Source organism: Chrysoperla carnea, chromosome 1 (assembly GCF_905475395.1).
Source record: "Chrysoperla carnea chromosome 1, inChrCarn1.1, whole genome shotgun sequence".
In the NCBI taxonomy this organism is placed as follows: domain Eukaryota; kingdom Metazoa; phylum Arthropoda; class Insecta; order Neuroptera; family Chrysopidae; genus Chrysoperla; species Chrysoperla carnea.
Genome location: NC_058337.1, coordinates 35,291,924 through 35,364,012, shown reverse-complemented (window position 1 = coordinate 35,364,012; position 72,089 = coordinate 35,291,924). Strand labels below are relative to the sequence as shown.

Here is a 72,089-nt window from a genome sequence, read left to right as displayed (position 1 = left end):
CTTCACCTAAAATAGTTTGCTGACTTTCCCTTTCAGCCTTGTCTTAAGTCAATCGATTTGTCTATTGAATTGCTATTATCAATAATTTCCCACTTAACATAATTTGTCGACTTAATTTTTTGCTTTTTCACAATGTGGCGTCTGAATGTCACCATATTGAATTTCCATTGCTACTATATCTTCAGTGACTCTAGCAAGATTTAGACAAAGTGATTAACGTAAGAATCATCAACATCGGCGATTTTACCACAAGGGAACAAACATTGATACATGCACACATACATACCTATACAAACATATATAGAGTAATAAACATTACCAAACATTACCACTTCTTTGAGTCGCACATTCGGGTAATAAATATCGTAGTTTAAGATAAGTAAGATTTTTAAAACACAAAATAAAATACCGATAATTTTAATATTTTAAAACAGGCAGTAACTTAAATTATGAACTTACTAATATAAATACAACAATTGTCTGTTCTTCATAGACATATATATTTATGAAAAGGAGCTGCAAAAATCCTCAAAAGGTGGGGCCAAGCTATTGAGGTTGATGTTTGGTATAATTAAATACAAATATACAAATATTTAATTTTGTTAAACTACAGTAGGCCTTTATTTTTAAAGAGTTTAATAAATGCACGATCAACTGAAGCACAACACCGTATTAATTCTATTGATGTTCATCTGTAGTTGAATAAATCAAAATTATTTTCTTTAAGATAGATGAAAGTAATTTCACTTTCAGCTAATTCACAACAACAGAAAGCTGTCTCCTATAAGGTATAAAGAGTTTCCCTTTACCCCGCGATTGTATTTCTATTAAATACTTTACCTAACGTAAAAACTAAATTATGACAAATAAAGTTTGAAATGTCGAATCTAGATAGATACATGATGGTAACAAAAAGCCTCAGAATGTAATAACTTATTCTATGTTCTAAGATAATGTTTACACCCGATTCTCTGGGCTATATCAGTAGAGGTCAGGTCAGTATTATGTAGTCGCAAATTTCTTATTAGTGTTTGGAAAATGTTCCACGCATTTTTTTCTTTTGATGATGTGAATTACTACTGGCGATTACATGATCGATAAATAAAACTTTAAATGAACATAGAGTTTCTCATACTTGTTTAGTGTAATATGAAATAGTGCTATCTCAAAGAAGAGCAATTTTGACAAAGAATAGTGACAAGCTCAAGATCGTAAAACATGAGAAGATTATAGTCGAATCACTTACATTTTATTTGGCTACGATCTGGTATATCGACGAAGGGTAATTAGGAAAATAGGGGCAGAAAAGTCAGGAGAATAATATTGCCGTTGCTACGATGTAATACAAGTTTCCCAATTTGTAATCACCTCCAGTGGCAGGTGGCCATTAATAAAAGTTACTTTTCACTTAATCGTTCCATTCAGAAAAATTTATCGCAGCTCGAATTATAATAGTAATAGACTTCTTATCCGAATTCTAGGTCATTTCCTAAAAGTATATATAATATCTCCCAATTCGGAGTGCCATTTGGCATAAGCCTCCTCCAAATTTCTCCACTGTATTCTGTCTTCTTCAATCCTTGTCCAATGAGGTCCTAAAGTGAGGTGTATTTCATCTTTCCATCTTCTTATAGGAAGACCATGTCTTCTGTAACTGCCTCTTGGGTACCATAAAGTTACCTGTTCGCACCACTTATTTTTATTACACCGTAGCATATGGCCGGTCCAACTTCATTTTTGGTAATCAATAAGGTAGAGTATATCGGTTACTTTTATTCTTTTCTTTATTTCAGATAGTCTGATTCTGTCTTTGAGCTTTACTCCAGGCATACTTATCTAGAAACCCTCGCAGCTCGAATTAATGATAATTAGAATAAACACTAAAAGCACATGTAGCAAAAAACTACTATGTTTTTCTTTGTCACTATTACTAAAATAAGTACAATAATTGAAATACTTTAAACTTTAAAGTTTATTGAAAGTTTTTACAACGTCATAAGTAATGGCGAGTATATTACTCAATCAAGATTTATATATTAATGAATGCAAAAAAGTAGCCATTACCTTAGGACGTGTTTCTGAGGCAATACACATCTAAACCTGGCTGGAAAATTATATTATTCTATGAGCTGGACTCAAAACAAGAAAAAATTGTATTTAACGTATTAAATAGAAAACAGAGTAAAATGCACTCTGGTGGTACTAATTGTAAACACCACTCGCTCATCACAACTGCTTTATGATAATAAACCATATAATCGAAACATGCTGATTATTATCGCAAATTTAACTGTTGATGCAGAAGCGCGGAACAGTTTAACCGACTAAAAATTCTATGTAAGCGGTAAAGAGCCAAATTTGCTAGCTATTACTGTATTCAGATATTTCACTGTTTGATTATATCCTGCCAAGGCATAACAAAGATTATTTTTTATTTTTTTGAATCAAACAATCGCTTTGCAATGAATACTTAGAAAGGTATGAATGAATATTTAGAAAGGTATTGATTTTGCCACGTTATATCCGCCACAACTATTTCGTATAGGGTCTAAAACCTACAAACATTCAAGAAGTTGAACATAACTTAATGAAATAGCTGAATTAATAAAGCAATAGTGAAATCATTACATTGCAACGTTTGCCATCGGAAAAGTGAGCCAGAATTTTGATGCTTTGTGTGCTAGATACCATGATATAGTGAGAGCTATAAATTAGTTTAAAATATGTGGCACGGATGTGTTCTAAAGCGCTCAATGTTTGCTATACGGTGTTAAGGAAAATACGTATTACATAAGTTAAAGTGTAGTATATAGTAAAATGTTTGTACCAGTTTCTTCTGCATTTTCTACTATCGAGAATAACATTTGAAAGTTATTGCAAGCTAAGCAAAGTAAGGAATATATTGTGTATAGATAGTATAGTAGTGCCTTTCTTACGCCATAGTCTGGTAAGAAATATTCTTTCAGGTTGACTTGCATATCATCAGTTTCATCTCTCTTATGAAGATCTTTGAAGTACGGCTAGCACATACAGTAACAAGGAAAGAACACAGTTTCTTCTTAAAATAACCACCTTTCTTAAACATTTCTTTACACACTGTTTACCGTATATTTTGGAGTATTTAGTTTACAATATAAATTGTCTTTACTGCCTTCTGGATTACCAATATTTAACATAAATTCTGGTTTAAAATTCATTATAAAATACACAATCAACTAGTACCCTTTAAATTTGGATCATTTTTAGAAAAATGGAAGTTTATTAATTTTAAGAAGTTCGTTAAATTTTGGAAGTCCTTAAAATGTGGTAGATACCTGCTACTGACTTGACTTTATCATAGAACTTTAAAATTAAATAATCATTCATTAAAAACTATAAAATTTCAAAGATTATATTCCGCCAGGTCCATTCGCACTTGAGGGGTTTTGGAGAAGAGTTTAGACAAATTTTCAAATGCCTGCGAAGAATCCGACATAGAATTGCGGAATCCGACATAGAATTGCGGATTCGCGTCATAACTGACTCAACGCTCGAATATACAAACTTGATTCAGTTGAAGATTGTATATCGATTTTTGAATTATCGCAATATTTTATCAAATTTTGCTTGTCTCTTTCTCAACAAAATGAAAAGTTTTAATCAAAACTTTTGCTCGATTTTTTTAACTAGGTTATATAGTTTTGCATAATCCTGAAGTCCCGTGATATCTGGTTCGACAAAGTTCAAATTTGGAGAAAACGCATTGCCGGACACGACGCTAAAAATTATCTCAAAGCACTCGATATTTGCAATAAAGATGCGTTTTCGAATATCTATCAAATACTTCCTGTTCTGGCAGTTTTGTCTGGGATGACAGCGACGAATGAACGCTCCATTTCAACTTTGCGTCGTCTCAAAACAAACCTTAGTTTGACAATGTTTGAGGATCGTGTTTAAGTAGTTTAGCGGACCTCGCTCAATATACATCGCGGTGTATAGATCGATGCATACAGAGTTTTGTAAAAGTTTTTTTCTGTAACTCGCTGAATTAAATTTTTGAAAAAAAGTGACTGATTATCACATTTTGACCTAATAAAATGTCCTCTATTGACTTAATTATTATTAAATGTTAATAATTTCTTGTTTCTATATGCTTTGTGACTAACATGGCGAATAGAAGTTTGAACCACTTCCTTGGATAACTCCTAACTCCTTATATGAGATCTCTATAGCGATTCATATACAATACTCGATATTTCCGTTTTATATTTAGAAAAATTCTTACCAAAGCGCTTTATATTCTCCTTTCGACTTTAATGTTATCCGCCTCAGTAAAGGATATTATTATTCCTAAAGTTTAAAACAGACCTGCTAGACTAATAGACCATGCCCTGTGTTAGATCAATGAGTTTATTTAAAATGTAATTCTGAATAAAAGCTAAGTTGGTTAAGGCGTAACCAATTCCGTTCGCGTCATGCCCAGGGTAGCGGGTTCGATTCCCGCCGTCACAACAAAAATTAATTTAATTAATAGTTGTGATGGGCTAGTATAGTGCATAATATATGCATGAAGGAGGTGCACTCAGCCTCTAAAAATAATTGTGGAGCTGATATATATATATAAAAATATCAGCGGAAAAGGTGGTAAAACACATATATGGTATCACAATGGGCCCTGTATCCTAAGTGTGTCCTTCGTGGACAGCCAATATAACCAAACCAACCAGATACGCTAAAATATAGCATGCTCACTAGTCAGTGAATATTTTGAATGCTCGCAATTTAGTTGGAACTTCCAAGGCTGATTAAACAAGTTAATTGACATTACTCTACCAAAACAATATTCAATAGATTTGCCAAGATCAAATTAAGTGGCTCAGTTTGAGTTATAAACATTGTGATTCATGTAAAATTGCGATCAAATTTTGCATACCACTTTATTTTGCCTACCAGTAGAAGATATAAAATTTATTGTGGAACTCGTGAAATGCTTTAACTCTGGTGAGAGTAACCATCAATTACTTACTTATATCAAGTTTAATAAGTTACAATGAACAATATTAATTCTTTATCCTATAAAGTTCAATAAGTCCATTTTCTTTTCTTTAATAACTCCATTTTCTTACGTCCGGCTAGTATAGTTCCGCATGTGTATACCAAACTCTTTTGATTGATATTCCAAGCAATATTGATTGAACTACAAAATCATAATTGATATTAAGCTGCAATTTTCGTAGAAAAATAATGTTTTCAAGATATTTTAAACAATATTGTATTAGGCAACATATAACACAAACTCATCGTTATAGTTTGAATGATAAACGAAGAACGAACGAAGCGACGGATGATCTGCTGTATGGAAAGACTATATATACCTTATAGTGAGAGGGTGAAGGTGTCGTTTTAAGAACAATTTATCTTTATATACATGAAGTTTTTACATAGTATGGAAATTTAGATAGATTATACATACACATTACATATACCGGGTATTCTATAGAACATAAAAGCCGTCCTAAATTGTTACTTTTGTTGTTGTTTTTTTTTATTTTTGTCTATAAGGTGCAGTATGTTGAAATAATATAAAGAATAGACCACAAGTTTATCCGACGATAAGTTGTTCTCGAAATATTTTCGCACACAAAATGAGTAGGTATTTCCTTCTCGTGTTAAACATGATGGAACCCCTTTTGTTTCCATGTTCCCACTCTCAAATTAATTGGACTGTTCTATGCATCATATAAACACTATTTATATTGTATGGAATACCCGGTAAATTTCTTTTTTCGATATCAAATATAATAAAGACGAATTTCCATATGCACGAAAACATATAATAAATAAACTACCAGGAGAAGAAGAAGTAAAAGTGTAAAAGGTTAATAAAATGGCTGGAACCAACAGCACCAAGGCATCAATGAATGTATATTTTATTTCGGAAACAATATGAGATCAGAAATTTGGTTTCCAGCTGAATTACGCATAATTTTTAAAAAAGCTAAATTAATGCACCTTAAATTGAATTTTCTTACCCACAATGAAACAATAATAGAGCACAATCTTTTTTCTGTATTCTTCATGGAATAAATCTCCATGGTTTGATCTACTCTGATCCTCTCCTGTATCCGCATTATATATTTGTTCATTTCATGAAGGGAATATGGGATCCATTTTATGGTGAGGGTTTGGTCTCTTAATTCAATCTATTATTCACAAGTGAGCACGACATTCCAATTACTGTAAAAGACAATTTATTTACCTACATTTTATGCATTTTTTCTCATAATTGTTTGAATATTCATTTTAAATTATATTTGCTTCTATATTTATATATTATGGAATAAATAATAATAAGTAAATAAAACTTCCATGTTTGTATAACGAAAAAAAAAATTATTTATAAGTTCTTACTCCCTTGTACGAAATAAAGAAAGTAAGTATTTCAATATCGTAAAATTTTAGTTTCCATATTTAAAAGAAAATATTCAAACAGCCATTTTGAATCTATTTTAACTTTATTTCTACGTAACATCTTTACAGAGCGTATACGTATATTTATCTCTTCGCATAATTCAAAATTGGTTAATCACAGAATTTGTAAATTTAGTACTTACTATGTAGTCTTTATTTTAATATATTGAATGTAATTGATCCCCTTTTGGATTAACCAACTTCTCTCTACAGTCCTCAAAATCAAATATTCAATTGGAACATTCATTTTTTACCTTTTTATAGTGTCGCAACAAGATCTTTTGTTTTCTCCTAAACCGGCAAACAAAAAACTCCAACTTTTTAGAAACTTTTTGAAGACTTGCAATGTAATGGCCATTATAGTTTCAGTTTTGATTTTGTTTGTCAACAAAAACTCAACTTTCCGTTTAGTGGAAAACTGGCAATAAATAAACCATAATAATAGTAATAATAATATTAATAGTAGTGTATTTTAAACAAAAAAATTCAGTATTGGGAAGTGATACAAAATAATTCAAATTTTTCAGAGAACGTCCGATTATAGAACAAACAAACAAAATTCAACCGTAAATGTTAGTAAAATAAATACTCAAGCGAAAAAATATACAAAAAAAATTAATCAGGCCGTGGATAGAGTCTGGTGCGACTCTTGAGGTTTACACAAACTTCCCAGCATAATAGAAAGTAATAAAAATTTTTAAAAATAAAACTCGACCGAATGTTAAAAAATTATTTTTTAATCATATTGCCGTTAAAATGCTTCGATCGGCACCTCAACGAAGTCGATTTCATTTTTTGGTCGCACGATATCGACGACGAAAAAATGTCTACGGACGTACGTACACACACACCCTTCTTCTCCAAATTAGTTAATGTCTGTTCCTTTCCATGAAACGTAAAGATTTGTTGAAAATTTCGATTAGGTTAGCAAACTTTACTCGATCAGTGTAAGAATTATTACTTAGTATTTTTTTTAAAGCAGTAAAAATTGACTCGTGGTTAATTTTAATTAGTGGGACAGAGTTTCTTTCCCTCGGGTGTTGCATATTTCGCAAATGTACGCCTGATTTCAATCTTTTTATAATAAAATTTATATACATTTCGATTTTTTGGCATCCCATAGTCCTTAAGTAACTAACTATTTTTATTATTTACTGAGAATATTTATACTGTATTTCTATAATAATCGTGAAGCAAATAAACTTCTTATTACATATATTTATTAGTCCATTACTGACTGACCGTTCTTAAGTCATTTAAAATTGACAACGCTAGATACATTTCATTACTTTCTGCTGATACAAAAAATTGATATAATGGATTGTAATAAGATATAACATATAGATTATTTTATAGAAAATATAGATTTCGTCGTTTCCAGTGAATTATTTACAATATTCCAGTATCATTCTCACATTTCCAAAAACGATAGCTGAAAAAATTATAATTCTTAGGTTTGTAGTCTAGTTATTTCTTTAATTATTATCAGGGATGTGATCCACTTTTAGTAACCTCTGATAACATATTTTTGGCAAAGTCATGAAATAACTTGTCCTTAGGATACCGATAGTTTGATTTTACTTTACTTTAATATTGGAGCCCCCATTGGAAAGAGTGATAGCACTAAAAAGTTACTCATTAACATCACTTACTAACGGCCCGAAATTATCCAAAATTACTTGAAATACATATTACCACCTTATTTTTAATATTAAGAGACAATAAAAACAACGTTTAGTCCTGTGTTATTCGTGATTGCGCGTAGGCCTCAAGATGGCCAATTTAAAATGGCCATCCCGAAAATATTAGCCCCCAGTTAGATAAATTATCTTAGATTCCTGGAATCGAGGGGTTATGATAAATCTACTACTTTTAGTAATCTTCTATAATAAATCATAGGTGATACTTTTTATTACTTTGAAAAAATGCGTACATAAGTAATTTCATGAACGTACAAGGATGTTTTGTGGTGTTTCACATTAGATTTTTTTTTAATATGAAAAAAAATTTCTATAGGCTGTTTCTGAAGGGATACTATATTCTTCAAAGAGATTTCATTTATTCTACCACATATTTCGAGGCGATTTACATATTCAATGTTTTTTTAAATTTTTCTTCATAGCATTTTCTTCGATTCAATCATCTGAAAACTTGCATACACATAACAATAAATATTACTTTGGTCAAGAAAAATTAAATTATTTATATATACAGATGCTATACCCAATCATAGCTTGGGAAAAAAATTTCTGGGCCGTTTTTACGCAGACTAAAAACTATATCAACTAAATATTATTTATCCACGAAACAGTTATAAATCAATATAATTGGTTTTAATTGTAATTTTCATTGGAAAACATTCATTCACGAAAGATAGCCGATTTTTTTATATTGAAGGTTATGAGAAGGCATCAAATATAAGGCAGGGGATTATCAAGACAACTAAATTAAATTTTTAATCATATTCTGCAGAGAACAAGTATTGTCTACATGGTATATAATACTCCTATATGAAATGCCTCTTATTGTAACATACTTTAATACAGTTTCAATTTACATAAATATATATGTAGAAAATATTTCTATGTACTTACGTAGTGTAGTAACACATATTCACATAATGTAATCTCTACTGGGAATTTTATCTTTGCTAAACATACACCTATTACCGAAAATATACTATTGTATTGTATTTACAACAAGTTAATTTGTCGAATTCCCTATTTTCAATTTTTACCCGTTATACGAAATAAATATGCTTGAATTTGGAAATAGTGATATACTTATAAAGTAGGGGAAAGTAACCGTAATCGCGCTCTCAAATTTAAGAGAGTCTGTGTATCAAATTTAATTTTTTTTTTTTTTTTTTTGTATTAGTGATAAGATGTTTGTCTATATGTTCGAAATGTAAAATTTAATTCAAATTATTAAATATATATTATGTCCCTTAATGGTACCATGATTATGTCTTCTGGTAGTGGTACGATTTAAGAAATCCAATGCATTTTTAACAAGTTAAAATGACTTCTAAGTAAAATATATTAAAGGAATATTTTGATAAATAATAATACATTTGTTCTAGTTTTATGTAAATAAAGAAATAAAAGAATTATAGAAAATTAAACATCTCTCTTAGACCTCACAGTTAAATAAAGTTGTTTAAATTTTACATCGAACTGACATGACTTGAAAATTTATTGATTTATCCGCTATAAAACTACCCAATTTTTTGTCTAAATTATTGATTTATCATATGTAGTTCACAAAAATTAATACATAATGAAAAAATCAGCAGGCATGATTTAAGCACCAAGTCGCAATTGGCTACTCTCCTCTAAATCGTCAAATAGACTAAATGCTTCTAGAAAATCCCTTGTTCCTGCGAAACATTATAAAATCAAGTTTTACGCACAAAATTGTCCTAAGTATTCTAACAGTTTCACAAAGGTTTATTTATGTAAATAGTTGACCCACTGCATGTAACATTAACCTTTTTCAACCTTTAAACCGTGAAATTAACCTTTGAAAACTGAGAAACGAGTGAAACAAGTACATATAGCGACCAAAGCTTTTGGCATCCAAGCTTGGTTTTCTTACTAATAAGTAATCTCGTAATTTACCAGCACCTACATGTGATGGTAATATCTAAAACTACAAAAAGCAACAAGTATTCTGCACGTATAATCATAAATTTAATTTTTGGGGCCAACTTTGCTCTACCATATCCAAATTATATCCAGTTTGGACAAACAGAGAAACTTAAAATGAATTAATACAATAATTTGAGCGAAAAACTAAGATCGGAGTTTGAAAGTTTGACCCAAAATTAGTCGGTTTCAAGTAAAATTCCATTCAGATCGGATAAAATTTGGTTGTTATATGGGCTGACATTTTCAATTTTGTTAAACCAATTATTGAATACTATAAAATTTGAATCATACTTTTTAAATTTGAGGTCTTTTAAAAAAACTTGCCTTTAATATTTAGGCTTAATGATGTCACCAAAATGCAAATCCAAAAAACTGAATTGTGTTTTTGCTTTACAACATCCAAATTATAATCAATTTTGATGAACCAAGTATGATATCCTGCTACATTTGGATCATACTTAACAAATTATGGATCAAATTTATCCTAACTTTAATAAATTTCAAGAATATGAGGCCTTGGTTGCAATCCTGGTGGAGCCCTGAATTTGGACCGCAAATATTTATATTTTTTTAATCATGGAGGAAGTTTTAAAGCAAATATTTTTGTTTTCGTCGTTTTGGAGAAGTTGGCGATAAAAATTTGTATCTGGATTAAGACAAAAACAAATATTTATTTTATTAAGGACATCTTTTTAATATTTTTTCAAACTATAATGAGCATTTTTACTACTAAAACATAGTTTCTGAAGTTATAGACATATATTATTCCATAATTCCGTTTATGCTTGGACAAAGATGTTGAATTTCATTTCATCAAGTTATTTTTTATAATAGTTTCGTATCTTGCATTTTGTTTATCATAGAAAGTTTTTAACTCATAGTTTAAAAAAAAATAATTAAAACACTGAACTTTTCAATCTAATTAAAAGTAATATCATTAATTTTTTAATTAAATCAAACAGATTAAAAGCAACATATAGACACATATTATTATCGATAACATAATATACACATACGAACAAACAGAAATACTTACATACACACACACATATACATATATTTTACACACAAAATAATCCCAAAGGAAGAGTTTTTGGTTAAATAGCGTTGTAATAGATGGTACATTATCGATAAAGTTTCAAGTAAGTTAACATCACTATGTCATATAAGTATTTTAATAACTATGTATACAGAAATGTACAGAATGTGTAAAGAACTGTTTCAAAACGATTATGGCTCTAATTATATTAAAAATTATATTAAATTCCGGCGCCCGTAATTTATTACATATAGTAAGTAGTTTGATTACGGATATTAGCCTGTGATAATAGCAAGTTTGTAATTTGGTTGAATTGCTACTTAAAATATTATTATCCAAATGTAAACACGCCTATCACAGTGTTTCTTTCGAAAACTGTTTATGGCTACTGTTTTTCCTGAATGGTTTTTTGCAGGCAAGCCTATACCCATATTTTCGTTATTAAATTACCTTACTTCTGATACCAATTTCAATCGATGTAGTTACCTGTTCATATGGTTTTAATAGGTATACACCGAAATTGGTATCAGAAGGAAGATAATACAATTTCGAAAATAATGGTATAGGCTTGCATACAAAAAACCGTTCATGGAAAAAAATGATTAAAATAAATTTAATTAAAAATTGCCATAAAAACTTTTGGATTGAAAAAATATAATAGGCGTGCTTCTTAATCAATAAAATTTTATAATAAATATGTATTATCCGGTTATCAGATGAGTGATGTTCGATCTTTTACTATAATTGATACCGTCTCTTTTACTATAATGGAATTTAGCATTTCCTTGCGTTCTTGTTTCAACAATTTTTTTCTTCGCAACCGCAATGCTTATTATTGTGCAATACTTATAACATAACATTGAAGAAGTTGTTGTGGAATCAGACGTTGAAGAATAATTTTAAACATTTGACTTTGATTGCCAAATTACACTAATCAATAATGTCCAAAATGTTTATTCCGCAATTACTGCCAGGCAAGTTAGTATAAAAATTTGATTTTTGATTTTTTGTAGATATTTAATTATACTTCGACCTTTAGTGGTTCATTTTGGTCGCTTACCCCCTCAATCGTAAGTGATGGTCCAACAATTTTCAAAAACAAACAGGCATATCCATTTCTGTTGAGATTTAAGTGATATGTGAAAACTATGTCTTCTTTCCTTTATTATTAGGTACTACAAATTCTATTATTAATACAATTCTATTATTAATACAAATTCGAAAAAATATCATAAATATAAAAAGCAGTATCTTTTCATACCATTATAATTTCCCCCTAACCAAACCATTTCTGAGAAAAACATTTGTTAATTTCAAAATTTCACTTTCTTATAAGTAGAGAACTTGACTTTGCTTTTTACAGAGCCGAGTCTTAGCTTACGTATTTTTAAATTATCTTCAACTTTCTCATTGAATTTTATCAGCAAAAAATAATAGTACTCCCAAAAATCGAAAAAATCGACTTTTTCAAAATTTTCCAAAAAAAACTCGCCAAAAAAGATCGTTCCGGGCCAAATTTTTGCTAACCTTAAGTATCCATCCTTCATGGTCTCAAAACGGTGTACCTCAAAAAGCTAATCTCGTTTTTTGGCTGATAGGGGGCTGAAGTATGCAGTGTATAGTTATAATTTGATTGAAAATCAGTAAAGTGCAGTAAATCCGTAAGAACAACAGTTTTTAAATTATTCCCCAATCTGGTTTTTCAACGGGATATTTAAGATTAAAATAGGAACTTTTAAGAAAACAAACTTTGGAAAGTCGCAGTGTAGGAAGTTACTTAAAAAATCGTTAAAGTACGAAAAATAGGTATTTAAAAAAACAGAAAAAAGGTTTCGATAAAGGCCAAAAATAGCGCAATCTAGAGCTAAAAAAATGAAAAAAATGAGGCTATCGAAAATCAAATCCGTTCGAAAGTTTTCTCGGCTTGTATGACTTGGACTTTCCGATTTTTATAAACAACTGCTATTTCTTCATTTTAAGAATTACATTTCAAATAGTGCTTTTGAATGGCACAGATATATTGTTCACGGGGTCAGCTGGTTATAATATAATAAGCAAATTGGCTAAAATGTTTTTTACGTTTGACATAGAGGATTTAAGGGTTTCTTATTGTTTCCAAAACGAGCTTGTATTAATACATGCCACATTATAATCCATACAATACTCTATATCTTTGTACTGTTAAAGGTGATTTGTAAAAGGCTTCCAATTTGAATCGATAGTAATTATCACAATATTTTATTTTAAAATAGCTTACTATTATAATTTTTCATAATATAACTGTTCATATATTTCGGTTAATGACATTAAATTTACTGATTTAATTAATTTTTTGTACATACAGTACATATAGGTACAATATATTTAACTTTTATATGATGTCGATAATTCTGGTTAAACATTAATATAAGATTGTTCAAGTACAATTATTATCAAAATGTGTTCCTTCCTTTTGGATTTTGAAGTTCATCTTTACTGTTTCTTCATATTTCCCCCTCATCCATTAATATCTTATAGGTGTATATATGTATGTATGAATGTATACATTCATCGCTTATTTAATGCTTTTAGTATATACATATACGAACGTACCTTCTGTATTTATAATGGAGTTACTCACATTGATAATTTTACTTAAAGAATTCCAAATAATTATCACAATTTATTATATTATATGTAGATATTTTAATATTATCTCAAAAATATTACTTAAAATAAGAGAAATAAGAAACTTATCGAATTAATTTTGGAAATATGTGTATTTTAATAACAAATATTGTGCGCAGATTTCCTTTCAGGTTAAAGAACTTCAATTATAAAAATCGAAATTTTAACTATCGTTAAAAAGGACTCACAATATTTTGCACAAAAAGATATCTACCACTTTCTAGAGTTCGCTCTCCATATGGAAGAAATAAAGTTTTTATAATTTTAAAATTTTTAGAATTATGCAGGTTTATTTTACGTAAAATATGAGAAAAAAGATAAAATCTGACCAACGATAGTCCTTTTTCACTGTCAAAAATTTTTGACAGTGATGAATTACGTGCATAATTGAACGTATTTTTTTTTATGTATTTAATGTATTTCTAACGAAAGGTGTCTAGAAATGTATGAAGTTGGACTGAGTTTAAATGAATTATGAAAACTTGAAGAAACCCCCTGACAAAAATAATCGTTGGAAATTTAAAAAAAACTATTAAAATTAAAGTTAAAACCTTAACAAATTATTGAAAACAAAAAAACCCTTGAGCCCGCTTAATTAAAGATTGATGAACACGGTAGTGGGGACACAAATTTAAAAAAATATGTATTTTCAATTTTGAATGTGAATTGTGCTATAACTTGACAGTATAATACGAAAAGTAAGAATAAAATTTTTCGATACCTGGAGTATTTTTCAAAATATCACAAATTGAAACTTTTGTTTAATTATTTAGCTTTCGATATTCCGAAAACCGAAATTATAAAAAAATCATCAAAGTTGTAAATAGGTACAAATAATTTCAAACACAAATTTAAACTTGCTTTGGCGTTCGTACTACCTTAACACGTAAAGGATTCCTTTCCTTTACAGGTTAAGGTAGTACAAACGCCAATACAAGCTTAGAATAATGCTTAACAATGTACCATAAGTATAAAAATATAAAATAAATAAGATAATCTGTAAAAATAAATAAAAAGATCACTCATCCTTGCCCCCCTCCCTCTTAATTTTACAGCTTTGACAATTCATTTATTCAAGCACTAATTTATGTGTAACACGTACATTAACAACAATTAATGCATGAGTCTCGTACATCTTCGGTTTTCGCACGACTTCTGCTTGCTGCTCATAAGCAGGAAACATAGATAACACTCAATTTTTATTTAATTAATAAAAAAATTATTATTTTTATTACTTAATACAAAGGGTATTTAAACAGTTAAATTATAAAATATCTTTGCATATTCAAAATTCACGAAAAGCTGAATCGATTGCAAACAGTTTTAGATTCCTAGGTGATCGGGAAGTACCTCAAAAATCACTTCAAAAAGGGATCGATTTTTGGTGTCGTTTTTCAATGTTTCCATTTATTTGGTCTTAACCCTCAACACAAAGCAAATCAGAAATATAAAGTGTGATGGTGCATGTATTTGATAAGGGAACTGGAAAAAGTGGCACAAATTGGTTTTTTTGTATAAGCTTAACTTAAGAATGCCGTAACTATTTCACTATGAAATCCAAATAAAACCTCGTACATAAAAGTTAGATACTTTTTTGGTGACGGCGTTATTGCACAAATTCTTTAAAGTCGCTTTTAATGATATTGTATTAATCAGAGTTTGATAAAGTCAAAATACATTGACAAAATGTTATGAATCGATTAATTTGTTTTGATTGTTCCATCATCCAACTTTCTCAAGATTCATTAAAATAGTTCAACATTATATGGTATAGATTGTAGTTTATATGAATATGTATGCGTGTAACGAACCAAGGTATATAGTATAGTGGCACATGGAAGCAACAAGGAACAACGGCATACTTCCTATTTGATGTGCTATATAAACTTTACTTTGTCTTTTCATTTAACTACTTTATGTCATTGTTATATCTGTTATATTCGACGAATAATACACTAAATGAAATAATAAATGTTCACCTTTGAGAAAAATGTTTTCATCTTTAACGATCACAAAAACAAAAACTCTTTGTGCTGTTATGGGATTATATTTATACTAGCGGATCGATACGCATTGTCCTGTGGAAACGTAACTCCAATTCATTTATACTATGCTTAACCAGCCCGCTAAACCCAAACTTTAGGCCTGGTTGGAGCCATCGGTAGAGGAGCTCGCTGCGCTCGCATATAGCTTTGATAAATATCTATTTACAATACCTGAATAATAATAAATAATACCTCAAAATTATTAAAAATATATAGTACATACATAATAAGTTGTAATAATAATGTAATTATACCATACATATATGTAATGTACAAAATATACTAAGTTTAGTCCCAAGTTTGTAACGCTTAAAAATATTAATGCTATGAACAAAATTATGGTATAGGTGTTTATAAAATCACCTAATTAGTCCATTTTCGGTTGTCTGTCCGTCTGTCTGTCAACACGATAACTCAAAAACGAAGAAGATATCAAGCTGAAATTTTTACAGCGTACTCAGGACGTAAAAACTGAGGTTCGTAAATGACATAGGTCAATTGGGTCTTGGGTCCGTAGGTCCCATCTTGTAAACCGTTAGACATTGAACAAAAGTTAAAATATAAAAAATATTCCTTATAAAAAAATAACCAACTTTTTTTTGAAACATTTTTTCCTAAACATCACCGTGTTTATCCGTGAGGGTGTAAATTAGGCGTAAATTGTATAGTATGTATTTTTGGAGGTAGAATATTTTTGGTGAAGCACCTCCAAAAGCATTCTTTTGTTAAAATGAGCTGAAAATGGTATACTAGGATTAATATAATATAAATATTTATTTTCTATGACTAGGATCGATTTCAGCGGATAAAAGCGGAGATTAATTTCAACAAGATTAGGAAACTTCCCGAGGGAAAATTGCTTTTTTTCTTTGTTTTTAATGCTTGGCATTCTCATCTAACAGAATATTCATATGTTCTGTTACTTTATAGACAGAATTTTGTTATTGATTTCTACGTGTAAAAACTTTTTTCTACAATTTTAAGGCTTAGCGCCACTTTAAATTGAGTGTAAGTATTGAAAGTTAGTATGTAGGTTTAATTATTTAACTGATTATCAATTAAGTTCCTTTTCAAGAAGTCAAATTCCCATTATCCCTACTCTCTTATTTTTGTCAAAATATCCTGTTTTTTTATTGTTTTTAAAACTACAAAAAACACCTCACAAAATTATTCGACAGTTGTCATTTTGCTTAAAAATAAAGAAAGATCCTTTTAGTAAAATCAACTCTCCCCCTCCCCTGCCTTCTACGTTGAAGCTAATATATAAAATAATCAAAAACCTGAAAAGGTAAACATCCCATTTCAATTAAAACATCTAATATGTGGAAAATATGACCTAAGTGATGGAACTTTGCTGCCCACAAGTTTTTTTCTTATATTACATGTATGCTCCTATTCCTTTTAGCAAGACCTTTTCAGATTGTTTTTTCTAGAATTTAATTGATTAAGCAAAATACAGCGGTCATTTGTCGTAAACCAAAAGACATCTGCAAGACTCCCACTCTTTGTTTATGTAATAATTTCAATGAAATAAGTGAGTTCTGTATTGTCTCTGTCACACATAGGATAACAATGTTTACATAGAAAATTAGTTACATCTAGTTGAAAATTGTCACACAAGGATGTTGAATACATGTCTTACATCACCGTAGTGTTCTTATAATATACATGAACTAAACCTTTCCTGTTCGTTAATTGACTAGTTTTAAAGTAGGTAATGTGTATGTTATTTTCGGCAAAATATATTACAACTATAAATCATAGTTCAATCATTTAAAATGATATATGAAGTAGACTTATATTACTCTACTCTAAAATGCTATTAATTTCATTCTTAAATCAAAAACAGAAATAGCTTTTTGATCGAAAAATTTATTACACCTATATCTTATAGTTAGGCACTACTATTTTATAAAATATTTATTTCGGTTCAATAATAAAATGTCTCTGAATGCTAAACAAAAGTCTAGGTCATTGGAATTTAACATGATTATAGAAATGGTTCTGATCGCCATTCAACCAATTATATCTAAGTAACGAAATTAAATTTTTTTTTCAATCAATTAACAAACTTAATCATGGCACTACAAGGATAAGAGTGGAAAAGGCATGAGAGGGAACATTGTAGGAGTTTTTTTAACAAATTAAAAATTACGAGCATTTATCCATATCTCGAAGCGCTAAACGCTATCCTTCTCTCCAAGTCTAAGTCTTCAGATAGTAAAGAATATTAACTTTAAATCCCTATCCCTATCCCTATCCCTATATATTATAAATATGAAAGTAAGGATGTTTGTTTGTTTGATTGTTTGTTACACTTTCACGCAAAAACTCATGAGCTATAATTTATTTTTGGCTCATACATCAGAAGAAAACATGAGCTATAATTTATTATTTAAAAATATATTTAAAAAAAAAAAAAAATTAAATTTAATCTGACATTTGCTATTTTAAATTTTTACAGCAATCTTTAATTTATGGTTCATATTGAAGATCCTAGATGGAGCAGATCTAAGATCATGATTTTGAACCATAAATTAAAGATTTGTGTAAAAATTTAAAATACTGAATGTCAAACCATTCATGGACACCTTTTCTGACATACTTAATGAATTATGACTATTTTACAATTCAAAAAATTGAAAACTGTGCATATCTTTTAGCTGACAATCGTAAAACAATCCCTTCAGGTGTTGGGAGGCTTATACGTGAGATCAAGAGAAGTGGAGGCTATAAAGCATTAATTTGTACTTTTAGGCCCAGTGAAACGGGTGGGTATCAAGCTAGTAGAAATTAAATACATAAAAATAATATTAAACGCCATGATATTTAGCTGATTAAAAAATTAATTTTATGTGATTTGTGTAAAATATATGACTTTGGGCTTAAAGACGTTCCAAAAAAAAGACTTTCACATTCTCATTCATGCCTTTTATAAGCCGATAAATATTTAATACCCTTCAAGATTTTTTAGATTTTTTTTTTTTTAGAGAAATTTTTAGATTTTTGTTAAATATTACGATGTAAAACAAAAATCCTATATTGAAGTGTTTTTAGGGTATGCTTCATTATGTAACAAGACTGATTTTCTTAAGATTAATCTGGGAAATCAATATTCATTAGTTAAAATTAAGACAAATTTTTTCAAATGTTTTATAAAGAAATTTATAACCAGCGACATTTGCTTTTCCTCAAATTACATTTAATGATGAAGTAAATAAATGAATATTTCTTCTAGAAGTATTTCTTCTCTAAATCCCTGGGAATCTAGAGAAAATCTGAATATTTCAGAAGCTATATTTTATTTTATTCTTAATTTTTGTCTAAAATTCGTCCAATTGGCGATTTATGGTTTTAATTTTGATTTAATGTTTATTCCTTTGATCAGCAAGAAGATCTCTAATAAGTATCATTTTGTACTGACAATTTTTGCATGGGGCTTACTTACTTTTCTTTCTTTTTTTTTTTTGTATCATGACGTTTCCATTTTGAGCTCGTGTATGTAACAGTATATTTCGAATTAATTTTGATCGAAGTTACTTTCACCTTTTGTCTTTCTAAATACTAAAATAAAGTACAACAATTTGCAATCAATGTTCACGTATTAATTAACATCTTCGTATCATTGCTCATTGCACAAACACATCCATTGCACAAACAAAACAACATCATTTCTTACAATGTATTCCATAATTGGTAAGAATTATCAATCCAGATAGTTAATTCTTAAAAGTAATGCTTTTCTTATAGGGTCTTAGGTAATATCTAAAAAAAACCTCATTCAGTCGTATTTTTTTTATTATTTCTGTCGAAATTACCTTATGTAAAAAGTGTAATCAAATTCTAAAACAACAAATTCGTTGTTGTTTTCTTCGATTTTTCTCCAATTTCTTGACGATTGATCGAGTAGCCAGCCCCTAATTGCCGTACCAAATTTAATACGAAGATCGATGTTTACCAAGAAAACAAAAGGTCCTGTGTCAGTAGACAACGAATCAAACTAGAAAATCATGTATCAAAAATATAAATTATCTATTCTAAAAATTCACAAGGCCCTTTGTGTATAATTTTTTGGATTCGCTTGAACCAGCAAAATAACAGTTTCTTGGAGAATTAAAGCACATTCATTATAGGGAATTTTATAATTCAAATTAAACCATATTTTCATGTAACACAACCGCGTATAATTTTATATTTAGCATTAACTAATACGCTATAGTTTACGGAATTTATATTTGTGGTACAAAATGTCTCTGTTTGTGGTATTGTATTGACAAAATACATTCATGCACTATATTTATCCACTATTTATCATGGTTAAACACAGTCAAAAACCACACATAATATTAATAAATTGTTTTTTTAAAAACTAATATGATTTAAATTATATGAAATGTAGATGCTGCCATAAACAGTGTGAAAACATGTTTGTCTCAAAACGATTACAACGATGGTATGTACATTAAGGATTCTATGTATACCCAATTAAAGGGTTTGGTTTGGGCGTCATCATCATATTTACCAAACATAATATAATGAATGGTATGAGAAGTTAATAGGTAAATTTATGAAAGTCTACGAAGTGTAACAACAACAATCGAGATATTAATTTTAGAGTATGAGTTTTATTATGCCTAAATATAAATGATTTTTTATTCTAATTTTCCTGATTTTCAGAGTAATTATCATTTTTCACTAACCTAGAAATAATGCAATTTTTAAAGCTTTAAAAAACCTGAAAACATACTTACCTAAAGAATGTTTCTAAAAAGTTTTTACAACGCTCTCTCAGATATAGTATAGCTAAACTTTCCATTTATTAAATTGCTTCGTTTAAGAGTTTTTTTTAAACTCCAAATCCGAAAATTTTATTTTGTTAAAATTTGATATTTTGACATTGTTCTTAAGACTATAACGTCTACATATAATTTAAGTCCATCATCAATTCATTGGCGTAGAACGCGGGGTTTATAGATTTCGAGCTCCCCCTTACGCGGTATTCTTGAGCCCTTGGAGGTAGAGAATTAAAAGTGTAGAGCTTAAGGTTATTGTGTAATATGAAAAAGGTCTTGGTAAGAATTCGTTTATCCTTATAGTGTTCTCGAAATTTGAAATTTTAAATCATTTTTACTCTTGAAGAACAGTTAATCAATATGAAATACAAAAAGAAAAATTTCGGGTAAAAAACTCGATTGCGTTAGATAAATTCTGATAAGGAAGAAATAAGTCCAGTAGTTTACATTGCGACTTCAACAGTCCATTTTTGGGAAGATTTAAGCCAGTCTAGTTTTTAATGGGCCCCAACTGTTGAAGTCGCTATGTAAACTAAACTTGTTTTTTTCATTTTCAGATTGATTCAGAAACGAAAATTTTTTATTTTTTTAATTATTTATTTTATTTTAGACTTTTTAGTGAACCCTCTTATTATACTACATTAAAACTTAAAAAAAAATTTATTATTCCTACTTCAATTTAAATCAATAACTTATGTATATTTTTGTTACCCTCTTTTATTTTTCTTTATTTTGAGATCCTACTCGAGAGGTTTGGTTAATTTGTTTTACTAACGTATTACTATTTTGTGCTAAAAATCTGCCATTTTGTTCTTTTTCTTTCAAACGCCTAACTAAGAACACTTGGGTTTTTAAAACTAATATAATGATACCTTAAATATCGAGATTCATCGAGCGATTTTGAAGATACCAGGCAATAAAGAAATTTACAAGCATACATACAAGATACGGGCGATAAACATTCCCACTCCTCGACAGTCGGGTAAAAATATCGTTAATACACGGTAAGAAATGTATTGCGTTTACTACAATGCTGGAATGATATAGAGACAGATACTGTAGTATCTATGTTAGCATAAGTAATATTACAGTATTGAATAGGGGAATCCGCCAGCAGTTTTGTTATATCTCCTACAAGTAATGATCTGACGCTCATACTGCATTGACTCGTCCGCCATAACTAATCCCTCAATCTTTAAATCGGTATAGCGTTCACACCGATATTGCCATAGTAATATCCATAAAAAAATTTTACCGTGTAGAATACTTGAAAGTACTAATACAGAAGTAGATTTTATAATCACCTATTTTTATAACAATCATCTTAACATAAACAGTGTAAATTGTTTGAGGTTTCTAGAGACACTGGATAATTGAATTAAACGACCGAAAACATTCAACTATCTTCTATATATGATAACGTCCCCACATATATACCTTCCTAATCCTGATGGGATGAACATGAAAGAACTAGAGTATAATGGTATACGGTATACGGTACCATCTTCAAGTTAAAGAAAACACAAGAAGACATCCCTATCGTATTTACTCTCTTTTATGTGAAGCGTATTAGCATTTCTTTATTACTTAATTGTTTCATTTAAGATTTTGTACGTAGTTATCCTTCAAAAGTTACATTATTTTCAGCATGATTTACATTAGCACAATTTCTCTACATAAAACTCTATTTATCATTACATTTTGATGTGTGAAGAGGAGAAAACGATAGACATGCTGTTCTGGCAATTTTTATATAGACTTTCAAGCAATGAAAATAATTCACGAAGAAAACATAAAAAAATAATATGATTAATTGCAAAAACTGGAACTGATATAATGAAATTTCATAAAACATAATTTCAAAGTCAGGAAGATTTTTAAGGATTGGAATGATTAATTCCAAAAATTTAAAGGCTTGTTTATGATATTAAAATATTTCCAGTGAAGTTTAGACTCATATATGAAATAAGTAATTAAAGATATTGGAGAAGTTTCCTCTTTCTTCACTAATACACGTAACACCCATTTATAAACATGTCAATCGATACGGTTTCAAATGCGACCATGTTCCAAGATAATAATCGCGCCCATTGTCATAACATAGGCACACTTTATATAAATATACGTAATATTTTGAAAATAACTGACAACTTGACAATATGGCTCGCAGTCAATACGGTCTTCTCAATCACGCTTAAATTTTTTAGTTCTAGGAGCAGATTATAATATGGCGGATACAAAAAAACTTATTAATAAGTACGAATTTTTTGTTGTTTTTTTTTTGGTAAAACGCATGCAACCAAATTTGTATTATTTTTCCAAAATACTATTTTAAACTCGAATAGGTTTTCATAGCAAAATCAAAAACCCAATCTCAACTCAGAAAAGCGAGTATTCATTCAAAATTAACGTAATTGCAACCCTTGAAATCCATTACCAAATATACCTTTGAATCACTCATCAACTTTAATAATTTCAGTTTTCTCAAGATTTTTTTCGAGATTATCAAAAAATTGTGAGTTTAAAACTGTTTTGTATAGCATGAAGATGAACCTGTAAATCGACTATGAAGTGTTTGTGTATGAATTGTATCTAGTCTTCAAAATTGGTGCATGAATTGCAAAGAATGAAATAATACTACTACACGAAACGGAACTTTAAGACTACACAGAGGAAAATTGCGATTTTTGGAATTCGGATCTTCAGTAAAGTTGGATACCCAATAATTATCGTCAATGAGTCCACGTATTCATTGAAAAATTAAATCTCACAAGCTAGTATAATAAAATTGACAAATTTAATGTTTTAAATTTTTTTGACGAAATTCAGTTCATCTGTACTTTCTGATCCACTTCGTATTTTTAATCACTAAAAGACATGGGAAATGTCATGTTCATGATTGTCATTTTTATCCATTTCATAAAGCAAATTAATTTTACAAGAGTTTTTCATATACTGCATGCGAAAGAAATAAAAAAGAATTCAGTCAAATATTTCTATTAAACTATTGATTGTATCAAAAAGTCGGCGAACATGCTACGGTGCAGCTTTTAGCGTGCTTAGAAATTTGAATCAACATACACTGAATCAAAAATAAAAGCAGCATCTTTTGAAAACATATTCATTTTGAATCAAATACTAAAACCATTTTTCCTCTAAATTTATCTTTTCTTTTCAGCAAAAATTTTAAACCATTTTCTGGCATGAGACTATAATAAAAAAGAAATCTCTTAATTAGATACAACTTCAGTTAATAGTTTCAAAAGAAATAAAAGTTTCAGGTTTTTCCCTTAGAAAAAATCAAAAAAGTCCAAGTCTGTAGATATTAAACCCCTGCGGGACTCAAATTTTTTCACCTTCAAGGAAATTAAATTTCAAAGATTTCTTTATCGGTAACTAACATTTTAGAAAATCATCCGATTGAAATCCGAGGGAAGGTCAACTTCCTTATTCAAGCTTTTGCTCCATATTTACCATCTTGCATATTTTTTTTTTTTTTGGGTTTGGTGTTATGGTGAAGCGCGCGGGTTTGGAGATTTGCGTATTATCTCTGACCCATTTGTTACACCATGGCTATTAAACATACCAAGATACTACATATATACTTTATGTATGGTAAAGTAAAAATCATTATGAAACTCATAATCATGTAAATGAACTTTATTTTAATTGCGTTTTGTCAGTTTTTCATAATCACACAAATGACTACGTTTTATGTATAAAGTTTGAAAAAAACTTTGAGAACCATTATAATATATAAAACATTAATAACAGAATTATATTCTATATTTATAGTAAAATATTGTTTTTAATACACGTGAGTATAATTGCATAAAAACGGGATTATCAAGTAATGTTCAATTTAGAATTTTAGACTATGTAATATAAGAATATGTAATGCTTTTTTTGAAATTAATTTTTCTTCTTTATATTCATCATTTTTCTTCAACTAAAGTACATTATTAATAATTTATAATGGGTCCTACATCGTCATCCTAACTAATATTATAAATAAATGCGAAAGTAACGCCTGTCTGTCTGTCGGTTACATTTTCATGCTAAACCGATCAATCAAATTGGATAATTACCGGTATAGAAATAGATGGGACCTTGCGGAAGGCTCCTTTTTATATAGGACAAAACACATTAATTACGACATTAAATTAGTTTAATTTCGTTTAGTATTCATAGATGGCCTTACATGTATTAGATCATAGATTTGAAAATAGTTTCGATTATAACGACATTGAAGGCACCAAATAAAGGCCTATAAGGCCTTTGTCCTGATGTCGATTTCAATGTACCTTTGGTTTAAATTTGAAAATGTGCGAGAAAAGATGGCAAGATCTGAACTCAAAGTTTTTTGTGAGTAAGATCTTAAATAAATTTTTTACTGAAAAGCGAAAAAGGAAATTTAGTTTTTACAGATAATACACAGTTTTACAGATAATACACAGTCAAAAAACAGTACTAGTTGCAAGAAAATATATTCTTAACATGATAGCAAATAAATATTTTCATACTTAGATAGCAAGTAATTATTTTCTTGAATTAAATTGCTATACGAACATCAAATGAGGCCAGTAAACGGCTTAACTTCAATCAATCCAGTAGTATTATTTCTCTTGGGTGAAGTGTCCAACTGTCTTAATACTGAACCTAAATAGCCATATCGCGAAAACGACTTGGGTAAAATATCCAAAAATTTGGTTTATTGTTACTAGATCAATAGGCAAACCACTTTAGATATAACGGTGAGGTTTATCTGTATAGTTAAAATCTTGTACTGGATTGACAATTGGAGAATAATCGAAATTCAATTTTTTCTACCTGCACAAGCTGTGTAAACCTGGGCGTAAATCAGTCCAGCGCGCCAGTAAATTTTTTAAGTAAGTTAGAGTGATGATGAAGTAGTATACTTTAGATATTTGTAGAATCAGTCCGTTGCAAGAAACCTCAAAGTAGTTGCCAGTTTTTCATGGAAAGAAATAGAATTTCTCATGACTGTGTTTTTCTTTTGTATTCGAGGAGTTACAAGTAGCATCAGGTTTTAATAGACTTTTTCATTCATCCCCAAATCTTTACGATAATCTATAGCATCCACATCTCTATGTGAGCCAATCGTTACACCGTACTTGGCATTTCCGCTTCTTTTTGTACTTCATGACCATTTACAAACCGACTAAAGCGACCGCATCTTCTTGTTCATTCGCCATTTGTCGACTGATTTTTATCTTGCGATTTACAGTAGCTTATGTGGGCTTTAGTTTGCACAGGTATATCTTTTTGGTTTACCGATGCAAGTCTACCTGACAGGTATGTCTTTCCGATTTACTTGTGCAGATTTACCTTCATACCTTCAACATAAACACAAGGTATAAAATCGTCATAATTATTACATACAAATATCATAAATAACTTGAAGATAAAATCCTTAACGATTCACTATAATAATAAACTAGAAATTTCTATTCAATTGTCAATAAGAATAAAAGAAGACAAAAAATACACACACACACATAAATAAATAGACGAGCCATCATGTACGACAATTTTGTATTTTATTTATTTAATAACATAATACTGCTATGCGTTTTAATAACTTTTTTTTTTATTTTATGTGTTGTCAGTTCGAATTGTTGGACACTTCGTTTGTTTGGTTTACTGGATTTAGTTTAGTTTTTAGATAACACAAAATAATATTGAGTAGTAAGAAATTGTGTTTGTATGGTACATGTTTGTATGTCCTACGTACTACGTGGATATATGTGAATTTGTAAGTAAGTATGGAGCAGTAGAGTAGGTACGAAGAACGAACGAGATGGTATGGATGAATAAGGGTTTTGTCCTTCCTATAGAAGAGAATGATGCTTGTTGTGTATGTTAGAAAGTATATTCATCCTCCAATTGGGGTGGTTTATAGTATTATAGTGGCGACCATGTTGTTGTGTATTAATGCTGCTTAGGAATTGTGGTTTATATGTTATGGCAGAATGTCTCGAAAAAATTATTAAATGAATCTTTGAATGAAAACCAAATAATTACAGAAGCCTGAATGTATCACTCTAAATTTATGAGAAACTGGCGCTACACTAGCATATTTTCGAAATGTGTACTACCCACAAGTATAAGTCCAACTTTTAATAAGAGCACTTGTGACTTGTGGGATTATGGAAACGAACCTTTTCGAAAATGTCAGTCGGTGATGACTATCGTTTAATCAGACAGTACCGAAACTGTCTGTAATTATTAATAATTGTATGTCCGGATTTAATAATAATATGATAATGCTTATAATTTGTCTTATGTAGTTGGTTAAAAATTTTCTTTACTTAAAAATATAATGCTTTCATCGTTGATGTTTTTCTTTTGCATCTGCACATTCCTAATCCGTGTAACTTTTACTAAGTTGGCATCTACCTCTCAAAGTGATGAAAAATATGTTTACATTTTCATGTCCATGTCAGGCATCTTCATTAACCACTGCTTAATCAGAGAGTAAGTTAATAATTACATCGGACGATTTTTAAATTTAAAGAATAGGAATAATTCTAGTTATATCCCTGCAGCTCGTAAGGATTATTGATTTGGACAGTTGATTATACTTAAAAACGTTAACTATGATAAATCAAAGAAAATGCTAAACTCTCCTCTTTATCCGGAGATCAGGTTTGATACGCTGGATGAAGCCCAAAATTTGAGAATAAATTTGTTGAAAGTAGAATGGCAAAATTTCAAGCTAGTGAAAATTGTAGACTACCGCAACTGAACAAACCAATGAAATGGTATTTCGATGGAATTGCATATAGAAAAATCAAATATAGAATACGTCTTGCTTGAAACTTGCAGCTAATTATTGAATCCTGGGCATATACAATAATTAATTTACTTGCCAATTTACTGCAGATTTACGTGCAATTTACAGCAGATTTACGATGGCGGATCACATAACTTTGTCAAACACCACTTGGTATAAGTTATATTGTATTAGTAAGAATTGTGGATGAATATCTCAAACAGGCATTCACAGCACGTAAACCAAACGTGGTGCAAGAATATAAAAGATTGTTGTCTACTTTACTGCAGTGGTGCTAACTCAACATCCGTACATACATGTACACTGCACAGTACATATACAGATGTATAAACCTAAGCGTCGTTGGTCCAAGTATTGTCGTAATATTATGTGCTGTATTTCTAGGTGATTGGGAACATTGTGACGGACAACACGACAGACCATGCCAATGGACAAGTACATCTCACTTTTTTATTATTATTTACAAATATATACAATATATATACAGAGTGGTCAAAAAGTCCCATACAAACCGATTTTGTCCGACCACAGACATCAATTTAAACATTTTGTTATATTTCCTTACGCATTTCTGTATCATAGATAGTAGATCAATATGATTTCTGATCAATTTAGAGATCAAATCACTATTCGTCATATTTTTACTTTACTTTTTCATATCTTAGCTACGTGTTGTTGATGTAATAAAAATTACAACATGTAATAAAAAATGGGTATATAATTTATACAGGCGAGTTTAAAATCTAGATGTCGCGAAACTTATTTTGCGTCAATACTTTAATTTTCTCTTGTGATCTTCGACTGGCCTATTATATGACAAAATGAATTTATAAAGAAAATTTATTGAAAATAAAATTTTTTTATTCAATTTTTCATTATAAATTAATGACATTAATCGTTTTGCATTAAAAAATTATGTTATTAAAAAAGTCTTGGCTTTGAATCTGTGTTCGAAGAGTACATTAAGATTCTTAATTAAATATACAAGATATTAGAAAGACCCCGAAACCAGCTAAATACAGAAAATAACTATTCAAATTAAGATGAGCATTTCTGTGGACTGTATTATGCATTTTGTTAAAATATATTCCCTTCAGGACCCACATTGTGGAATATATTTTCACAGAAAATAATGTTTTGGAATCAATTTTCTGTAAAAATGGAGGTAAATAATTTTTTCGAATTCTGATATTGATTGAAAGTAACCTTGAATTTTTAGGTCACTGAAAGATGAAATCTAACTGGTCCGCGATAGAAGTTAACTGGCATTAAATAACAAAGTTATTCCTCATAAAAAACCAACAACACGAAACATTTTGTCGACAACTTCATAGATTCAGCAAAAATTGAATGAATTTTCTTTTATGGAAATAAGTTTTTACTCATAATAAAAAGAAATTGAGAAAAAATTTAAAATTAGAAAGTCTGTGTCTTTTTGGATTTTGTACAAACATTAAGAATTTTGATGCTATTAATTATTAGGTAATTTGAAATGTATCGTAGTTTGATATTTATAAACAATTATTTCGAAGGGCAGAAATAATTTTTTCTGTATTGGCACAGGGAAATAGTAAAAGTGGTTTTTTTTTTAAACTTTTGCCTATTGCCTGCAATTGAAATAAATATATTCTATTCGAGGTATTTTGTATATCATTTTTGGGAAAATATTTTTATGTGAAACATTCTCTCTATAAAGCTTATGTGCATGTTTCAAGTTAAATGAAACATACCTTATACTTGTGAACGACACATTTGGTGTCAGTTACTTACTGTTTTGCATTTTGATTAAGTTTTATTTATTATACCATTTATGTTAAATATATCAAGGTATACTAAGTTTAGTCTCAAGTGTGTAACGCTTAAAAATATTGATCCTACCAACAAAATTTTAGCCCATTTCCGGTTGTCTGTCGTCTGTCTGCTCGTCTGTCATCACGATAACTCAAAAACGAAAAAATATATCAAGTTGAAATTTTTACAGCGTGCTCATAAAGTAAAAAGTGAGGTCAAATTCGTAAATGATTAACATAGGTCAATTGGGTCCTGGGCACGTAAGACCCGATCCATCATGTAAAACATTAGAGATAGAACAAAAGTTTAAACGTAAAAAATGTTCCTAAAAAAATAAACAACTTTTGTTTGAAACATTTTTTTTGTTAACATCACTGTTTACCCACGAGATCGCAAATTAGATTCAAATTTTATAGTATGTATTATATGGGAAAATTATTTATGAATATACTTATATCTAAAAGTGGACATCTTGCCTTACTTACGTGTCGTCAAAAAACAAACGATTGCGCCATCAACACTGTCTATACATGGTATTTCAATAATTAACTTAGTCAATTGTTTGTTTTCACTTGTTTTTTAGGTACGTTTCTTGTATTAAATAATATTTCAATAAATTAGAGAAAGTATACTGGTTTTTCAATTCAAAATTGGAATTAAAATTATTATTATCTTACATTATTTTCAAAAACTTAATAACTGCGAAATAAGTTGAAAAAAATATTTATCCTTAAAACCTTCAAATTCGTATTGAAAATATATTCAGTGGAATTGGCATTCTTTTTGGGCATTTAGGATTGTCTCTAAATACAATATAAAAATTTTTAATTCAAATGAAAGAGATTTACTGCTGTCCAAGATTACTGAAGCCAATGATATTTAGTATTATTTGTATTATATAGTAAAAGCCTGAAAAAAAATTTTTTTCATGTCACTTCACCGAAAATTGGATTATTTAAGTATAACTATATCCAAAAGAACAACTTTAGGAGCTATACTATTATATTATCACGTGATATATGGTCTCGGTGCTGTAAACGATACCCACCCAAGCTCCATGTGCGTTAGTTTTTAACAGCGTCCCATTGCAAAAACCGTTTTTAAAATTTTCCGGGAGGTTGCATTCTGATTTTTTCATATTTTTGGAGGAATGAAAATGGTAAAAATTTTCAAATTTTATGAATTTTTTACTGGAAATCTGGAGTTTCTGAACCAGTTAGATCAATATTATAAATTTGGTGAAAAAAAAATTAGTTTAAACAATATCCTACCGGGTTACCCACCGGCAAACTGCACTTTTACGTTATTCAAGATTATGTTTTAAACGAGATCCTGCAAAAATTTTCCATGCAAAAATTTAGTATGCTCAATAACGGATTTTGCCGGGACTAAATGTTACAATTGGGATTTTTTAATTTTTCATTCTAAAAATATCTTTTTATTTGACAAATATTTTATTTGATTTATAGGTGAACCACCTAATTTTTGCAACAGACTGAACATGAACTGTTCCTACCACTTATGTTAAAATTAAATATCAGAAAATTTACTTAAAACTGATGATTGTATTTTGTGTATTTGTCTACGAACAACGTACATTTTATTTATTCGTAGTAGTAATAGTATGCTTTCTTAGTAAACCTACACCACCATAGTCTAAAAAATATATATCTTTTGCTACGTTTATGCAGAAATGTCTAAGTGTACCTACTTACTTACATACACAGAAGAGCATTTTAAGTAAAAAGGCTTGTAGTGTTGTTTCACAATTTATTTAAGGGATTTTGTGTACTATCTTTATTTATCATACACAAATATACTTCTTACATTTCTTCAAGTGCAATGGTAGTGTTGACAAAGAATTGGTTTGTTTTCAAGTATAATAAAGCTCCTTTTTCTTGTGGTTTCTTTGAAACGCATACGATTTTCCTGTTTATAGAAAAGCATATTATAATAAAATATTTTCATCAAATTATTTATTCATGATGACTAATCCTTGAAAGTGTAATTTGTTATCACTGTATCTGTAAGAGAAGTAGAGCGGAGGCTGGTGTGTATCCCCCTTCTTTCTCCGTGGGAGTTTTCGACGCATACATTTTTTTTGTATTGGTTTGCACTTTAAGGTTTTAGGTGTTTGCTACTTGCAAATCACAGTATATCTCGGAAAATCGCGAAAAATCATGAAAACTACCAAATATTAAATATATTTGTTGAATTCTTTGCTCCTAATAATTTTTTTTTTTTTTTTTTTTTTTTTTTTTTTTTTTTTTGTTCTGATGAACTTTAAAAATGTCTGATGAGAAGCCTTTAAGTTTAAAGAAACGTGAAGCATCAAAATTACAGGGCACAATATGTATTATTCATTTTAATGAAAATAAATCAAACACTTTACTAAGGCTATTTTCGGTCCAATCATTTCAAAATGTTTGTGACAATGTTGAAGTAAGACGCGCTGGAAGTATGTGAGAGGATCGGCGGTGAATTTTTTACCTGCAATTTTCATCGAGCAAGAGTCACGACCTTGTTCTTTCGTTTCCGTTACAATTCTTTTAAATCCTTCCAATCCTTTCCAAATTTTTTGAAAATAACAGAACTTTTCGGCCGCTATTTGGATTTTCACAATTTTTCAGTTTAGAATTGGATTCACCAACTTCGAAAACCCCCATGACAATAATATTTTCTTAATATATTTGTTGTAATAGCGTTGTATATTATCGGGAGTCAAAAGGGAGCTTATACCTAAAAAATTTAATTATCCGGCCGCCCTTTTGAATTTCACACTTTTAATGGCCAAATTCAGTTTCCAAAGCTGATGAATGCAATCAGAAACCATAATTATACCAATGTTTCGTCATAGTTCGGGTATGAAAAAAGGTAGAATTCTGCATATTTTGGAATTTTTTGGCGAATTTTGAAAATTGACCTTTTTTTGCTTTACAAAAAAGAAATGCCTTTACCGTAGTATGTGAGGAAAAAAGGTATTCAGGAAAAACCGGATGAAGTTTTTGCAGTGCCCCTCCGTCTTTCCGCACAGGGTCCTCGAGGTCGAAAACTTGAGAAAATTTTAACTAACCATTCCTGAACGACATCCCAAAGTTTTAAGAACTTCCGATTTATTTCCACCTGAAACAAGCTGTCGATTGGTCTAATTGTAGAAATGCAATTATTCAATACAAGTTAATAGTCCCAAGACAGCTTTAAAATCGGACTTGCGGTTGCAATTAAAATGTCATTTTTTATCACTAGTACTTCACTAGTACTTAGTTATAATATCGAAAAATACACAAAATATAATCTCTATAAATATTAAGTTACTATACATATATTTTAAATAATAACCAATTGTAAATTTAATATAATATGTATTTTATTAAAAAATGTATTTACATTTATTTACATTTTATATATTTTATTAGGTACTATTGAATTTTATTGTTATACTCATTTAGAATATATGGTACGAGCAAGTGAGCGATTTTTAAAAACCTATTAGACAAAAACCAGTCAAGTTTTCCTAATAATAATGTCACCATCCTAAAAAACATATAAAATCATTTAATGAAATTACATAAATTTAATAATTTAAGTTGTAAAAATAATACAATTTCATTTATTTAAAAATATTATGTATATAATTAATTCACTGAATACTACAATTTACGAAATTTTCTTAAACCATTTTTTATGTTTTTTGTTTTGGATAAATTTGGATAAATTGTTGTATTTATATTTTAAAGCCTTTTAAAAATCACAGACATTTCTGTTCCACTCCGCATTGTTTAATGTTTATATATTCTATGACATGGGGCGTAAAAAAATCGATGAACTTTCTACCGCGTGGTAAATAAGCTCATGAGTCGATGTGGAGCACTTTCTCTCTTAGAACATTATAATTATGTCAGATCAATCATCTTCGAGTTAGAGGAGTAGATGGAAATAACATGAGTAAAAGTTGAAAAACGTTCTGGCTCCTTGCCACATAAAATGAAATGGAAAAACATATCCCGTAATTACCTCAAAACAATATATGGTATTTACTGCTTTTAATGATATGAAATTTAATAATTAGAAGACAAATTGAAAATAAGTAACTAGAGTAGCGTAATAAGGTTTAAATTGCTGTTTTATTTTAATTATTTCTCTTAAATTATAAAATTTGTGGCGTCACATTAAATAAGGGGCGCTTTAAAAATGTGATCCTCTGTGACAAGGGTGAGGGGAGGGGTTAAAAATCGTAAAATCAATATGACGTAGTTTATGGGTGGCCTCTTTCCCGTAATAATATACTTTTACTTTACGTATTACTATTTTGTATAGGATCTATGAAAGAATAATTAAATAAATAAATAAAAAATTTATTATTGAATAAGCTACACTTTCACATCTTTTACAGCCGTACATTCATCTGTTGTCTTTGCTTTCTGATATTTTGAATTTTTGCGATTCAAAAAGTCCCAATACAATTGATCTTTCCCAAATACACGAGCATCTTCTAAAGTTTCTGGTAATTGAACATCCACTGTTTCAGGTAAAAATGATCCACTCAAAGCTGCAATTAATGCCAATATTAATACACCAACGTAAGGTATGCGAGCATCATACTGGGTACCCTAAAAATTATTTAAACTTGAAATTAGTAAAACAAACCAACAAAAAATTTAGATTTTCAATTTTTTTTTAAATATAACAACAAAACATTATATCGTTTATCGAAAAACAGAACAAAATTATTGGAAAGAAGGAAATTTACAGCATGTTAACGTTGCCAAAATTTGTTAGTTAAATTTTATAGTTGCTCTATTACTATTTTATGGATGATTGTTTTATCTCCAATATCTTAGATCAAACTCTAGAAAAAATTGGACAAATCTTCCAATTCCAGTAAAACTTGTTGCTAGAAAGTGTGAGGTGTAAAGGAACCACAAAAAAGGCGATCCAAAGCAAATTAATACTTTGTAAAAAAAGTTTTTCGTTTTATTTTTAAATAACAACTAAACACTCTTGCATCATTCTAAAAAAGTAACTAGGTCGAGTGGAAGAAATAAGAAAAATGGATAAAAAAGGCATGGATCAGTGAAGAATTATTAAAAAATTAGAGAATTTTCTACAAAAGTCTCGAGCCATTTAATCGATTGGTAAAGAAAAATATTTTGAGAAAAACTGGATCATTCTTTCTGAAAATTTCACTACGCCATATATGTTTGGCACACTGCTGTCGTGACTCAACTGTCGTAAAATCCATAAAAGAGCAAAGGTGAAGTTTTAAAATTACTATTCCATTTTACAACTCAAGAATCTTACCAAATATGTTATGTAAGGACTGAAAGATGACACTGCCACAGCGCAGAAGAAACTCGCACTTGTACCAGATTGTCGAGCACATGTTGGGAACACTTCTAATGATTGCAAATTTAGAACATATACACCACATGAGAGACAAAACTTTACAACCAATATTAGACCAATTGTTAACATTGATATTTTCCCTAAAACATAAAAAAAAATAAATTGTTCGGAACATACAGTAGATCCAATTCCAACAATAGAACTTCAGCAAATGGTAAATAACGTTAAAATAATAATTTCTTAATACACTTATAGCTGAAAAAGCCACCTTTTTTAAATACAGGATGTTTAAAATTTTGGAAAACAATAACATTTCTGTGAGTATTGAAAAAACGACTGCTTAGAAAAATTAGAAATTTGCTACACAGTATAAACTAGGGATGCTTCATGACATAAATGCGTGTTTCATAACCCAATATCGAAAAAATCTCTTACGCCACTCACCTCAATGCAAATACTAATAGTTTCTTAATAAGAATTCTTAACATACATCATTTCTGCATTTTCAATGAAGCCAGTGTTATAAGAGATGTCTTTTAAAAAGGATTATAGCATTGAAGATTCCACCGCTGGTTTTCGTTTTTATTAACATAAGCTTAGGCTTGTGCGTCTAATTATATATGTTACAGTCAAAACTCCTAACCGGTCAAAACTGGCAAAATCAGTCAAAAGTGCATTTGACAGCACAGGTTGGTCAATACAACTTTTGACTGAAATAACAGTCAATTGAACTTTTGACTGCATAAGTTGGTCAATAGTACTTTTGAATAACGGTCAAGTGTGCTTTTGACTGCACAGGTTGGTCAAAAATACTTTTGCCCAATTAAAAAGGCCAAAATGGTTTTGAAAAAACTGATTTTGGTTACTTTTACTTTAATTAAAGTTAATAATCATTAAAAAAACGATATCGTAATTGTCTTTATTCCCATATTTTACTGTCAATTTTTTAAGTATTTGTTACTTTTTCTTTGTAGGTATCAGTTATAATACCAAATCATTGTAATAAACCATTTCGCAATATTAAATTAATAAATCATAGTTTTATTTCTATTTCGAACAATTACAAGAAAATTTGACTGGCTTTCTAGCGAAGTTGCATACCAAAAATTTTAATGAATGAAAGCAATCACAAGGTTAAAAAAAAACCCAAAAAATTCGGAGACCCGTGTAAACTTGACCTTATTAAAGGCATGGCTAATTCGTGGGTCAGTGAATGAACGCAATCACAGGGTTATCCAAAAAGCCAAAATACCCGCATGCCCTTGCTAACTCGACCAAATTAAAGGCATATCCAACCCATGGATCAGTGAGTGGACGCAATCATAGGGTTAAACAAAGATAAAAAATCTCGCAGACCCGTGCTAGTTTAACCTCATTAAAGTTAAAACCAACTAGTGAATCAGTTAGTTAAAGTAGTCGCAGGGTTGACGCGAATTGTTTTTGTGCCGAGTTGTTTTGACAGGAGCTGTTTTTGTACCTGGTTATTTTTGGGTCGAGTTGTTTTTGTAATGATCGAGTTGTTTGGACCAGAGTTATTAAATACCATATTATTCATAACGGTACACTCTAGTGATTAAGCCTATTTTGCACAGAAGTGCCAATCAGAACCACTTTTGATCGCAAATTCACAGACAAAATTTACCAATGATTTTCAGGCAAAAGTACTCTTGACCAATCTTTGCAATCAAATGTAATTTTGCCTATATACCATTTACTGAAGTCCTGCTGTTATAACTTCGACCACCCTGTATAAACTTAAGAATAAATCGACTTAATTTTGTTTTTTTCATAAAAGTATGTTGACACTTACAATTATAAGATATAAGTAAAATTACACAAAATGCTACAGATAACATGAAAGCAATTAATGACACAAAACGTCGTCCACAATAGTTACAAGTTAATTTTCCAACTAAATTACTTGGAAGTTCTATTAATGCTTGGAATAAGAAATTTAAAAATGGATTTCCAGCTAAACTCGTGACATTATATATAAATATTTGATAGCACATAAGCGTTGCACTCCTGTTGAGAAAAGAAAAATTTTATATTAAGTTTTCTCCAAAGTAACAAATATTTTGACTCGTAAAATGAAAGAAGATCTTCATAAAAATCATGGCTTAATATTTAGAAAAAATGTTTATATTGATAATATATTTTTAGATTACCTAAAAAATTTTAAATTTAAATTAGTTGGTTTGATTACAGAAGATTGGTTAAATCAAACTGGTTTTAGATATGTTAATTGGATAAGGCGTTTAACAATCGATAGCTCATGTGGAATCGCAGTTTTGAAAGAATATACGATTTAAATTTATCCATTGGTAATTTTAAAAAGTACTATTTTTCTGCGATTCCAAATTAAAAATACCATAATTTGGGTCACACCCGACCCAAAAAATTGTTTTCAGGGCTTTAAAATTGGGAAAAATTCATAAGTAAATACAAAAAATTTAAGAGCATATTCTTGAGCCTATGTTATGAATAAAAATTCAAAAGTTGGATAAATTTTTGTAAAATTTGGTACAGACGTTCAATGCAACTGATGAACATTGAAATTTCTCGATGAACTTTCTATTTTTACCAATGATGTTCGTACTCTATCTGATTTCACTGACCATATTTTTCTAACGTTTTACAAGATGGGTCCTACGTACCCAAGATCTACTTGCCTTATGTTGCTCATTTACGAACTCGGCCTCACTTTTTACGTCCCGAGCACGCTGTAAAAATTTCAGATTGATATCTTTTTTCGTTTTCGAGCTATCGTGTTAACAGACTGACAGATGGGCTCGCCGAAAATGGACTAATTAGGTGATTTTATGAACACTTATACCAAAAATTTTTGTCATTGGTGTGACTTCATAATAGCAACTTTTTATTTACGAAAGTTATTGTGAGTAGGGTCTTTCAAGTTTAATAACAAATGCAAATCATTTCTGTTCAATACATGTTATTTTATTCAGTCTAGTACAAAACGATGTTTGCATTTCCTATTCAATTCTCTTTCTATTAGAATAACAAAATTCCGAATATCCGTCAGTAACTGCGGGGTTGATTAAAAACTTTTCGCCCCACTTGAAATAGAACGACTATTTCCTCTTACAAGAATTTTTGGAGATAAAAGAGTTAGAAAGCTATGTACAATTAAATCTACACCAATTTCTCGAATGGCAATGTATGCCGATGAAGACCTGTTACATATACTCTCGTCTGTTGTATGCTCTTAAATTTTTTGGTCGTTACTTAGTAAACATTCTGTGTTATAATGTGTTTTGAATCATTTTTCTTACCAACAAATACATAAAACAAGTGTATTTTTAAACAAACGCCAACTCGATATTAAACTGGATAATCCATAATTGGATTCGCCTTTGTTTTTTAAACAATTCAATTTATCTGAAAGATGAACAAATAATATTAATTCAAAGGACAGTAAATTATACTTAAAGTAGTTTAGCCGTAAATTCATTTTTTTTCAGATTTGATTAAATTAAAATATAATGTTAACCTAGGTATATTTAATTTGTCAAAAAAAAATATAAATTTTAAATCGATTGTGGTCAAAAAAAAATATTTAGTTTCATATACATCTTAAAAACCGCTTTAAGAAATGCTGCATGACTGTCCTATGCAAGTCCTATGGATTATTCTTCTCCCTTGTATATTTGAGTTATTTTACCGAAGTCAACTTTTTATGTGTTTTCGAGCCTAATAGTACAATTTATTTGATTTAAATTTATATTTTTACTAAATAAGTTTTTAAATAAGTCAGAATTAAAAGATCGAACCACTTAAGTTAAACTGTGTGCTTTGTTTTTCAAAATGTAGACCTCGCTAAAATAACTCAAGTATACATGTTTTTAAGAACTTTTTACTTCTATAAATATAAGTTATTTTAAATGATAATTCAAAGATCAAACCACTTAAATTAAACTGTGTGCTTTAGAAATGTACTTTATTTTTTTTAAATGTTGGCTCGGAAAAATAACTGCAGTATATATGTTTTTAAAAACCTGACTATATGGTGGCCAAACTAAATGCACAAGAATAAATCCAAAAATACACAAAAGGTACTTAATCTTGAATATCTCATTCCTTGCTAGAAATTCCACAAATTTCCTCATGGTTAAAAAACGATCTCTTATTGTACGAAGAAAAAGAAAAGAAAATAATTTTCTTACCCATAAAATCATCAGGTAAGGGCCGTTTATTATATTTTGCAATTACTTTTAATTGTACGTATGCTTTTTCCATTTCTCCTCGTGAAACCAACCACCGAGGAGATTCAATCAGATATCTGAAATAAATACCACTCTTAAAAATTTATTACTGAAAAATATTCCAGAATATTAGATGGGAAATAATTTAGTTCTTTCATAAATAAAAATCTTTGCATTATACAGAAAAAAGTTTTTAACAAAAGTAATAGAAAATGTTATTATGTATCTAAAAATGATCTCTACTATTTGTGGTGTGATGTCCGGTTTACGAGATATTTGATAAAACAGGGTTTCCAAGGTGGCAGGAACACCCATGAAAATATTTCAACAAGAAAATTCGTTCAGTAATAAATTTCATTATCAACATTTTTTTTTTTTTTTTTGCTTTGGTTATTAAGGTAGGTATAGGCTTAGTATTGTAAATCCGCTCATTTGAAAGCGGAAGGTCCCTGTACCGTGTTTTCAGAAGCGATCTAAAAGATAAAAGGAAAGATCCTAATACATACATTCGTATAGGTACATTTATGTTGGCGTTCAGTATCAAATTTGAAGCTAAAATGTAATGAAAGAAGTTAGTTTAAGAAATTTCAGCATCTTGCTCCATTTTTTTTCATATAGCAAAGTACTTCTTTCTAATTAATTTAACAAATAGTTAATGTTTTATCTTAAATGAGATAAAAAGTGTCTGAATTCCAACAATGTGACGCAACGTGGCCCATGTCTGTCATGAAAATATTATTGCATTTTTTTAGATACTATTCTATTATTTTAGAACAAAAGATTCATAATTGATATTATCTATACAATTTATTATTTAAAATTTTTATCATATAGACATAACACTTTTTTAATGTAGACACTTTTTTGCTTATCTGAAAACTTCCAGGAAAAGTTCTGCACTCTTTTTTCTAAAAGTCTTTACCTATCTGTATTTTGAATATCATTCTGCTTATTTTATTACTTTCTCCATTACTATTCATTCATTAAAAACACGTAATAAAGTATCAATAGTCTTAAAGCAGGCGCTAGAAGGAGTTTCTTCTGCAAAATACGAGGACAGAAGCTTTCATTCGTATTTCTGATACCCGGAAGAATAACGACATACATGTTGCCGGTGGTTTCTAAGGAATCCCATTCGCCCCGTCATAGTTAAAAAGTTAAATATGCGTGCTATAAACAGTCAAATTTCAATTAAAAAAGTACCAAGAAAAACAAAATTTGGGTTTTTGGGTCATTTATATCAAAAAGGCCTCTTATGATGTTTTCGTAAAGTTCAGTGATGTTTCGCTTTTTGATGTTTAGCTCACGCTGCTAAAAAATTAAATTTGCGAGTTTCCAAATTCTTTAACTAATCGGTAAACATCATTTAACAAAGTTTTTAAAAAGTAATTACAGAATACTTCATTCTCGTCTCAAATTTAATTCTTAAAACCATGTTATTGTTTCCAATAATAACAATGTGGATAAGAAAGAGGATATTAATCGTTTTAGACTTACACATAATTCTTAATGGAAATTTAACATTTTTCTGGTACTCTAGTAATTCCTAAATGGATTCGTCTAAATCTAAATGAAAAGTATGATAAGACCTATTTACTAAAATGATTTTTTAGTAAATAGGTCTTATATTTAGTAAGATCACTTAAAAGTTCAAAAAAAAACCTTTTTGCAGACAATAGAAAAAACTTCTAAAAAATGCACAAATATGCAAAAATTACTTTGAAATGAATATTGACCCCTCTCTTCTTGTGAACTACATTTTGAGCTCGATGGCAGCCAATGTCCTTGCTCGCTAAGGAAAATATTCATGGATGTTTTCATTTCAAAATTATTTTTTACTTTTTAACCGGCTGTCAAGAAGTGGTTATTTTCAGATTTTATTTAACGCAGTCGGGTTTTTGTTTTAATCCCCGAACTAAAAAAAGGGGTGTTATAAGTTTGACCGCTTTGTGTGTGTCTGTGTTTGTGTGTCTCTCTGTGGCATCGTAGCACCTGAACGGATGAACCGATTTTAATTTTTTTGTTTTCACTTGAAAGGTAATTTAACGAAGAGTGTTCTTATCTATGTTTCTTAGTCCGTACCCGAAAAAACTAAAAAATTGGCGATGATCAAAATCGATTCAGTTTGGAAAGGGCATGACATATAATTTTAACATATAAATAATTACTATGGAAATAAATGGTTAAATAAACCTGGCTCTATTCATTTACAAAAGTAAAATGGTAAAATAATTAGGTAATTCAAAACAATAATTAAAAAGAACAAAGTCAACTCTAATATTTCAATTACAATTAAAATATTTCCAAAAATTTGTCCCAAAAAATGATAGCTCTCTAAGTATCCTTTTCATATCTCATCTCATGTCCTGGACCATCACTTTGAAATTGATTTAAGAATGAGTGTTATAAGTTATCTGTGCGTCTGTGTGTTTCTCAGTGGAATCGAAGACCCTAAACGGTCGAACCGACTTGATTGAGCACATTTTATTGCTAAGTTTCCAAAAATCGACTTACTAATTATTTATTTTAAGCTTATTAATTATTTATTTTATTTGTGCATTTTTTAAGTTGTATTTTTCTTAAAAAAAATTTTTTTATAAAATGCATGGATTTAATTAGTTACACATTAAACTAATGAAACTTTTATCTAATATTGATTACGAGTAATCTCAAGATTTAAAAAAAAAATCTATTGTTTATATATAAACTATGATTGTATATTATTATTATTATAAAAATTGGGCCAATTAAAAAATAAACAATGAGAGAGATACATACTTGTAAAATATAAATATTAATAATCCTGGTAAAGTTGTTATCAAGAAGAAATAATCCCAACGACGTACAACCCACATAATTAATGGTAATATACAAATACCAATTGTCCATCCTAAATATTGTATTGATATTAATGTGGCACGCATTTTAACACTAATAATTTCCATTGATATGGTTAATGGTGATTGAAAGCCACTGTTTAATGTTGCTGAACTTAATATACTAACAATCATAAATACCACATAACTATATGTGGTAAATAACATTACAATACGTGTTATTGTCATTGTTACAACGGTCACTATAAAAACAGGACGTCGACCTATGCTGAAAATTAAAACAAAATCAATTATTTCCAAACTTATTGTCAAAAATCGATGACGTTTTGTTGGATACAAAACCGAAATATCACCACTATATAAAATAAAATCCATTTATTAAAAAATTAGGCAATATTATCTTATAAATAATAAAATAATACTATTATAACAAATATAGCGTGAAATTATAAGTGATTCTACGAGATGGGGCAAAGCTATCTAAATTAGATCTGTATTTTCCTATCAAATAATGTTTGTGACAATTCCACAATGAAATATTTCTCGATAAAAAATCCAAAAGAGTTTGTCCTCGATAAAACAACCAAATTGTAGAAGAAAAAATAAAGTAATAATAGATTATATTTGAAAAAAAAAGAATTATTTTGCTGGCGTTTTAAAATATTCACATTAAAAGGTCCTGCTGAATAAGAATCGAAAAAATGTAAAGAAGCAATGTTAACTGTTGAACCTCTCCTCCCAAGTAAGCTGACATGCGTTAGCAATAATCACTATCGAAAATAGCGAATGATATTTTCGAATCCATTCTTTCAAAGATAGTGAATAAACAATGTCTTCTCATTGACTTTGTCCGTTTATAACAAAATTAAAATTATTTAATTTATAAAATAATTAAATATTTTTTTATTATACATTTTTTTTAACTTCTCAATTTAGAAAGTTATTGTAATGGGTCCGATTTTCGAAATCGAAATTTTCAACAGTTCTTTATGTTTCATGGTTAGGGAAAGGCTTTTACACCAATTTGGAGAAGAAGTATATGTGTGTACGTACGTCCGTAGATATTTTTTTCGTCGTCGATACCGCGCGAGCAAAAAATGATATCGACTTCGTTTAGATGTCGATCGAAGCATATGAATATAAATATGATCCAAAAGGAATTTCATAACATTCGGCCGGGTCGGTGACTTCGTTGAAGTGCCAATCAAAGCTAATATCATCCGAAAATTATTTCGTAACATTCGGTCGAGTGGTTTCGAGTCAGTCGAGTTTTTTTTAAGTTTTTTATTATGCTGGGAAGTTGTTTGTGTGAACGTCAAGGGTCACACTAGACTCTATCCAGGGCTTGTTTAAATATATTTTGAAACGAATTATATAAAAAGAATTTGGCTACGCTACAAAATTTGTTCTCTCTGAATGCAAAAACTATTTGCAACTTTATACTCAAAATACATATGAAACGCTAATCTTTGATGATGCTTTTGTACTAAAGGAGGTAATAAAACAGTCACCTTGTTGAAGTAATACCTTTAATTATACAATTCTAATCTATGTTTACAAACATTTTAATGAAAACGCCATAAATCTGGAATTTTATTATGAATTATATAAATTTTAATAACTTTATATTATTTTTCGTAAAAATTTACTATTTACTACCAGACGTCACATAATTTAAATTCGCAAATCAATAACTTTATGCCAGAGAAAAGTATAATTAAATTTGATAATTATATCAAAAATCGTACGAACAACTTGACAAAATTACCGTTATATTTAAAACCGTTACCGTTAATATTAAAACTAAGAATTCGTCCTGATTCAAAGTGAAGGTTTATTTGAAAAGGACCTTTCATAACAAATATTAAAAAAGTAATTAATACGAATAGAATAAGAACAGATATAGGTAACAATCATGGCTAGTTGTAAAAACTCTTCCGAAATTCTATGTATCCCCGATAAATACTTTATCTTTTGGCTAAAGTCATAGCTACAAAACTTATATAATCGTATATAAATCACTTTAATTTTTTTTTTGCAGCTCGTTACCTCTGTTAATTTTGAAAACATCGCTTGATAGACGCATAATTAAGTGGACTTATTTGAGTGGATTTATTTGATTAGAATTTGAATATTTTTACTGGCCTTCAAAAAAGTAAAAGTACAAGTATTGCCATCTGTTTGTCGAAATTGTAACTACTGTGTTCGGGTTTTATTCTGATTTTAATTAGTACGAATTATTATCGCCAGTTGGTTAGTTGCAGCTCCCAGTTATCAATAATGGGCTACTTGAACATGTAGATGTCGAAGATTGTTCAATTTTTCTTTCTTATTTGTTTAAATATTCAATTTTATCAAAATAACCAAACGGTGCATAAGGTTGCCTTTCTGCTCGCGTAAGTTATGTTGTTAATATACAACCACCTTCAACGAAAATCAATAAAAAATATAACCCAAAATTGTACATTAAATAAGAGTTTCTCTACTAATAAGCCAATGTGAACGTACTATAAGTTGTAATTTTTAATATACAATAAATAATAACTGCAACAATTTTAAACTTACCTGTCACCAAGAGATCCAAGCACTATGGTCCCAATAAATTCACCAACACGACTATAGACCAAAGAATGTGTAACATAAACTTCTTTGTCGCAAACCCAATCATTATCCGTGACAATAGTGGATTCATACCATGTTTTATCGAATTCCCAACCATTATTGCAAGCTGTAAAACAAATACAAAGTTTTAAGTAAGGCTTTGTGAACGAATATTTTAATTTTTTTAAACTTACACTGTGTAACATTGTCATCAGTTAAACTGTACGCTTTACATTTACTGAATGAAATCTGTCCAAGATTATCCATTTCTCTGTGGAAAAAAGATAAAAACGAATTCATATTTATTTATTTTAATTTTGAATTGGATTGGCTTGAAATTCCTAAATATCATAAATGAAAAGTAAAGATGTTTGTTTATTTGTTTGTTATTTTGTTACGCTAACACGCAAAAACTACCGAATGGATTTGAATAAAACTGTACAATAATATTGCTCATACATAAAAAAAGCACACGAGCTATAATTTATAAAGATAGTTTTTTTAATTAAAATTTAATTAAATGTAGACTATCACATTATACTATGCTCTCTATTAGCATCATTTTGAACCATAAATTAAAATTTTCTGTAAAAATAGTACGATAAACAATTCATGGTCACCTGTTCTGATATACTTAATGAATCAAGGCTATATAACTTTTAAAAAAAATAAAAATCCTTACATATATTTTACCTCTGTAAAACAATCCCTACCCCTATTTCGAGTATTATGCAAGGAGGATAAGTGAGAGCAAGAGAGGTGGAAGGTTTAGCGCCGTTGTCTTTACTTTTAAGCCCAAGATGTATCAAGCTAGCCTTGTAATATATTTGATTTTTATTTTTTATACTAGCAGTTAATCTACCCGCTTCGATGGACAACTGCAATATTAAATACAAAGATTATACCGTAACAAAATTTCACTTCATCACCATAAGAGTTACATTTATCAAAATTCTTCCTTAGGCTCATCTATAGTGCCAAAAAAACCCACATGCAAATTTACATGGTCCTAGCTACAAGAGTTTTGGCTGTGCGTTGATATGTCAGTCAGTCAGTTATTCTTTTATATAATGATATATCCCTATCCATATTCCTATCCTTATACATTACAAATGTGAAAGTAACCATGTTTGTTTGTTACGCTTTCACGCTAAAACTAGCAAATGGTTTTTACAAAGAGCATAGGGTAGAGGAGAAGCAGCCCATATGAGCTAATGTAAAATCGTAGTATACGAGTTTCAGCGCCTCTACCGAGTAAGGCTTTTAAACTTAATAGATAATAGTCGCCCCCGCAAAGTAGTTAAACTTAATAGTCATACCCGCAAAGGCCTACAAACTTAATAGTTGATCGCCACAGACTCCAGATGTCACTTAAAATTATATTCCTGCTTCTTCTCTACCCTATACTCTTTGGGTTTTTAATGAAACTGTACAGCAATATAGCTGATATATCAGAATAACACATGAAATATAATTTATAAAGATATATTAAAAAATAAATTAAAAAATTTATTTAATTTGACATTTACTATTTTTTAAATTTTTACAGAAATCTTTAATTTATCTGCTCCATCTATAATAATCATTTTGAACCATAAATTAAAAAATTCTATAAAAATTTAAAAGAGTAAATGTCAAATGTAAAAATAATGGCCAACTTCTCTGATATACTCAATGTTTTATGACTATTTTACATTTAACAAAATTGAAAGCTTTGGTTTTTACTTTTAAGTCCAGTGAAGCGGGTGGGTATCCAATAACATTTTCACATCCGCTACACTGGACGTGTAAATATTGTGTATAAAAACACCAGAAATGATTATTGATTTTTTTATTTTTATAATTAGTTTTAGGAACAGAAGGAAATTGGATAAAAATTTTGATATTTGAAATATGAATTAGGAGAACATAATGTCTACGAGAGGAAAGAAAGAATTTATTAGATGTTTTATAAAACCGTAACTATTAGTAGTTCTGTATCACATATTTATTCTATGATATTTGATTTTGTAAGAAAATCTTTTATGCTTTGTTTTCTGTCTATTATCTTTAATATTCTATATAATTATTTAATTAATAAAGATAATCCTATAAGATAAATATTCAATCTATTTAAAGAAGTTTCTATCTTCAATGGTTTTTCTTTAAAACTATTGTTTCAAATTTTTCGTACAACCATAAAATATAGTTAATGATTTTCGATTTACAAAGAAGCATTCATAACTACTGCTGTTGAGAAAAATAATTAGAATTCTCTTTACCTTAGTAACATGACATTATAGCAAACGTTGGTCTATATTTGCCTATAAAATTATTTACATGGGTTTTTCATATACAAAATTTAATCCCGCTTTATCTCTTTCTTGAATGAAATTCCAAAAATCCCTTCTTGGTGCACACTTAGGTCTCTTAAGGAACGTGTGAAGGTACTAAATTTCATACTTCTAGGACCTGAGCTGTGTATTGATCTATCAGCCAGTATCTTGTTTTTTATATATTGAGATTGAAATCGAAGGTAATCAACGAAAGTTTCAAATAAAACTGACTTTGTTCATAATTTACCAAATAATAATACCAAAAATGATTTGTAAGAAGTTAATCAATTAAATAATAATATATTTTATAAAAATAAACTCCGAAGAAAATTAAGAACATTAATTGAATTTATATTAGGTTTTTGGTAGTACATACTATATTACAATAAATAAATTAAAATATTAAAAAATAATTTTATTATTGGTGTATGACTACTTACAAGATTTTTTTATTCTATTTCAAAATTTTTCGAACTTGCGTTCATTAAATTAATTTAATCTCTTGAGAATGATTGAAAAATTTTGAAATAAAATTAAAAAACTTCTAATCATACACTAATAATAAAATTATTTTAATTATTTAATAACATTGTTACAAAATAAAACATTGGTCAGTATTGACTTTGCATGTTAGAAACTCAAGTACTTTTATAAATAAATATATGAATTATATTCAAGATTCTAAAAAAATATTTTGGCTATTTTTGTTTCCAGTACCAATTTTTTATTTCACACTATGTAATACATACTTTGGTATAGTTTTTTCTCGCCATTCTGCAACAGTATAATTTGTATTCTCACGTCCTGGAATATAACACCAATGTTCCGGTATGGCTAATGCAATAATTACATTCATAAAAGTCATGGATAAAATCATTGCATATGCAAAATTAAAAAGCCAATTAAATCTATGTTGAAATGATCCATCACTACCAACTATTTCCAAAATATCATCGAATGATTCAATTTCATTTTTATTATTATTTTCAGCACACAATGTATCAGTTTCATTTTTTGTTAATTCTATTTTCATCTTTAACAAAAATCAATTAGTCACAACAATACAATTTTGAGATACACGAAGAATTTAAGCAATAGAACACAACAGTTATTTAAAACATCTGTATTAGTGAGTTTTTAAAATATGTACTAGAAATTGTAAAAACCTAAGCTAGATCATTAAGCGACACAAACAATAATAATTAAATTTTGTCATAAGTATACAATTAAAATAATATAATAAACTCCAATCCTTACTATTAGATATCATTTTTTTATTTACTATTAGATTTTATTTTATTTTTATTATCTTATTGTTAATAAATTTAATAATAATATCAACATTTACTACAAATCATCCATATGATTTAGGGAAACAAACATTCAAAATACTTTTTTCTAGATAAATAAATGTTATATTTATAGATCAATATTTTTTAATTACCAACAAATTAAACCCATCAACGTATGCAATATCATATTCTATATAAAAAAAACTTTTAACAAAAAGAAAACCGACTTCAAAAGAAAAAATTTTCCAAAATAAATTAATATACACTAAAAAAGAAAAAAATAACGATCATACAATGTAGTTAAAACTATTGTTATTTTTGGAGTCGGTGTAAGCCAAGGAAACAACCCTGACAGAACAGTTTGCTGCATAAGCTTGGCTGACTCTATATTATCGTTATTTTGTTACTTTTTAGTGCATATTAATTTATTTTGGAAAAGTTTTTCTTTTGAAGTCGGTTTTCTTTTTGTTAAAAGTTTTTTTTTTTTATTTTGTTATTTTTAGTGAATCTGAAGTACACTAACTAATTTGTCACTAAAAAAGAATCATCGAAATCGTTTAGCATGATATTGAGTTATTCGTCCTCTTGTCGTGCATACTTAATGCAAATTTAAGACTCTTATGGTTTTCTCATGGATGCCGTTGTCAGAACAGCACCAAAATGAAATGGGGCCACACGGGAAACACCAGCACTTTCAAACAGATAAAGAATCATCAAAATTGGAACACCCAGACAAAAGTTCTAAGGTTACACACATTAAAAAAAACAGTCGAATTGATAACCTCCTCCTTTTTTGTTGAAGTCGGTTAATAAAGACTATGTTTCCTACGGAAAGTTAGCTTATTATCGAGGATAAATTAAAATGACCCTGTTTAGTCTCAATTTTAACGTTTTATTTGTGTTTTTAATCGGGAATGTGAAGTACATTTTTGGCCAGTACAAATTTTAGTATTTGTATTTCACTTTGATCAAAACTTCTTGATGTTTGTTCAATTTAAATTCTCGGGAAATCATAACTAGATTGTTTTAAACTGCCTACATTGTTTTAGCCTAATATAAAAATCTAACATTCTATGAGTTCTAAAATTTTTTTCTGTTAGTTTTTGTACTTTGTCGCCGAGTAGGACTTGAACATGACTATGTCGATAAGTAAAATTCTATTTTTTCGAATCCAACCCTTCCATTTTTATCTGTATATTATTTACGAAATGATATATTTAGCTTTTTCTTGCTCGATATAGCGTAATAAACGGCAATAGTAAGTCAATAACTTAACAACGCATAGAAATATTTCAATACGCAATTGCTATAAAAAAGTCATCCCTTTTAAGAAACAAAACAGTTGTATCTCGCACAGTTGTACCTGAACTGCTAATTTGAAAACTTTCTAGTTTAAGATTATATTGCTCAAAAATTTCGGTGCAATGATTATTTAGAAGATAAAAGGTTTAATCCAAAAGTGTCAAATTTGCTTAGAAATCTAATATCTTGGTTCAAAAAGCAAGTAAGTTGTAAAATAATATTTGAAATTATTCTACGCTTCTGAGCTTTATATAATATTTAATAATAACATTTCTCACCCTTTCAAACTTGAGTACAAAGCGATATGTGGAGAGAAAATAGATTCTAAGAATTTGCGGACAATAGATTCTAAGAATAGAAGGTAAAAATTTTTCAAATCATCCTTCCAGCCCTCGACACAAATCCGTGGCGCATATTTCAGCTTTGAATTGCAAAACTACTATTGGAAATTTGGTAAATATTTGAATTTTTTTAAAGGTGCGATTTTCTTGATGGCAGATACGCCAATTTTTCAAAAAATGACATTAATCCACCTTGAGGACTTATAATATCTAAGCTAAACTAACTTTAATAATTTTAGACTTTTTACAGTATTCCTTAATTACACTTTATGAAGTCAAATTGAGGATATTTCATAATAATAAGTATATTTAATTCTAATCTAAATATTTACTAATAGATTATTAAATATGAAAACAAAGTCTTTCTTGGCTCAATGTATTCCTAGTGTATTGACAAAGTACATAGCAATTTAAAAACGTATAAATATATAACATAATATAACATATAACATGAATCAGCAAAAAAACGTTACTCTTAGAGTCAACTGGTCCATCAACACATTCCTCACTGCCTCAACTTACAGAAAGGATTCTCATTACATCCCTGCTCAGGCAAGTATTTCGTATCTATACTAGCACCCATACGGTAGTTGCATGAAGTCGAATTTTGTCGAATATTACCCATAAAACGTAAAACTAGACTTGATATCAAAACATTTGAAAGTGAAATTAAAATTGATTAAAAAACGAAGAAGTTGGAAGCATTCAAAGTTGTTGACCGTCTCCTTTTAGCAAAACAAAGTTTTATATGTAATCTCTATGATGATAGCAATTACGTCAATTACGTCACTAAACAAAATCTTACTCTTTATTTAATTAGGAATTTTAAAGGCTCATAAGTGGCATACTGACTACCAAAAATTTTAAAATTAAAATTCAAAAAACCAACTTCACTTTTCTGCCCGTCCATTGAGAATTATTCAACTGAAATGATTGAAAACAATTTAGGCAACATTCCTATTATGCAGTTTCTTAAATGGGGAACTAGCTGTGAAGTTTATTTAGAAACCTAATCGCAAGGTTTTTTACTGTTTAACTTGTAAGAAATTAATTTAAAAGATTTACCAAAAATTAATTTTCTGCTTTCAACGTAAATTTGAGCCGGGTTATATATTTTTTTTAAACTGTCGCACCCAAACATTTTGAGACATTAAACTGTACTCACTGCAAAATGTAGACCTTTTATTTATTGAAACTGCCAAAAGAAATTCGCGTTTCCGCTGGTTCGACCGCTGAGGTCGGCACAAATAACTTCCCAGTATAACTAAGAGTTAAAAAAAAATTCGATGTTAAGAAATTCTTTTCGAATCATCGACAATAATCACGATCAACATCTCCACGAAGTGGATACCATTTTTTGTTCGTGCAATACCGATCAGGAAAAAAATAACCACGAACCGCACATAGGAAATATTCTTCTTCTCCAAATTGATGTTAATGCCTTGTCCTGACCATAAAACGTAAAGATATGTTGAAAATTTCGATTTCGAAAATCGGACCCATTATACAATAACTTCATATACTGGTAAGTATATGAAGAATAATTCAAAAACTAAAACAAAACAATAGTTAAATGAATGACACCCAATCAAACTTTTGAATGGAAAAAATGTGAAAGATCTTCCGGAAAGAAAATTCCGGACGCAATGTGTATACAAAAACCGGGGACTTTAAAAAAAAAACCAAAGTTAAACAAATTACTTTTTAATTATTATGTGCATAAATGAAAAAATATTTTTAATTGTGCAAAAAAAAAAAAAAATATAAACTACTTTATCTTCATGTAAAAAAAAATGCGTAGAGCACGACAGAAAAAATTTTTTCTTATTTCTTATCTAGAAAAAGGAAAAAAGTAAAAATTATACTAAGAAATATTTGATATATAAATGGTAGAAAAGTAAATTAATTACAAAACAGTTAGATTAATTCAAAAAGCGGATAAAACATATAACAAATTGTTTTTAGAATATTGCTAGCAATTAATTCATTAGTTTAATGAAAGAAAGAGAGTCATTTACTAATTATTATTATTTTTACTTGTTTTTTATCTGTTGTTAATTAATTTAATTAGGATTTCAATTACGTTTATTGTGTTGAATCTTTATTGAATAAAAGCGATATTGTGTTGTTTATATGTATACGTATATGTATATGTATACAAGATGTCTGAAATTATAAATGGCATTATTTAAAAGAAAGGTAAGACAACAATTGGTTAATGAAAAACATTTTTATTAATATTCATTGGGTGTCCATTTCATGTGGGTTAGTCCATCTACCATCTTAACACTATTAAAAATATTTTAATCCAAACTGTGGAGTCGGAGTCCTACAGTCTAAGTAACATTTGCGAAGTTGACACTTTACATAATGAAGATTAAAGGCATCCGATGGCACGGCTGATTGAACGGACTTTTTTGTCGAGCCACGTATCCTACGTCATTTGAATTGACATCAGTACTCTAACAGTGCCTAAATAGCTTGTATTAAATCGTCAAAGACATGCTTCCTTTATTGTTATGGCGGATATTATAATCGCTAACGTCCACAATAATATTTGTTTTTATTTATATCCTATGTTACTCGAACTAACCCCATGTTTCAAATCTCGTTTGAAATCAGTTAAGATATCTTATATTTGGGCTCCATAACAACGCGATAGGCATTATGCGGCCTCATGTCCACAGTATTCGTTTTTTTTTTTTTTTTTTTTTGGGAAACAACTTGTATTATGTTAATCGAACTATTTCTATGTGTCTAACGGCACTTCATTTGTTTTAATTGGTAGAAGTGCTAGTGTCCCACAGTAGAACAGCGATACTGTAAATATTGACTGTTTTCTAATTCTTTAACTTAACTCGGCCAGCAACATACATTAAAATAAAATATTAATAGCCTTCTTATCCGAATTGTAGGTCTGGTGTGCCTTTTGGCATAGACCTCCTCCAACTGTCTCCACGGTATCCCAAAGTGAGGCATATTTCATCTTCCCATTTTCTCATTAACGACCATGTCTTCTGTTACTGCCTCTTGGGTACCATAAACTAACCTGTTTGCTCCACTTATTTTTATTACTCCGTAGCATATGGACGGTCCAACCCCATTTTTGGTGATCAATACGGTAGAGTATATCGTTTACTTTTATTCTTTTCCTTATTTCAGATTGTCTGATTCTGTCTTTGAGCTTTACTCCAGACTTTACTATCTTCTGGCAATGCTTTTCAGTGAGTGCCCAAGACTCACACCCATACGATGTACAATACTAGTGTCAATTGTTGTTCTTTTAATTTGACTGCTTAGTTGTTTGCTCTTCATTATTTCCTTGGTGATAAGAATCTTCAAAATAACAGTAGTAAGAACAAAAACTTTAAACGAACTCTCTCGTTACCATTTTTAAGCACCTATTTCTTTGACCAATCCTACCATGCCTCACATTGTCGGTTTGTAAAGAAAACAAAGGTAATAATAGATAAGTCTAGTGGGGTACTCATTTTAAAGCAGATTCGTATTTATTAACTTTATGATTCAGTATGAATTACATCCTGAATTGAAAATTTCATTTTTGTTTCGAGTATGTGCCGTGGGAAATTACTGGTATCACAACTGTTGGCAGTGTAAAATGACTTTCCTTTTCACCATTAAACTATAACTGTAAAACTTAAGACACACTGTATAATGTTTTAATGTAAATGTAATTTGAAAACTGTATATCAAATAGACGTAAAGATCACTAATAAAATACAAATTTCTAATCGTTCTAAACATCTCCACCTTGTACTATAGATTAATTTCTACTAGGAAAGTCGGAACGGTAAATTTTTTGGGTCATTTTAAGCAATCAGAAACTGTACAATTTAGATACTTATCTCTAAAAGAGCAGCCTTAAAACTTATGCGTTTAATTTTTTATGGTACATGGAGAGCTTCGGCTTTCCTCTCATGTTCATGTTCTTAAATAAGTTTAAAAATATAGCTTCTAGAGTTGTTTTATATATAAATATTAAATTTTTTTTTATATTATTTTCGAAAATGCGAAAAAGCCGATAAGGCTAATGCTACTAATTTTCCATAGCACTTGTAGTGCCGAAAGAAAAATGAAATCATTATAACCCTCGTACTCTTTAACAATCGACAATGTAAGTCATAGTGGGATTGACCTAATCTTACTATAATTGGTTCGGCTTTAATACGAAGAAATATTTTTTACTTAAAGATGGCGACAAAAAAGTACTTATTCAAAGTATTTCTCTAGCTACTCTTGTGTTACTAAATTTCGATTTTTGCCCCAATTTCCTAGATCAATATTTTGTATTATATAAATACGAATTTCGACTACCAAGTAGTCATCCTCAGTATAAATTAGCTATAAAAAGCGTATGTTACTCATTGCTAATCTGGTAATTTCTGAACCTAATCAGGTAATTCATACTGATGATGACTTCTTGGTAGTCAAAATACGTATTTATATAATACAAAAAATTGATCTACAAAATTGGGACAAAAATCGAAATTTATTTCGAAAAATTCTAGAGTTCTCGTTTATTATGTTTGATAATACTTATAGGTACTCTTATGTTATCAACCCCTTATCAATCTAAGAAATTTATTACTTGGATTTTACCAAATATTTTATTCATATATTGTCTATACTATTTTAAATTTGATAATATCAAACTTGGTAATAAGAAAAACAATGATTATTCTCAAATAAAATACAAAGGAATATTTACTTAAAATATTCAAAAAAAAAAATTACTCAGTCATTTTAAAATATCTTATATCTATTTAAAAAACTTATTTTAAAATAAACATTAAAAAAGCTAATTATAAAAAAAGTTCAAAATACTTACCTTCATAAATTATATTATAATAATTTCTAAATTTTATATTATTTTACTAGCTGACCCGGTGAACTTCGTACCGCCGAACAGTCGATTCTTTATTTTATTTTTTTTAATACTTTTCAGATTTCTATTCAGTGAAGAGAAAAAGTATATGAACTATAATAGTTATGATTAATAAACATACAACTGAAAATACTATTACAAACCTTAAAAATGAAATTTTCCCGAACAATTTTTATTGCTCCAAATGAAGTCATTTGAAAGCAGTCGTTGTATTATTTTGCTTTCCCGGAATCCCTCTACTAACACTTAAACTTTATGGCATGGTATAAAGTTCAAATTGACTTTTAATTATTATAACGTATCTTCTGTATGGGAATATAAAAAAGTGTTGTTTTTAAACTTTTTCAGGTAATTTTTTTAATTTTTCTCTCCGTAAGATCCATCCTCGTACTTTAAGGAATATTATAAAAAAAGTATGTATTTTTAACACGCTTATATTTGCTTCAGCTGTATGTATGTATGAATGTTTGTATGTTTGTATGTAACTCTCTAATATCATACCCATGCATAAGACACCATCAGTTATATACATTTATTATACTACCTATGACCATACTATACATATATACTTAGAACAAGCAACAAGCGTGTTTTTTAGTTTTTTAAACTATATTCTTATTAAATTATAGAAAAAAGATCTTTTGATAAGTTTTACTATGGCAAGTGAAATCTTGGTTTTGATGTTAGGTACTTCTTCCATGGACGTTTATTAAAAAAAATTATTTTTAATTTTGCAAATTATAGTAATAAATTTTTAATAACAGTTTAACAGAAAAATTTTAATGTTTATGAAAGTCGTGCGATTATTTCAGGTTAAGAATAATTTCAGACGGAGTTTATAAATATACCTGCCTTGAAGCCTAGTTTCTTGTAATCATGAAAAAAAAACACAATAGAACATTTGGAAAAATTTTTTATTATTAAATAATGATTTCGCAGAATAATTCATAAAATTTGAATGAACATCTGTTATCATTATACAAACGTTTGTTTTATTTATCTTCAAAAAAAAAATTATTATTTATCTTCAAAAAAAATTATAACAATCATTTTCTTTGACAGAAAATATTTTAGCAGCCTAAAATTTATTTATCTATTATTTCGTCAATTGTAAAAAAAAAAAATAGTTGATTTAAAAAATATAATAATCGAGTATTTTTTACTTTTCAACCTCGTATCTAGAACCGTCTCTACCCCTACTAAAAAGGCTACAAACGTTACAGCAGGTTTTTTACTCCAGATAATATAGAGGAATTTGTATATATTTGAAGCAAATCCATATACAGAGAGAGGTTTTTAGCAAGTTTCCATTCTTATATGGGGGGAGGGGGTGTACAGTATTCAGTCTTTTTACACGTCAGCTTGACCCAACAAAGCCCAACTTTTTTTTAAATATAACTACTTTTTTGTAGCAGATTCTTGTTCTTTCTATTCTTTGGCCGATTTCAGTGTGTGTTTTGATTATATTAGTCAGTAAAACTTTATCAGATTTTGTACATTTCTAAGATAAAAGAAAAAATGTGGAAGCCCTGAGTGGAGTAATAGTTTTCTGTGCGTTTAAAATATAAAAAAAAAACTTTTATATTAGATACTAAAAACCTTATAAGATTTTGTACATTTATAAAATAAAAGAAAGAAAATGTAGAAGCCCTGAGTAGAGTATATAGTTTTCTGTGCGTTTAAAATATAAAAAAACTTTTAACAAAAAAAAAACCGACTTCAAAAAAATAAATATTACAAAACAAATTAATATGCACTAAAAAGTAAAAAAATAATGATAATGTAATGTAGGTACAATTATTGTTATTTTTGGAATCGGTTTCAGCCAAGAAAACAACTATGATAGAACAGTTTGCTACATTAACTGGGCTGACACCGACTCAAACAATTACAATAATTGTAACTACATTTTATTATCGTTATTTTTTTACTTTGTAGTGCATATTAATTTGTTTGGAATATTTCTTTTTTTGAAGTTTTTTTTTTTAAAAGCTTTTTTATTTTGTGATTTTTATTAAATCTGAAGTACACTAACTAATTTGTTACTAAAAGAAGAATCATCGAAATCGGTTGGCGTGATATTGAGATATTCGTCTGTTTGTTGCGCATATTATGTATGCGACACATACTTAATGCAAATTTAAGACTTACATGATTTTCTCATAGATGCCATTATCAGAACTGTACTTAATTGAAATGGGACCACACGGGAAGCAGTACCTTTCAAATAAAAAAAATAAAAAAGAAGCATCAAAATTGGTTCACCCAGCCGGAAGTTCTGAGGTAACAATCATTAAAAATAAATAAATACAATCGAATTGAGAACCTTCTCTTTTTTTTTTGAAGTCAAGTCTTTTTTCGATAAATCTTATGTGTGTGGTTTATCGGCGCAGTCTAGCGAATTTATAAATCCCCAGAGAAAATAATCAATAAGTGTGAGATCAGACAAATGATGGTACATATTTAGGACATATTTGAAGCGTAATTGTGGCGTGGGTGTTTTCACGCCACGCACACTTTATGAATTTTTCTCGCTAGCCCTTAGGGTCATAATCATATTAAAATAAATATTTTATAAAATTAGCTTTCCAATTTTCCCTACATCGTGTCGATTAATATTAGTTTTATGTGTTTAAGTTAAGTTCAAAGTTTATACCTTTATAAAAAAAAGCACCCTTTACATTAAAAAGTTAAAAACATATTAATTAATAATAAGAATATAAATTTATCACGCGGGAGCTGCATCAACTAAACGAATTCCCTGTTAAAGTAAGAATAATTAAAAATAACATTATCATGTTGAGAAATTCTGAAGATCAAATATTTTTTATATCAATACTCTTATCAAAAAAATAGTCAAGGGTATATTTAATAAAATTTCTAGTCTACAATTGGCTTTAAATATATAAAATTTACTAATATTACACTCCTCTTACCCCGATCTTGTATCGCTCCAACTTAAAAAACATAGCCTTTCTTATACCCAAAGTAGTTTAAAAATATTGGATGTATTTTTATGGCTGAGTATGGCTTACTCATTTCACACAATTCAAATCACCGCGTGTATAACACAGCATCTGAGTAAGATAATGAATTCGATGTCTTACTTTAAAGTTTACAAGTGTACCTATGTACTAAGTAAAATACATCATTCGCGACTCCCAAATACTGATCTGACAGCTATTGATTTTGGTATGAATCTGTAAGTAGGCTATAAGCAATATCTCAGGATATACGCAGGATAACCCATTTTAATCGATTTACCTAAATATCTTCTAAAATACTTACACCACAAAAAAGTATTTCGTACAAAAATTATTCATATTCAAGTGGGGCATCATATTCTAGCGTCAGATTTGATCTGTGTCTTCTGGATCTTTTAAAAGTTAAATCAAATCCTTAACAGAAGGAGATAGAATAACACTTAAAATTAGAAAGTTAAACCCCTTAAAATAACGAAAAAAAATTTTTAAATCATTTTTTCGAAAATCGTTACTTTTCGGAGGAAATGTGACTTAAAAATATATCATTATTGCATTTAATAAAAAGAAAATGCGCTTTTAAAGAAAAGTTTAACGATAATTGAAGGTTAAGGTCATGGGCACAGACGAATGTACTCTATTGCCTTTGGCAATTTTTAACAAAAACATTATCAAAAAATGTTTTTGATAAAAAACGTTAGTTTTTTTTATGAGGTTCTACTTTCTAATTTAAAGTGTTATTCTATCTCATACTGTTAAGGATCTGAGTTAACTATTAAAGGATCCAGAAGACTCAGATCAAATCTAGAATATGATGTCCTACTTTAATCTGAATAGTTTTTGTACGAAACAATTTTTTGTAGTGTAGAATTTTAGAAGATATTTGGGTCCATCGGTTAAAATGGCTTACCCTGTTTATCAAACTGTAAAGTGAATGTGAATTCTTACTTATTGACTTATGAGTAAGAAAGTAAAAGGTACAAAATAAGTTATTTGTGCTATGTTTTTTTATTCCATGGAAATAGATCCTCCTAGCCTTTCCAACCACTTTAACAATGACACATGTAGGTTCTTGGCGTCACAGATTTGTTCAAATACAAATTTCAACGAGTGCCATTTTCAACTATAGTTAGGACCAAATAATATTTTAAGAAATTTTTTGTAAAATCAAAGTTTTGCTACATAACCAATAGACGATTGTCTTTGAAACAAAAATTCGGAAAAAACAAATATTAAAACATCCATATAATGAAATAATAATAAGAAATAATGAAACCTTTTAAATAATTAATTTTAATATCAACTTTTAAAATGAAACAAAGAAATATCAACTGTTGATTAACATTTTAAAACAATGTATATACGCATATCAATCGATCCTACAGAAAACATCAACTTCCGACACATTTTACGAAAATACATTTCAAAAGAAAATGGTGTAGGTACAATAAAAAAAAAGAACAGTATTGGATTTAATATGAGTTTAAGAAAGTATACATTTACGAATGTTAGTAGTTCCTTTGATTCTAATTATTGATTCAATTTTGGTTTCATGAAATATATTATGATATTATACCAAAGAGGTTATATAACATAGAGGCTTAAAAGCATAGGAAACGCAATAAGTGAATTATTGACCGCTAAAAAAGAGACCGAAAAAAGGGATCGTCTTCCCGCCTCGCAGCCTGGCAAAGCGCGGATATTAATATTTTGAATTATTGTATAAACACACGTGCATGTCTGTGTCTTTCATAGAGGTAATATAAGACAGACGAAGACAGCTATATACGTACTTTTTTTAGGTCTGTCTCTACAATGATCAACCGTTGGGATGGCTACATTACGGTTCTATGTTATTACTTCTATGTATTATACTCATATTTTCATATTTTGAGACAATTTAGGCTCCGCAGAAATAATATAATATTTTGGCCTTCGCAGCTAATAATTTGCATTCTTAGTATTACTTCGCGAAGCTGCAACAAACAAATAATTTAAAAATATATGACCTAATAAAAAAAATTCAAGAATCATTTATTTCTAAGCAGATTCTAAGTAGAAAAGATGCATTTAAGCATTACGTGGCACTTCATTGAGTCTGGCCCCTTTGAAGACATTTTACATGAACAAATTTTATCTAACATATAAAAAAAATTCTCAAAAATTAGTACATTATGTTTACTCAGATTAGAGCGACTATATTCTTATAGGAATCTTTAATAGAAGATTGTACACATTTCAAGTTTGAATATTATGAAATGTAAATCGCATTTTGAATTTACTTGTTTTTCTAGAATAATTTGCTCAGTAGACGGGAAGAAACAAGGATAACGAGAAATATGGATAAATAGTACCCCTGGTACGATAACTATCAGTGTTTAGAGTTAAATCCGTGACTATGCTGCGTTAAACCCAAACCAACTCATGTGCACATATCACAACTGATTATCGCGTGATTAAATATTTGATAGAAATTATAGTCACGTGTATCAATAATATAAAAACTATGTGTCCTTTCTTGTCAATAAAATAAAACGTAAAAATATACACTGTAACTTATGGAAATTATAATAACTGTATGCAGTGGCAATGCGATGCAGCGTTGCCACCTCATTAGTTAATTTGGAATAAATGGAACGATTACAATTTCAGTTTTAGCACTCCCTATCTACTCAATATCTAGTAAGATCCTACTCTGCGCAGAGTTATTTCCAGTCAGCATTTAAATTGAAAAAAAGACAAAACAAATTATACAGTTAAACTTGTTTTATACTCTAAATACGAAAACAGCTTGTCAAAAGTACAAAAAAAAATAATTTTCCTCGTAAAATGACTCGAAAAGAAGATATTGTCAAAAAACTTTTTTTCGACGACATTTTTAAAATATAGCGGCGCGAGCGGCAAAAATGCAAGGTTGCAAAGTAGAAATTCGAAAAAACACCTCACAATCTATAAAATCACCCATTTTCAAAACTCCTGGAAAACTTTCCAGGTAAAACTGCCAAATGATTATACTATTTACCCCACATAATATTTTTCATTAAAGAGTGGTCGAGGACTTATTGAGGACGTATGTTACCTATATTAATACGAGAGTATTAAAAACTAGTACTTTTTTTGATATTTAAATAAAAAAGCTGGAATGGAACTTCACCATTTGAATAAGGGTAGGTACTGAGCGATAGCAAGTAGTAAAACAATCCCGTCATCACTCGCGTTATGAGCATTTTGCTCAACCTCAATTTAAAACATAAATCACTTTTATTTTTCGAAAGGTTTATGTGGTTGAAACTTTTTCTATCTTGATATAATTTAATCTATTTTCGAATTATGAATTTTTCATATTATTTCAAACTATCTACAGTTTTTTTAAATATATTTTTTTCAAGTCATCCAGTAATTGTGAGAATTTTTCTTATCACGGAGCTAAAGATGTAAACAAAAAAATATTAACTACGGAAATTTTTGGGGTCTGTTCGTGTACTTTTTTTATAATTTATTTATGGTATAATTTTTATTGAATTCATTCTTAATGACAAATAACCTATAATTATATTTATTTTCTACATTAAATCGTCGTAAAATCGTAAATAATTAATGAATATGATTATGATTATTTTTATTTTTGTTCTTCAATTATTCACTGATAAAGTGTCGTACTCAGTCAATTCAAGAATATTAAACGCTCGAAATATTTGACGCACGTAGAGAAGGCGTGAGCAAATCTTTCATCACGGGGTTAAATATTACCGAAACATATTCATTAGTGCTGACAATGAGCATGTGTTAAAATTATTTTTGACAATGAACATAAGAACACAATTTCTCTATACTAAAAATTCTAATCTAAGGACCAAAGGTGGTAAAATGGTCAATTGGTTCAAGAGTATCCCATTTTCTATGTTGCCATTTTGATATTGTGTTCTAGAACTTCCTATATTTGGCCATGTGGCAAGTAAGAACAAGCCGATTAACGAAAATGACGAAATATTTTATGTTTGAACAGTTTGACATTCAAATAATCTTTCGTCAAACAACGATTTAACCTGAGTTTTTTCTTTGGAGATATTTGAAAACAAACATCTAAGCTAATAATCCTCAAATAGAAGATTTGAAATTACACATTATTGATGTCATTCAAGAGATAAGTGTGCATTTGTCGAAATTTAATCCAAAATTTTGATAATTTAAATAATTTCTAAATTTAAAATAATTTCTTAATTGGATCACCCACACACATCCTAGGATAAAATAGCAGTGAGTTAACCATAGGGTAATGTTTATTTTTTTGGATGTATAGTTTTGTAATTGTGTTAATATCATTTCGTTTAACTATGTTACAAATAAATCTAGGAAACCAACCGATCCTAACCAACTCCACTATAGTCGACAAACTCAACCCAACTAACTCGTAATTACAACAATACACAGATATCAAGAATCAATATCAGATGGGTTCAGGATTAGGATTAGGATTTTCCGAAGTTACCGAAGAAAAGAAAGAATAAGATAAAATAAAGTATGTGCATACAAATAAATTCCATTTGTGTATGAAAAACATATGATTTCGTTATTTTACAGATAATATTAGATAGTCAAATTTCGACCAGAAGGTGGGATTAGATAGCTACACTAAATACATATTATTCCATATAATGTAACAGTTTACATTTGGGGTAATTTTACTGTAATCATAAAACCATTAAAATAAGGGAAAATAACATAGAAAAATATTTCAAATATTTTATTATGAAAACCCTTGTTGGTTTTCAGTTGGCAAGTAGAAACAGTAAGTAGGAAGGGAACAACTTAATTAGGGTATATATATATTTTTATAAAATTCCATCATTAATCGATTATTGTTGCATATATAATAATAATGGGCTCAGAATTTTTTTTATTCATCATTTTAACCTTTTTTTTCTAAAATAATATATGGAAAATCATGTTTTTATAAATGAGTCACTAATGCTGCTTTTTTCCATTATTTATAAATAGATTTTTTCTGGTATTGTAGATATGCGCTATTAAAACTCATAAATGTATAGAAAATATTAAAATTGTTGTATGACGAGGACTTTGAGATGTGGTAGGACAGAATAATTTTTATTAATTCGATTTCTTGTTTGTCCTTTATATATAAAATTGGGTGTCACGTTGTTTGTCTGCGATGGACTCCTAAACACCTGAACGTATTTTAATTTTTATTTGTACACCGTGTGCAATTTGATCCAACTTGGAAGAGGGTAGCTTGCATCTCAATTTATAATCGCAATATTATTTTATTGCAAATTATTATATTTTATTGCAAATTATTTGTCTATTATTTGACAGTCACAATTATCTGTTAGCTCCAAACGATTCTAACAGATGGCGATATCTGTTGACTGGATTGAGTAAGTATTCAATAGATGGCGCTATGTTAAAAATACAAACGTTTCGTATAAAATAACCACGATGTACTGCTGAGGCTAAGGTATAACCTAAATTTATTTTATAATAAATAAAATACAGTGAAATTCAATTGTTCTTACTTTCAATTTTTTTTGTAAGCATAGCTGGCAACGTGTTACTTAGACAGAAGTATAAATTTTATTAATATTATAGTAAAGATAACACAGTGAAGTTATTCCTATTTTTTAACTATTAGTAAATAATAATTTCATTGTTTTAAGGGGTAACGGCAGTAGAAAATCAGTCATGGAGGTTGCCATGTTTTTTTGAAAATAGCATCTATATAAAAAAGCATGGTGGTCTTCATTACTGATGTACTCCTACTGTTCCTCTTGAATAGTTTACTACAATGTAATATAACTAGAATCATAGACACAGCAACGCGTGGCCGGGCCTGCTAGTATTTAAAATAGATCTTGTAAGTGGTATCAGAACCATCCTATCTGCTAGTACATCAGGAGCGTGGCACTGGACCCAGAGGGCGCGTTCCGAACGCATTATACACATATTATACGTACACTGCTAGTTTTAAAATGTACCTATCAAACATTCATTATACCCATAAACATAAAGGCACCAATATAGTTATGGCACCAACACATTAAAATAAATCGGATATTAATGCGGAAGATCTATTTAATTAGCTGTATTTGCAGCCTTTATTGTTTATAAATAAATACACAAGTTCACTGGTTGTATTGTCCGTATTTCCTAATGTCTCGACTTCTTTTTAAACACTTCCTGCGACAGAAACAGAAGACGAAAGATCTTTTTCAAAAAACGCTACGTAACAGTCCTGTTTTTGGTTCTTTTGAACTAAAACACATTTTAAAGGTAAACAGCTGGAAGATTCGCTGGTTCCAGTTTTTTTCACTAGATGTGTTATCCAAGTTGCCAATATTGTTGAAAATAAGCTCAAAATCATTGCAAATAAGTACAAAACTCAATGTTAGCAATCGAATTAAATGAACTTACAAATATATAAAGAATCAATGGAAACGTAATAAAACCATTTGCCTGAAAATTTAAATAGTGGAAATCATGGAAAGATTCTATACTATACTGGCTAAGGTAGCGACGGTTTTTACTTTTAAAGAAAATATAGTTTTATAAATTAAGAAAACATTCCTTGTTTAACATACGTGGACTAAAAAGACCAAAATAATTTTCATTGTAATGTAAAATTCAATGTTAAAAAACGTGTGGTACTCTTTCTCTGTTAAGAAAAATATTTAGTTTAGGAATACAAATAGGCTCATAATATCATCTTTACAAAATTCGCTAGTACAAAAAACTCGCCTTTTCCATGATTCTTGACAGTTCCGATCAAAAGAATATACCACCATTGGCATCTTTGATCTAACTTCTTAATCATACAGTACCCGAATGACCGATTTTTTGAGTTAAAAAGACACAAATTTTATCACTGATATAAGAACCGCTTAAAATGTCTCCACACAAATAACAATTTTAATATTTCGTTATCTACCATAAACACCAATAGATGTCAGGAAGAGTCGTATTTTGCAGTTTGTTTTCAGTTTTTCCTGAAAACGCGGATAAAACAAAATTTTCTAAAAATGAAACCTAATTAGATCGATTATTCGCCCCCAAAACCCCTTGCTTAATAATTTTCATGAAAATCGTTGGAGCCCTTTCCGAGATTGCTGATATATATATATCGACATATATATACAAGAATTGCTCCTTTAAATATAAAAGATAATAGACACGTACGGTCAAACTATAATAACCATAAGGGCATATTACAAATGTAATTTGTCCCCCATTTTTCCAATTTTCATCAATTTTCGATAATATTATAATCTCATTATTTTCTACGGAACTTTAAACAAAATCACGTACATATAAATAAATACTAATAAGACTAGGAGCTTGAAAGTAGAACAATAATATTTTTTATTATTTATTATATAAGCTTTTTGTTTATATAAATGTTTTTCTATTATTATGACCGATTATTTTAATGGTATTTGAATGTAGAATAATATACTAAAACAGAATAATGAAAATATAATTTAAAAACAAAACAATCAAAATTAGCAAGCCTTTTATTGTTAAAAATACTAGATTATTAGTAATGGAATGAATGCATAGAAAAAAATTATTTAAAGGCATCCATTTAATATATCAAAATTGTTTTAACACCTATAAATATGAGCTGTTATCGAAATTTACGTACCAATAATTTTTAACCACTTATTTGATTAAGCTTTTTCCAACTTAAATAGAATAAACAAAAAAATTGAGGCCTAAAAAAAACAAGAATCTGCTGTAAAAAATATTCATTTAAAAATACAAAATTGACTCTTGTTTGACCATGAAGACTTTCTGTATAAAAAACTAAATGCTACTTTCTAAATCCCCCCCTAAAACTGAGCCGGGATGTATTTTCACGAAATTTTCCATTTCGTTTTCAAAAAATAGGGTGGAAATTTTTCAACAAATCCCTCTATATATACAAAACAAAACCAAAGTAGTTCGAGAAAGATAATAAAAATTTCTATAATAACTTTCGACTTGAATATTTTTATTCAGGGGAATAAGTGGGTGGATATTCGTTGATTTGTGATCAAATAATGTGATACTTTTGTAACTGCATAGCCACTTATGCTCTGGAAATTTATGCAACTAATATAAAAAATAAAGTTGCAATGAATAGTATAAAAAATCCGATTAAGTTCACGACATTAGCAGAAAAAGGCGCGGATCTAGAATTAAATTTTAGTTGGCGTCAAATTGTTTTCTCGTGAAGGAGAAAATTAGGGCAAAACTTTGGAAACCACGTTCTCAAATATATAAAAGATGGAGTGATGTATTTTGTAGGTAGAAAAATGCGAAAAATTTTCAAAATTTTCGAAAGCTAGTACCAATGGCGGCCGGAAGGCGAAAAGTTCTTTTTTTGGTATGTGTTTTGAACCCCTTAGGGAAGTGTGAAACTACGGTTTGCAAACAAAAAAAAGAATGTGCGGCCTGCGTAATACGTAAAAAATTGAAAAAAGTCCGAAAATTTGAAGCACAACATTTTTTTATTGCAAAACGTAGCTTTATACTCCCTTTAGGGGTCCAAATAACATACCAAAAAAGTAACTTTACTACATCGCTTTTAGCGATTTTTACGTAGAATTTGTCTGGTGTGTATATTGCTTATTACTTTAAAAAAAAATATATATTTAAAACTCAAAATTTACCCTGATTAAAAATTTACAAATAAAAATTTTAGTTTGCTCATTTTTAGTACGTGATACTACTACCTAGAAGTAGTACAGATTTACAGAAGAAGACTGCACAGATTTTAGAACAAATGTTAAACATGAAATTTGAAATTGAAAATTGCTAATCGGGATTCTTTAATATTCTCTAGGATAATAAATGATTACACTTTTCTCCTTAATAGTTTTTTTTTTTTTTTTTCGTTGTCTTCTGTACGGCATGTTTGTTAACGATTTGTATGTGATAATATTGTTATTTCGATAATAAGAAACGATAGGATTGATTGATAAGAGTTTTTTTATGCTTTTCATTTCTTGTTACTTACTGGGTACCCTGTAACCCGATCGAAATTAGGAATAACTTTTTGTAATAAAATTAAAAAAAAAAAAAAGAGAAGGTATTTTGTTCTCTTGGAAAGTCGATCGGCGGATACTCTATAATATTAATGTATAACTATTGTTGGATACTCAAGGAGTTGGAAGGGAAACGGCTGAAGGACAACTGTTAATGCTTGTGGTTCACCTGATTAATGACATTCCATTGGTTTCCGCATGAATATAATATTATTATATAAACATACTAGTTAATTTATTTGATTGTTTCAAGTTTTTAATGTAAAAATCCAGATATCTGTAAAAATATATATTTCTTTTATTTCTAATAAATGCGTGTTTTTCAGTTGCTCTTCTTAAACAATTTTTTATTTTTTAATTTGTTCTTAAACATGTTACAATTAAAAATTAATTTTATTTACTCTCAAAATGCATCAAATATCGCTTTCACCAAATTTTAAGTATTTCGTAATTTATGTTCAAATTCCTCTATGAAATGGTATCTTATTATTATGAATATTAATGTATCTTTACGTCTAGCAAATAAAATGTGAGTTTGTTCATATTTCAATATTCACTGGCAATAAACGCTAGTATTTTCTTAATCCCCGAAATAAAAAAAGGAGTGTTATAAGTTTGACCACTATGTGTGTGTGTGTCTGTCTGTGGCATCGTAGCGCCTAAACGGATGAACCGATTTTAATTTTTTTCATTTCATTTGAAAGGTAGTTTAAGGGAGAGTGTTCTTAGCTATATTTCAAGTACGAACTTAGGGTTCCGTACCCGAAAAAACTAAAAAATTAGCGATTATGACATATAACATATAAATAATAATTACTTTGGAAATGAATGGTCAAATAAACCTGGCTCAATTCATTTCGAAAAGTGAATTGGTAAAAAAATAGGTAATTCAAAACAATAATTTTAAAGAACAAAGTCAACTCAAATATTTCAATTTTAATTAAAATATTTCCAAAAATTGCCCCAAAAAATGATAGTTCTCTAAGTATCCTTTTCATCTCATCTGATGTCCTTGATCATCACTTTGATATTGATTTAAGAAGGAGTGTTATAAGTTTAAAGTGTTTATCTGTGCGTCTGTGTGTTTATCAGGGGCATCGTAGGTCCTTAACGGTCGAACCGACTCGATTGAGAGCAATTTTATTGAGAACGCTTTATATCTTAGTTTCCAAAAATCGGTTTACAAGAATTTAATCTTTTTTGTCGGGGGGTTTTTTATGCGCCCTACTACTATATGTAGGGCGCATAATTCAATTATTCGAGAGTGTTTCAAACTTTAGTGAAATTGATATATCTGAATAGACAAAAGAAGCAAAGAAGATATGTTAAGCTGGTATTTTCTACTTGGTCGCGGAAATGTTATTTTTGATGAGTTCAGAAACTTTAGTATAAAATGAAGCAGTGGACTCTTACCGCACGAGTGAAACAGTCTCTTCCCTGTTCGGACTGAAATTATTAAAATCATTCAAAACAACATTTCCTCGACCAAGTAGAAAGTGTACAAGTAATTAAGTAATTTAAGTGTAACAAGTGTTAAGTAGTTACTTAACATAGCATCTTTGCTTTTTTATCTATATTGGTATATCAATTGCACTAAAGCTGGAAACACTCTAATAACAGAACTATGCGTCCCGTAGTCATAATATTTAAACAAAAGGTTAGTAATAAGTGTCATCTGAATATTATGAAAACATTCTACCAAATTCTAAGAAAAAAAGCAGAGGAAAGAGCGAGGGAGCAAATTGCAACCTCTTTTTTATTTTTTCTAGGCGAATATATGCGATAACTTTGTAAATAAACGGCATATCGCAACATGTTAGGTTAGGTTAGGTTAGGTTAGGTTAGGTTAGGTTATATTGGCTGTCCACGAAGGACAAACTATATAGTCCATTGTGATACCATATATGTGTTTTACCACCTTTTCCGCTAATAATTTCACTTATCAGCTCCTAAAAAAGTTTTCAGAGGCTGAGTGCACCACCTTCATGTCCATACTATGCACTACACCAGCTCATTACAACTATTAATTAAATTAATTTTTGTTGTGACTGCGGAAATTGAACCCGCTGCCCTATACATACTGCAAACGGAATTCGTTACGTTTTAACCAACTGAACTACTAGGATCGACATGGGTACACCTATAAGGGAAAGGTAATTTGATTTGAAGTATTATGTATTATTTACTAACATACAAAAATTGGTTTTCTTGTTGACAATCTGGATAATCCCGAATCCGTATAAATGAGGTTAAGATAATCGAGGCATCACTATATCAGTATTATTGTTTTTACTTTGCTGATATTTTGCTGATAAGTTTTTACTTCGACAGCCACCTTAATGCCTTCAAAATAACAATTTAGGTATTTTACACATAATAGTTTTATCAAAGTTGCACAAAATAGCCTTGTCAGCTATAACGTAACAAACAGAATAGAATGAAGTACAACCATAGGTCCATATTGAATTGAAAAGGTTTTTAGTTTTGATGAGGATGTACTGTTAAATTCTATTTACATTCTTCGAAGCAGCGTTGGTTCTTAATTATTATGTACATATTATTTTATCAACAATAATAAATCACCAGCTATTCAAAATATATTATAATAACTTGCATAATAGATAGTGTGTGCAGAGTGCAGACCAAGATTGTGTATACAGCATTTCTTATAGTATAAAGGGTGATAACTACAAAGTTTAATAATTGTAATTTTCAAACTGAGGATTAACGATAACTTAACGATTCCGTTATAAAAATTCTACTTGTACCCCTTAAATATGCTGCCATATAGTTTGTAACGGACCATTTTTTTTTTTTTTTTTTCTTAGGAGAAAAGGATCATATTGACACAGGACAGCATTTCAATCGTGAGTGTTGTCAGACAACTTTTTTGAAATTTAACATAAGAAAACTGAAAACTAAGGAAAGAGAAAAATTGAAATTACGCCGAACCAGAAATTTATAAAAATAAGTTTCAAACAAAAAATTTTTATTTCAAATAAGTGAGTATAAATTTTTGGTATTGCTTTGTATTTTATTAGAGACAAAGTTTAACGAAGATTTTGCTTAACAAAAGAAACGAACAAATCGTTATAATGTATCTCGCTAAAATGCATTATGACGTTTTATATTGAACAACCAGAACCAGTACAAAGCACATGAAAAACCAAAACAAAACGCCTTTGACGATTATTCATTTTCATTTGTCTGCAAACATTCTGATATTATAAAAACCAGAAATAGATTTTTATTTTTTTGCATCAATTATTTTCATGATTTCATTGTTTTATAATGTCATTAGTGGTGATTGATGTTTGAAACTATTTACATGCCTTTTAGTAAGCGGCAAATACTCGAAAGATAAAATACATAAAATGGTTATATTAATCATTAATTCTTAGACCAGAAGAATTTCATAAACGTAAATAGTTTCTTATTCAATGCGAAGAGACAAATTTTTATTAGAAAAATTTTTAAACGGACCGAACAACCTTTAAAACTAAAATTAAAAAAATTGCTTTTAAACATAAACTTATATTTCATATAAAAAAAAAAAAAAAAAAAAAAAAAAAAAACAAAAACAAATTAGCAAATAAACTTTTCCCATGGGATCTCTTCAATTTACATTTATAGTGTAACATATCACATAACTACATACAGAGTTTGGTAAGTAAAATTCAAAAAAAAGATATCATCTTGAACATGAGCCCGTCATTTTTCTTATTTTCCGCCTAGAAAATTTTTTACTACAAACATCTCCAAAATAATTTGAAATAAAAAAAAATTTTTTATCGACTTAAAGAACGTGAAATCCCTATAAAAAAATTACCCTATGAGATAAATTTTTATAAAATGAGAAAAGAAAAGTTATAGGTGTTTGCATATTTAAAGCTTAAAGTTTATAAAATCGCTCATATCTCAAGCGTTTTGTAAAACAAGCGATATTTTAAAACGAAAAATCACATATACTATAAATAGAATTTGGGGAAAAATAAACCGACTAGGTGGACTAGACAGAAGTATGTATAAAAAAACATCGCTCATTTGTGGCAGCTACGCGCTATGACATAAACACCCATTAGTTAATTTAATAAGATATTATTAAAGTTTTCATTGTCTTGAATTAGATACTTATTTCATCCTGTAATTGGCGTTAATTCTACATGAGTCTCTACTCCCACAATCCACCAGTAATATGATCTGCATTAAATTAATGAATGTGCATTATAATAAATTTATTTCTAATTTGGTACGGCATTATAAATCTTAATATATATATTTCTTGTGTGTGTGTGTATGTGACTGAACTCCTCCTAGACGGCTGGACCGATTTCGATGAAATTTTTTGTGTGAGTTCAAGGGGATTGGAGAATGGTTTAGATTTACCATTCGGTCCACTACAACTGTTTTTGAGGGCTCCGTACCAAAAAAATGAAATTTCATTAAATGGTGGGAGCGCATATAAATCATATCATATTATGTATACTATGTGTACTATGTATTTTTAATAGTATTCAGGTATTGTCAATAGGCATTTATTAGAGCCATATGCGAGCGCAGCGAGCTCTACTATCAAAGGTCAGGCCAAAGGTCGAAGGTCAGGCCAGTCCAATAAATAGGAGTTAAATTGGGGTTTAGCGGGATGGGTTTAGCGGACAGGCTAAACGTAGTATAGGTATTCATGAATTGGAGTTACGTTTTTACGGGACAACGTCCGTCGGGGCCGCTAGTATATAAATAAATTTGTGTGTATTTACATAATATAATAGAAAACATATATATGAGAACAATTAAAATATGTGATATAATTATTTGCATATTTGCAAATAAAATATGTGAATTAAAATAATAGAAAAATAGCCTAAAACAAAACGGATTTGCAATAATTACATTGTGAACAGACAAGTGACATAAATAAAATGATTCGAACAAGTGAACACTATGTTGGGACTATATTCACATTGATATATATCTATAAATAGATATTCATGATGACCATCGATGACCAAACCGATGATTCCAATATTATATTAATATTTCAGGTTAAACGTTGACAAAATTATAGATAAAAGTTAGAGTTTTAGAATACAATTGAATGTTACTAAAATCTCAATTTCTGTATATCGTAACTTTTCTGTATCGGTGTACCTTATACTAAATGGTAACTCCCTAGCAACTCAAAATCCTAATCTCTTTTTCATAAGAGCTCAAGAAAGTCCTCTATTGTACAAGGAAAAATGTTTCTATCACTCTATTCACAAATTTATCAGTAGCTACTTACAGTAAACGTGTCCATGACAAGATGTCACTCTTTAATTAGAAGAAAGGTATATGTCCAAGCCCATTAAAAAATACGTATCCAAAGTAATCATAAACATAAAAAGTCAAGCCATCAAGTGTACGCGGCCCCTGCGCTAGGCAACTCAATATGTTAGTGTTCATTTGTTTTTTAACACAATTTTTGAGTTGACCAATATAATTTTAGTAGCGTCATTCATTCATTCTAACGAGTTTAGACAGTTCGAATTCTCGTTCGACTTTTTCAGCATTTTACAATAGCTTTTCTTTGAATAAGAATTAACTGTCTAAATGAAGAATTCAAGTTAATTTAAATAGTGTTATACTCATGTTGAGCTTTTTCCCGGCATAATG

At 29.2% G+C, this 72,089-nt stretch overlaps 1 protein-coding gene across 1 annotated transcript; it reads right to left on the bottom strand.

The window, feature by feature from the left end:
- Window positions 1-33,591: 33,591 nt before the first annotated feature.
- LOC123305073 (solute carrier family 22 member 5-like) lies at window positions 33,592-47,726 on the bottom strand. Its single transcript, XM_044886684.1, has 9 exons — window positions 47,324-47,726; window positions 44,454-44,530; window positions 44,224-44,386; window positions 41,600-41,926; window positions 38,783-38,898; window positions 37,892-37,997; window positions 36,409-36,623; window positions 34,554-34,738; window positions 33,592-33,862 (listed from the first exon to the last, which is right to left on the bottom strand). The coding sequence occupies exons 1-9, from the start codon at window positions 47,605-47,607 to the stop codon at window positions 33,623-33,625; spliced, it is 1,713 nt and encodes a 570-aa protein (XP_044742619.1). The 5' UTR covers window positions 47,608-47,726; the 3' UTR covers window positions 33,592-33,622.
- Between the last annotated feature and the right edge of the window lie 24,363 nt (window positions 47,727-72,089).

Excerpts from the sequence above, each read along its gene's own strand:
- LOC123305073 (XM_044886684.1), bottom strand. The coding sequence starts at position 47,607 with ATGAAAATAGAATTAACAAAAAATGAAACTGATACATTGTGTGCTGAA. Across the intron at positions 36,624-37,891 it reads CTTGTTTTATGTATTTGTTG|GAGTGCAACGCTTATGTGCT; the intron begins GTAAGAAAAATG and ends TTTTCTCAACAG. Across the intron at positions 34,739-36,408 it reads TTTACTTATATCTTATAATT|GGAAAATATCAATGTTAACA; the intron begins GTAAGTGTCAAC and ends TTTATGTTTTAG.